Here is a 72,089-nt window from a genome sequence, read left to right on the forward strand (position 1 = left end):
AAGCCTCAGGTTATTAAAATTGTTGTTATTTGATTGAGGTCATAATAGTTTATAACATTGTGACATTTGTTGAAAATTCAAAAGCAGAGTCAGGTCCGCATGTTTCATCAGAGAGATTCACGATGTGAGTGATGACATTCTCTCTGTTTCATCTACTGACCAGTGGTAAATTTCAGCAGGCGCTTCAATGGGCTTTTATTGATGTCACTTCATAGTTCCTCACGATAGGTCTGAGACATCTAGCTGGATGTTATTGTTACCACACTTCAGGTGAAGAAACTGAAAGTCAAAGATAGACTCAGACCAGCTCAAACTGTGTAGGTAGAAAATTTCAGAGCTGAGTGTGGAACCCTGGTCTTCAGCCTATTTCTGGAGGGAAACAATCTGAGACTCAGATGTAGCTGCCTGGCCCTGGAGGAGTTGTGTACATGGGACCCTGGGAGCTACTGATGGTGGAGTGGTGGGCGAGGACAATCTCCAGGCCCACCAGCTAGCAGCTTTTGCAGGACGTGGTAGCTCACCCTTTGCTTGGCACTTGCCCCTATTGCTAGAGTGTTTCAAGCACAAGGATAGAGTTTACAAAGCCAAGATCAAACTTTTAGTCGAGGCAGCAAAAAGGCAGAAAGTTCGCAAACACATAAAGCTTAATCAGCTTGGCACACTGTGGGCAGGAGCAAGGGAAAGTATGACATTGGTGGAGCACCTGACAGCTTACAACAGACTCTCACATGCATGATCTCCTTTACTCCTCACAAGCCAATGTCAGGAGGCGAGCCAATTTAAGGCCATCAGAAATCCATCTACAAGGGACAAGATTGATTCAACAGACAAATAGGAAACAGCTCTTTAAAAGTGAAAATTAACAGAAAAACAGGACAAATTATCCAGATGCTATACAGCTGTGCTGCAAAGGAAGTTACAAAGGCAATAAAGGATTCAGCACAGAGTTTGGCCAAAGGGATCATAGGGAAAAAAATTTTCACTTCCAGACCAAGAGAAAGAGAGAGAGACAGACAGACAGATGTTGTTCTTGGAGCATCCTGGAGCATCAGTCACAAAGATCCCGGGATCCCTCACAGCCCAGGGATATGCATCTCAAAGTCCAGCTGAAAACTCCTCTGTCAAAGATTCTGTCTTTGCCAAGTCACTTCTTGATTAGCAATTTGAGTTGGTTCTGTGTTCCTTTGTCCCAGGAACAGATCAATACTGAAACACTGTCAAGCCACCTCTATAAGCCTGCTGGCCTGAGACCTGGAATCTGGGACCCAGACCAGACACAACCTTCCAACCATCCTCCTGCCCCCAGACTGTGGGTTTTCACTTGCCTCCACCTAGTCGTCTGACTTTCTGATCTCCCGCTTCTGCCGGCCCTGTTTGCACAGCTCCAGTTCCACCCTGACATGCGAAGTCCAGGCCGCTGCTGCTTGCTGCTCGGTGTGGGCTGGCTGGATCCAAGTGGAGGAGCACCATGAGCTGCAACCTTGTCCTCAAGGCACAGCCATGCGGGGCCCAGGGAGGCCGAGGAGGATGCCTCCATGAGTTTGCACCTCCACAGTCCAGACAGGCCCATTTCCCTGACTCTGTTCTCGGGGCACTTTTAAATACTCTGTGCTAAGGGTTTTTCCACCTGAATTCAAAGTAAAAGTGACCTAGAGAAAAACTGGATTGCTGTCCTCATTCTTTCTCCAATGTTCTCAGCTCACAACACACGATTACCTGTGGCTTCACAGCCAAACTCTAACATTTGAGGTTTTCGAGGCTGGGGAGAAAGGAGGCATTATTGCAGAGCATGGATTCTCTCAGATAATCAAGGTATAAATAAGATTTCTGTGAAGAATCTATTCTGCTGGGTGGAACTATGGTTGCTTTCTAGAGAGTAAGAAGCTGTGGGGGGATAAGCAGATTTCATTAGAGGTCAGGCACTCAGCCAGTGTGTTTATTGAATTTATGGCCTTTTAACCAAAACTTTTATCACTTCAGCGAAGAATGAATTTTATTTTCTCCTGGTTTTGGAATAAATCTGTTTGGATTTCTGAAAGAACAATCTCCTGTTTCTCTGTCTGCTGAGAAATCAAATGAGAAACTCCAGTTAATGATCTGGTTGCCTAAACCCACTCATTTGAGCGCATTTGCTTGGCTGAGAAGAGGCCTCATTAACAAGTGCTGAGTGGGTGTGTCTTTGCTTCCAGATGAGGTGCACAGAGCAGGTGAAGTCTATTTTCCCTTCTCCTGTAATCTTACTTGACAAATCCTTTCCAAAATAGTAGGTTCATGGGAGAGAGACTGTTAACGAGCTTTTACTGCTACTAAAATATGAGAGCAATGAGAGTGGGGAGTTAGCACTTATAGAACCCCTTCTGTCTACCAGTCCCACTGCATACATAATCTCATTCATTCCTCACAGCAACCTTGGCGAGTCTGGAGTTCAAGTTTCTCGTACTTAGAGAACCAGAGAAGTCAGTAACTTGCCCAAGTTTCCACACTAGAAAGGGTCAGAACTGGAATTCCATCCCCGGAATGATGATTATTTCTGTTATGCCAAACTCATGCCATTTCTGTTATGCCAAACCATATTTATAAAATTGAATACAGGAATGATGAATCTAATCAAGGCATCCTCCACCAAAATTTTTAAAAAGAAGAGCTTCATACCTAGGAATAGTCTTTGAATCAAGGGAGTGAAATGCAGTTATTGAAAGTGAAGTGAGGGCACAGTTCTCCAGCTGGCACTGAGCCAATGTCTTTTGACGTTTGTGGAACTTTCCCATTTCTTAGGCCCATTGATGTCTTGAAAGCAAGACCATAAGTAGGGGAAGTGATGTAGGCAGAGAGGGTGGGGGCCCACCCAAGTCACTGTCTGCTTGCTACGCTTGCCTCGCCTCTCGGGGCCGAGGGGCCCAGGCTGGCCCAAGGACTAATGTCTTTTATCACATGTAGTTGAAACTGACCTGTGACCTCACCTTCATGTGTACAGTGTCTCTCATTTTACGGAGCATAGGAGAGTCGAGACTTGCTGGCCGCTCTTACTGAGCTCTGCAGATGCTTTTGTTCTAAATGCTGCCCTCAACTTTTCTCCCAAGAAAGTATGTAGATGTATCGATTTGCTCTTTCTAACAGTCTCTATTCCAACAGTTTCACTGTTTGCTTTTCCCCTGAATTATTGCACTGCTTGCATTCTCCACCAGTTTGTGGTTATTTGTACCCATATCTGGTTTTCTTCCTCAATATTAAGCTCTTTGGGGGAAGATCATGTTGTTTATCTTTGCTCTCTACAGTTTAGCTTGCAGAATTCACATAGGTTTTTAATTTCAGAAATCCACGCTTGAAATGGTAGTGTACATAAACTTTTCTGTCTTGCTTATTATTAGCTGTAGCTATTATGGCATATTTTGTAGGGTCTTTATAAACTTATTTTTAAAGTGTTGCAGGTTTTTTTTTTTTTGAGGAAGATTGGCCCTGAGCTAACATCTGTTGCCAATCTTCCTCTTTTTTTTCCTCCCCTGAGACCCAATACATAGTTGTGTATCCTAGTTGCAAGACATTCTGGTCCTTCTATGTGGGATGCTGCCACAGCATGGCCTGATGAGGGGTCCGTAGGTCCGCACCCAGGACCCACACTAGCAAACCCTGGGCCACTGAAGCAGAGCACGCGAACTTAACCCCTCAGCCATGGCGCTGGCCCCCAAAGTTGTTTTAATTATAAACAAAAATGAGTTTGTTTGGTGAACACTTTGGTTTCGTTTATAAAATTTTCCAGCAAGGACTTGGTGAATTCAAATAGAACAAACATTGAAAAGATTTGACACGTTTTGCTAACTCGATTTTCAAAAGAGTTTTATTGGCTATGGTAGGCAGAATCCTAAAATAGCGCCTCCAGGTTTCCCACTCTGATCCCCAGGACTGTGAATGTGATGAGATATCATGCCTATGATTATGGCACATTGTGGCCAAAGGGAGATTCTCCACGTGGACCTAATCTAATCACAGGAGGCTTTTAAAAGCAAGGCGTTTTCTCCAGCTGCTAGCAAGAAGAAAGGTCAGAAAGATTCAGAGCATGAGAAGGATTCAAGGCATGGACGTTGTCTTTGAAGGCTGGGGATGGAGCCAGGGGGCTGTATCCCAAGACCAGAGAGTGGCCTCTAGGAGCCAAGAGTGACCACCTGCCAACAGCCAGAAAAGAGAGTAGGGACCTCAATCCGATAGCCACAGGAAACTGGATTCTGCCAGCAACCTGAATGAATAACTTGGAAAAGAGTTCTTCTCCAGGGCCCCCAGGTCAGAGCCAGCCTGGCCAACACCTTGATTTTGGCCTTGTGAGACCCTAAGCAGAGAACCCAGTCAGGCCCACTCGGACTTCTGAGATCATAAATGGATGTTTTTTTAAGCAGCTAAATTTGTGGCAGTTTGCTATGCAGTAATAGAAAATGAGTACACTGGCTTACTCTGTACAAGTAACACATGAAATTGTCCATGTCACTACGTGGACAAGTAGCAGTAAACAGAAGCCAGAATTGTGTGTTATAATTACAACAGTCTTTGCTAAGAGATTATTATTGATTCCATCTGTTTTTCTCTGACTGATGGTGGAAATGAGGAAAAAAATTTTGTTGCCTTCTGATAGTGTTGGAGTGGGGGAACTAATGAAAAAGAAAGACAGGAAATTCTGAATAAGAGATTTTCTATTGAGAGAAAGAAAACAATCACAAAGGAAAAGATTCTAACTAAGAATGAGCGGTGTGTTGAAGCTGGCTTGTCCCAGCTTATGAAAGCCAATCATTAATTTTCCAGAAATCTTGCAGATCAGTTGTTAGACCCAGCTAATATTAAAAATTGTCATAAAACTTTCTATTAAAGAGGTTATATTAAAAACATAGGTAACAAATACCGAAAACACATCACTTCCTAACTATTTTACATTTTACTATTAGACATGCTCCCAAGGTTATTTACATCTATTGTCTCTGTATAGTGGGAATATGATATAATGGTTTGCTTCTTTGCATTTCTTCCCAACTCCACGTTAAAGTAACATTACTTTTGAAGCTTGAAATTGGGCATGATGGGAGTATTTACACCATGGAAATTAGCAAATTCTTTTTGTGAGCCAATGAGATGCCATGAAAGTTTTTCTGAGACTTGGATCAGAGGTAGGGCCTTTTTCCTATTGGATGTGGGCACAAGAGCATGTGAAATCTAGCCTCACTGACAGCCCGTGTGAGGGGAGAGCTCCGGTCAGGATGGAGCCCACGTAGCAAAAGACAGAGGTGAGAGATAGAGATAAACCAGTACTTGACGCCATGATGTGAGCCCCATTTCCAGCGGTAACGGATCCCGCCCCAGCCTTAGACTTTTTGATTAAGTGAGCCAATAAATTCCTTTTGTAGTTAAGCCAGTTTGGGTTGACTTTTCTATCATTTATGATGAAAAGCAGCCTAAAGGATACAGCAGAATTTCTGTCAGGTCCAGAGTCACACTCCTAGACGCAAAGAGGCTTCACTGATAACAAGCACTTTATCAGAGGGATGGTAATCCTCCTGGCCTCAAATTTGTTCTGCTCTTGTATTAGTTAAAATTGTCTGTTTTATAAACACATATTTGTTTCCCTTAACAGTTTAACAAGGCTTATATCATTCCCCTTGCAGGCTTGGATCCATTCTTATCAATTAACACTTTTGTTAAAATGAGGGAAGTTCCTATCAGACTATCTAACAGCTCCCCTCCCCTCCCCTCCTCTTTCTTGATAATGGAAAACTTTTATTCTGGGTGGCAAAGCTCCAGATGATGAGTCATGAGTTTTCTTAACTAGTCACAGTAATCTCATCTCCCTTTGCTAGATATTTGCTTTCAAGCCTTCGTTACAGCTATGTGTGGCCACAGGACCTAGTTCTGGCTTCTACTCTTAGCTCAGAAGGCACACATAGGCAATGATTTTCATTCCTGTAATCAATCAACAGGTATTTGCCTTTATACCATGTAGTGTGTTGGTCACTAAGGCCATAGAAGTGAACAAAACAGACTTCATCCCTCATCTTTCTTCACCAATGTGAAATCAATAAAGGAAAACTCAACTAAATTGGATGAGGAAGGCTGTAGGAGAGCTCTCACATTGTATCATACATCATCAGTTTCTCCGAACAGGAAGAGACCTGTGCTTGCATCTCCAACAGGAAGACGTTTTCTACTTTACCACCCAGCAGGAGGAAGATGATTTCTCTTCCCACAGGGCAACAGTCCAGCCAATGAGAAACCTCTACACTTTGGGCTCCTCCAATGGATTTTTTTATTAAACCCATCCCAACTCCCCCTTTTCCTCTATAAAAGCAAGCCCCTTCCTTTGTTCCTCCAAATTTGCCTACAGTCCACCATAGCCTGCATATCCTGAATGACAATTCTTTTGGTTGTCCTCGAGCAAACTCGTTTTGAGGGTAAAACAACTGGCCCATTTAGTCTTTAAGTTGACACCTTCATGACTTTTTTTTTTGCCAATGTTTGAGAACATGCAAAATAGACATAGGTGACTTTAAAAGTTAAACTCCAAATACACCCTCAAGTTGTTCTTTAGATCTCGTTTATTCATTATCAGATGTTGTTAATATGCAGTGATCAGTTAGATCCAAAGTCTGTGCCAAGCATACATTGATAGAGTTCATATATTTCTTTTTGAAACACAATCTATTTCCAATTCTTACATTTCACTGTGAATGCAGACTACTATTTACTTCAGTTGATGGCATCTAAACTTGGTTCTTCAGCTGGGTACTACACTGAGCAGTTTCTTTTTTCATGAACTCTAAAGTAAACCTCCTCAACTCTGAACAGATCTCAAAAGGTGTATTCCAATGTCAAATGTGTGTATCAAGCACCTCAAGTCTTTATCTTCAGGTTTTCTAAATAGCAGTCATTTATCCTCATTTGATGCCACTTCTGAATCCATATTTGGAAATTCTTAATTCTTGAGCTTTTTTTCTTCTATATGGTAGAATCTCTCATGAATACTTCTTAATGGCTTGACTTAGAGTTATATATAGTCAATGTTCTTCATTGACCCTCAACACTATGCCACCAGATAAGATTGTGCATCTGAACTGCAGGATCCCATAGGTGCTTCACTGTCATCAGCTGGTGATTCATTGTTATGGCAAATTCCATACAGCTAACACTATTCCCAAAAAGAGGTCCCAGGATCACTGATAGAGACTATGTTCACTCTTTGGTTAGAAGCAGAGTGGTGGGGCAGAAAGAATACGGACTAGAGAGTCCTAGATTCAAATCCCAGTTGGACCACTCCCAAACACTCTGACAGCACTTTGAGCATCCTCACTGAGCCTCTATTTCCTCATTTGTGAAGAGGGATCATATTACCTACTCTACAGCATTTGTGTTGTAGGGACCAAATGAGATCTTATGAGAAAAATGCCTCAGATTGTGTCTGGCACATAGAAGACATCAAATATGGTAGTTCTGTTGTTATTATTTGTTTTATTCTCCCCAATTAGATGGTAAGTTCCTTAAGACCCAAGATGTGATTGGTTCCATTCACTGTTGTTTCCCCTGTATCTGGAACAGTGCCTGGCACATGGTAAATTCTTAATACATGGTGAATTAATGTTATTACTATTATTATCATAAAAGTCAGGTCAATGACTTAATAACTCCAGTGACTTCCTCAAGGAATACCTCCTACATCCTCTTTTCTTTTTCAAATCAAGTCCACGCACAAATCCTTTTCCTGTGGAACCAGCCCCTACATGCTCTAATTTGCAGTTATCTCATACTCCTCATACTTCACTGACACCACCTCTCCTCCCCCTTCCACTTCCCATTTACACTCAGGACCAAGAAGGAATGGACTGCATAATACAAACTGTGGTCTCTATCACTGTTTAATTGCCTCATATATGTGAGTCCTGTCTTCTTAAAATTTAATTCCACCAATATTTCTTTCTTTTTTTTTTTAAAGATTGACACCTGAGCTAACAACTGTTGCCAATCTTCCCTTTTTTTCCTGCTTTCTCTCCCCAAATCCCCCCAGTACACAGTTGTATATTTTAGTTGTGGGTCCTTCTAGTTGTGGCATGTGGGATGCCGCCTCAGCATGGCCTGATGAGCGGTGCCATGTCTGCTCCCAGGATCTGAACTGGCGAAACCCTAGGCTGCTGAAGTGGAGCATGAACTTAACCACTTGGCCACGGGACCGGCCCCCCACCAATATTTCTTGATTGGTTACCAAGTACAGGGTGCAGTGCTAGGTTCTGGAAGGGAACTGGTAGCTTCCTCAAGGAGTACAAGTGTTTCAGTGGATATAGATATATAGTCAAATAATTTCATCACAACGTGATCTGAAAAACTGTATCTGCAGAGCATCTAGGTAGCAGAGAGGTAAGAAAGTGATTAACCTTCTCCAAGAAGGTCAGGGAAGACCTCCCAGGAGAGGTTATAAGGGAACATGATTTTAAAGGATGGTCAGAAATTTCCACTTGGTCAACGTGGGGGAAGACTATTCCAAAGAGAGTGAACAATGTGCAGCCAAGGACGTAAGATAAGAGGATGTCATCCTGGAGAACTTAGTAGCCACTCAGCCCTATTGGAGTATCAATGGGGAAGCGGGAAAATGAGGAGGGGCCAGGAACTCATGGTAATGAGATTGGAAACAGAAGCAACGGCTATATGTGCAAAGTTTTGAATGTCATAATCAATGTAGGTGATGGGGAGCCTGGAATGTGATGATCTGATGGACTTTCGAAATGACTTTTGCTAGCAGGGTAGAGGATAAATTGGGAGCAAAAGAGACTAGAGTTCAGCAATAATGCAGGAAGAAGTAGGAAAGGCACAGATGAGAAAGACTAAGGGCCTAATTGATGGCCCTCAGGGATGATGGGGCTGAAAGACAATTGGATTGATTTTCAGGACAGAAAATTCATAATTGATATGACTAGCTTAGTCCTTGGAGGTAGAAAGCTAAAAAGGAGAAAAACAGAAGAAACAGCATCTTTTGGTATCCCTTACTTGGAAAAGCCTAATTTGTTGTTGTTAGTGCCATGGAGTCACTTCCGACTCCTAGCGCTGTATCGGATGATGCTCTGCTGCTGTCCATAGGGTTTTCATGGCCAAGTTTTGCAGAAGTGGGTGCCCAGGTCCTCTGAAGACTCCCCTGAAACCTGTCCACCATGGGTGACCCTGCTGGTGTTTGAAATACCGGCGGAATAGCTTTCAGCATCACAGCAACACGCAGCCACCACAGTATGACAACCAACAGACAGATGGTGTGGTTCCTTGACCAGGAAAGGAACCAGAGCTGTGATGGTGAGAGCGCCGGATTTTAACCACTAAACCCCCAGGGTTGGCTTTTTCTCTGGTTTACAGATGAGGAAACAGAGGCACAGGAAGGTTATGTAATTACTCAGGGATACAGAGCTAATAAAAGTTGAAGAAGAAGGATTCCAAGCCAGGTGGTTGATCTCCAGAACCAGTGCTTTTAGCCCCTGTGCTGCCAACTTCCCTCATCGATAAAGTGAACAAGATTACATGAAGTTGCCAGAGAGAAGCAGCAAATTAATGAAATGAACATGACGTTTTGGAAACGAAGAGAGAGGAGAAGTGGTGGGAGTGGGAGTCTATCCTGCCCCCTCATGTTAGGGGCTAAAAATCTTGTCTAAAATGGACGTGACCTGATGCAACTAGATCAGCATAATGTTTAGGATTGTGGGGTAACATCAAAGTAGCAAAAAGCTGCCTCTGGAGAGGGGAACAGGGGTGAGAAGACTCGAATTTCCATAGTATTCTGGTCGCTATCATGTTCATGTATTATTTTCATAAAAAATTAAAATATTCTATTTATTTAGAAATAGCTTCAATTGTGTAAGTGCATCAAAACATGGAATTTAAAATCATTCTTACATCCCTCACACAGTTGTTAAACGTTTGCCTTATCAGGATCATTATTTTTAGCTTGAAGGTCTTAAAAAAAAAATTAAGAAGCATGAATTTTCAAAATTTGTCCCTGGTAATATTGCAGGCATGGCGGAGAGAGGGTGCAGAATGATTAGAACAAAACCGGATTTCAGCCCTGCTTCTGAGAGGCGGTTCTGACGACAGAGGCAGGCGATTCTCTGAAGCCAGAGAGCAGGAGCTTTGATCTCTGGCCTGTGATACACAACTCAGAGTGCGTGACCAGGCAGCAGGGCCTGGAGGAGTCCGGCAGCCTCTCTGATGGCGCGCTTTGTTCCCACAGGGCTCGTCTCATCACTGTTGCATTTTTAGACTCAGTTATCATATTTTTCCATATTTTTGCTTCATAGAAGTGAGCACTTTTATGCTCCCTTTAAAATGAGAATCTCCTATTTGAATTGCCTAGTGAAGGCAATCAAAGCATTACTGCTGAAGGAACTCATATGGATGCACTCTGTCTCCGTCCATCCTCTACGTATCTATCCTCTATCATCTATCTATCTATCTATCTATCTATCTATCTATCTATCTATCTATCATCTATCTATCATCTATCTCCTTCTCTCCCTACCTATCTGAATTAGTCTGCTCATAATTCAGACCAATTCAGAATTAGTCTGTTAATTCTGCTGTAAAAAACTATCATAGCCTGGGCAGCTTAAACAACAGATTTCCCACATTTCTAGAGCCTTGGAAGGGCAAGATCCAGGCTGATGCAGTGCCTGGTGAGGTCTATTTTCCAGCTTGGTCAGCCTTCTGCCTTCCCATGACATGGAATGCCTTCCCCTCAGACATCTGACTCTCTGGCCTCCCTCTAGACTGTTTCAGTCCCACCTTCCCAGTGAGGCTTATCCTGTCCACTGCTTATCTTGACAGCCCTGCCTCTCTCTGCCCACAATCTCACTCCTCCATATGCCACTTTATTGTCCATAGCATTTATTACTGGCTAACCTACCAGACAATGTACATATGTTTGTTATTTCTTTTCTCCCCTCCAACTAGAATGTAGCCTCCACGACGTCAGGAATTATGCATTTCTTAGGTCTAGTGGAGGCCCAGTGGAACTCTAGGTTCAGCTAGAACAAGGCGCCGTTGTAACTCATGTGATCTGATATTTTAGTAGTTTAGGTTAGAGCCAGGCTGGTTATTAAAGAAGATCTTTTCTGATATTTTTAAGCAGCATGAGAAATTCTAAGTAAACTTAAACTTTCAATAATTGCAGAGCAGGCATGAGCTTTTTCTTCCTTTGTTCCTCCAGATGCAAGAACCTGGGTGCAAATCCATCCTCCCCGGGTGAAGTGGGAATGTGTGAGGATGACTGACCGAAGTGTAAATTAAATAAAAAGATGCACAAAAAAGACATTGAAACCTTTTTCAAAACTAAAATCATAAAGTGTAGTTTCCTGTCACACATCAAGGATTATCTAGCCTCCAGTGAGTCAGAGTGGGGGACAGAAGAGAGCAGCATGGAGAGAGGATGCCAGGGTGAGTGACCCATCGCTCCCTCCTCTGGATCTTCCTTCCTCCTGGAGCGTCACCTCACACTCAAAACCCAGATTCCAGGAGTCAGCACATGCAGTCATAAAGTGTGGCGGCTTCCACATCCCAGTTACCCGGACACAGAGCATTTTGCATAGTTAGTTTTGGCTCAACACATCACCACTCGTATGTGTCCATTCTTCCTTTACAGCTGAGCAAAGAGGAAAGCCACATGAGCAGAGGCAGATAAACAAGAGCAAGGTTTTATATATATAAAAACACGCATGTAATATGGAAAGATAAGAGCCCATTGAGGAAATGGGTAGGGGCAGAGGAAGCCCCTCTAAAGAGCAGTGGGCATCCTGTCAGTTCCCAGCCTAGAGCAAACTGGCCCAGAGCTTGGGTCGGGGGTGGGGAGCAGGTGATTTGACTGAGAGTAGAGGTTTCTCTATATAAACATCTGGTGCTGTCCCCATGACCCCACCTGCACTTTGCCCAGGGGGCTGCAGGTGTTCTCTGTGAGGGGACCATAAGTGCATCCAGTCATAGTAGGAACAGTGCAAGCATTCTGATGGCTGGTGGTGACATAGATGCCATCCCATCACAGGTTGTTTTCCTTGACTGCACCACCTGTGGTTTGGCCAGGTGAGCCCCAGCTACTGATGCAAAGTGGGAATATCAGGTCCTCCAGTCATGGGAATGGTGTTGTCCCCTCCTGTGTTCTGGACACGTGGGCCCCAGGTTCTTGGATTTAAGGTGTTGACAGTGGTGTCAGATGTGGAAGCTGGCAATGTCAGACCTGCAAAACCAGATGGCCTTATGCCGCCCGTGGGTGGCTGGGCTGCAGGAGAGGTTAGGCCCAAGCTTGTGCCGGGGCTACTAGTTCTCCCACCAGGAAAGAGTTGTTGGGCTGCTGCCCATCACAGGACTCAAATTTGGGCCGAGAAGTGATTCCTGGGTCAAAGAGAAGGTTGGAAATTGAGGCCCGTCTGCTGACTGACTGTAGGTAAATGGCTGGAGACAGTGGCCGAGGCAACGCTGCCTCTGGGTGGCACATTCTCAGAGCCAGGGGGCACCTTGTAAAATGGGAAGTGGTCCTCCCTGGAGATAGGGGGAGACTGGAAGATGACTGCCTGGGGAGGAGGCGTGGCATCCATAGCATCAGTGTCAAGGGCAGGCTTGACGTTTGCAGAGCCTGCAGGAGACCTGAAAGTGACAGCCTGGGAAGGGGGAGTCGTGCCCATGTCAATGACACCAGGATCTAAAGTAGGTTGGGAAGTCAAACCTGCAGTGCCATGGCTGTGATGGTGGAGGGGACAGCCACCGAAGGGGTGGGCTGGCTGGTGAAAACAGGAGTATTGGTGGAAGGGACTGGAAGCAGGGTGTGTAAGAGAAAATATGGGGAGAATCTACACACATGGGTTTGGGGATTCTTTTTGGCAGGAGGGGAGCTGGAAGGAGAAGGTTGAGGGCTGGGAGGTGTGAGGAGGTCAAAAAAGGAGACGTGGGAGCTATGATTGAATGAAAAGGGGTTCCATTCTCATGAAGTGGAATTCCCAAAATGGGACTGGCATTAAAAGGAAGAAGAGAATCAGCAGGGACAGCAAGAGGAGGAGAGTTCAGGACTGTGTATCTTGTTTCCTGATCAATATTTGGGATCAGGGAAGGTGGAGGGACAGACAGGATTAGGCATCTGGCAGATAGGCCGGCCGCGTTGATGGCAGTAGCAGGCCTGTACAGTGTGGGTGGCCTTGGGCAAGGAGTCTGCAGTCTCTGAGGCAATTGGGGAGAAGGGAGGGGCAGGCGGAGCAGCACTACAGTCTGTCGTGACCCCCGTTTGATCCTCCAAGATCTTGTTCTGCTGACGCCCACTGTTCTTCTCCAAGTGCCCAGGGTTTTGGCAACAGGTATGCAAAGCTTAGGAGGTGGGGGCAGCTCACCTGGCCCCACAGCTGTCTTATTGGCAGCGGTAGCGGCAGGGGCAGCACAAGCGGCATGGCAATTCTCTGTCTGCAAGGCCTACTGCTTGGAGATACTGGTGGAGAAGAGCTCCTTGATGGGATGTCTGAAGGCTTTTTCCCCTGCATCTCCTTCCTGGACATCAGTGAGCCTGGAGAGCTGGGCCAATGTCTTCACCCAGCACTTCCTTTGTTGACTTCATTGGCATGGGGTTGGGTCAGATGCTGTTGCATCTGGATCAGGCTTCCAAGGAGGCAGGACATCCCTGGGAGGGCTGTGTGAGGTGATGATGATACGGCTTTCCCAGGAGGAGCTCACTGGAGATATCTGGGCCATCTCACCAAGCTGTCTTCTGGGTGCTTGGGATGGAGGTTCGGAGGTCCCAGGACTGCACTTGAGGGAAGTGAGGACTCCCTTGGTCTCCAGGGGTCTAGATGGCCATGGTACATCCCCACTGCTGTAGGGGCCCCTGTTCTGATCCCGTCCATTGGTTTCTACAGGATCCTCCTCCTCTTTGCCATCCCTTTTGCAGTCTCTTCTTGGATCGTCCCTTCAGACTGTGTGGTGCCAGCTTCATAGCCTTGACTATCTGCTCAGGTGGAGAATGCAGGAGAGTAAATTTGCCCTGGAGGAGGGATCCTTATGCCTCTGGAGTGTCCAAACATCGTGGAATTCCATGAGGAGAGTATGGGCTTCTTTGGAGAGTCCCTCCAGCTCACCAAGGGGAGGCTCCCCAGAGGGGAGCACATGGCCTGCTGGATCAGATACTGCCTCTTGGGTGCAAAGTAAAAGCCAACTGGTAAAGGCACAGGATGCAGGTGGAACTGCCTGTCACCAGGGTGGAGGGTGGGTGCTGGAGCAGCAGGGTGGGCCTAGCCATGCAGGGCAGCATCACTGGCAGGGAAAGCTACTGGGCAAGGGCCAGGTGGGGGACAGCGACGGGGAAGGGGAAGAAATTTAGAAAGGAAATTGCCTATTTAGAGCTAGTTGGGTGCCAAATGATCCCCAAGAATGGAGTCTGAAACTGGAGCGCATCCCCTTAGCTTCTGACTCCTCTCGAGGCCAAGCCGCACTGCCCTGTTCAGCCTGATACCTGTGACATCCCCTCAGAACAAGTCACAGAGAAGGGGAGCCAGGGGCATGTGCCGCCCAGCGCCTGAGGAGATAGCACCAAAGGGCAAAGCGCGAGGCCCCACTGCCGCCCCAGCTGAATTTTCTAGTGCCTGGGACTTGCTGCTGTGGGTGCAGGTGTTGGGCACCAAACGGGCCACCACACAGGGACAGTTCAGGACTGGGAGGCCCCATCCCCAGAGCGTACCTCACTTGGGCACAGGTCCTGCAGGTCTCTTGGCGCCTGGGTGTGTGTCACCAGCCCCTTCTGCAGGGTCCCGAGGTCAGAGTCTGCTCAAAGCTGAGCCAGGAGCCATCCAGATCCTGCCAGCATGTGACCTGCCTCCCCTGGGGACCTCACTAGCCAGGAGGACCTGTCCTGGTGGTCTGGTAGTTGGAGTGTCTCTCATGCCTGTGATCTGGGTTCAATTTCCGGTCAGAGCCCCTCACCAACTGCATTTTAGCTACTATGTTGCAGCTGAACACCAGGCACTTGCTTAATTAGTGTAGTTATTTTGTTTAATTAGTAATACTTGCTAAATTTCTCCTGTTTCTTTCATGCATCCTCATTTATTAGCATGACAGCTAATATTTTAAGAAGGAAGGGATTTATCCTTTTTTTTTCACCCAAGAGAAAACCTGTCCCCAATTTTGTAATCTACATATTGCAAAACCAGAAGACAGCACAAAGATTCACTAACCAGCAAAGGACAGGTGTGGTAGGTGAAGAAAGGACAGCAGAAGCAAGGAGTGTCGAGTATAGAAAGCTTCAACCAGGCATGTTGGGGGTTCAAGTCACCCGAGTATGCCCAATCATCCCCGAAATACAATCTCAGGGAGACTGTGTTGATTATTTTTTGTAAGACAATTTTTTTAGAGCAGTTTTAAGTTTATAACAAAATGGAGAGGCAGTTACAGAGATTTCTTATATGCCCTCTGCCCTGACACAAGCATAGCCTCTCCCATTATCATCATCACTCGTCAGAATAGCACATTTTTAGCAAGGATGAACCTACGTTGACAAATCATAATCATGCAAAGGCCACTGTTTACCTTAGGGTTCATTCTCTGTGTCGTACATTCTATGGGTTGGGACAATGCATAATGACGTATATCCATCTTTAGGGTATGAGGCAGAATATTTTCACTGCCCTAAAAATCTTCTGTGCTCTGCCTATTCCTCTCTCCCCACCCTCTACTCCTGGCAACCACTACTCTTTTATTGCTTCCATAGTCTTCCCTCTTCCAGAATGTCATATAGTTGGAATCATACAGTAGCCTATTCAAATTGGCTTCTGTCACTTAGTAATACGCATTTAGGTTTCCTCCATGCTTTTTAGGGCTCCGTACCTCGTATCTCTTTAGTGCTGAATAGTATCCCACTGTCTGGATGTACTTTTGAACTTTTGAGGCTGAGAATGCTTGAAATCATGATGTTTAATCCTCCCCGGAAATCCAAAACCCAATTAAAGGATTTATAGTTTTTCAAACTGTGCTCACAACCTCACTAAATATTTCTGCAATTCCCACAAAAATCTTCAAAAGCTAGTGATGTTCTCTTTTGACTGAGGTTAAGAGACATTAACTTACCTAATGACGGTTAGCTGGTGTTGATTAGAAACCAAGGGCCCCTCTCCCCCACTAGCCCACTGCACTGCAGCAGGGGATTGGGACTAGAGTTTTCATATGTAGTGAATTAAAATACAGTATTTTATCTGCCAATCCTAATTGGAATAAAGGCCCTACACAACTAAAGATGGTGGTATGAGAGATACCTTCATTTTTTAAAAAAACCTGATAGAAAGTCAATATTTACTACCACGATAGGCCAATGACAACACAAACTTTCCACCACTCTCCTACCCCACCCCCAATTCATTGTAGTCTCTCATTTATTTTATTCTGATGAGAAGTTGTGAGCAGCAACTATACGCACCTCTGGAATGAAAACAAGAGAACACAAACTGATGACTACTTAAACGCAGTTTGTTTGGAAGGCCAATTCTTTCAAAGGTGAGAGTCAATAGCAGATGGGCAAAGAGTGGGAACCGCTGTGCGCTGGGGTTTTGCTTGGAAGTGGTGGGAGGGGCAGAGTGGGGGCATCCGATGGGGCTCCAAGACCCCTCCTCTGCTCCAGTCTGAGCAGCTCTGCCCTGATCCATTTACAGAATAGGATTCAGCCTAAGATTTCATCTGAGGAAAATGGCCTCCTGCAAAAGTACCGCCTGAAACCACTGTTCTGCCTTAGAGACGTGCTGGCCAGTACAGCAGCCACCAGCCACACGTGGCTCCTGAGCACCTGAAATGGGGCTGCTCCAACTTGAGTTGTGCTGTAAATGTAAAATAAACATCGGATTTCAAAGACAGTACCAAAAAAAGAATCTATATCTCAATAATTTTTATATGGATTATATGTTCAAATGATAACATTTTGTATATATTAGTTAAATATATTATTAAGATTAATTTGACCTGTTTATTTCTATTTTTTAATTTGATTACTAAAACATATAAAATTATATGTACAGCTTGCATTGTATTTCTGCTGGATAGTGCTGATCCACCATGCCCTGAGATACATGAAAGAAACTCAAGGACTGGTGTGAACAGCGCATGACCACTCGCAGGTTACTTTAGACTGTCCACTAGTGTAAGCACTTTCTAGCCAAAAGTAATTTGATGTTTATGTGACTGAGAGTCATGCCAAAACCATAAAAAAATTGTTATTATGCACTCTCTCCAAGTTTTAAATATTTATATATATATATATATATATATTTTTTTTTTTCTCAGTATAAGACATTTCTTTCTATTATGGTTTCAACAAGTTGAGGAAAGGGGGGCCCTTGACACTGGCCCCAATTTTCAGAGAAATGCACAGGTCGAAGCCCAGAGCAGGAAGAGGTGGCTTCCTGCTGAGTGTCAAGACCAGCCATACTCCCAGGGCAGGTCCTCGGCTCTGCCCAGCAGCTCGGCAAACAGCTGATGTGCTGCAGGATCCTCTGAGCCAGCAGCAGCTTCCGCTCTTGCAGTTCTATTTATTTTCTTTTAGGTTTCTCGCTCCTCTGATTGTAACTCCTTGAGCTTTTTCTGATTCCAACAGAATGCACAGTCCCTCTGTTTTGCTCCCTTCTGCGAATCTTCCTCTCTTTGTTTTCTTTTCTCTCTCCTACTCTTCTAGCATTTTCTGTTTCCCTTCCTCTGCTCTCTGCCTCTCCTCTGCCTGTTTCTCTGGAGCTTTTTTCTTCTCTTTGCAGTGGTCTCTTCATTGAGATATCACTCAGGAGTGCAGTAGAGTCAAAAGAAACCTTGAAGCTGGAGGCCATGGCCTTGCTGTCCTCGCCTTTGTACCTGAGCTTCATCCCACGCAAGGTGCTCATGACTTGGATAAAGCACATGTACCTATGGTTCTGGACATATGCCTTCAGGGTCAAGTGTCCCCCAAACTTAATGTGTGGAAGTTCTGGCTTCTCATCTCCTCCCAACAGGGGTCCAGCATGGGGATGTCCACATTCTGTATCTCCTTAAACTTCTCAAACACCTTGACTAGAACCTCCTCGCTGGGCTTCTCTGAGCCCGACTCCTTCAAGGGACCCATGTGCAGGGCAGCCCCTCCAGGTGATCGTGTCCTGGCCTCTCTCCCGGCAGCGTTTCCTTCACATCCTTCTTATTGTGGCGGGTGGGGAGATCGATTTTTGGATTTGGCAGCCCGACAACTTGAGGATGTCAGAGAAACTACTGAGCTGGACGGTCTTGCCGTGGAGGAAGGTCAGGAAAGACTTGACCAGACTCTTGTTCTTTACTTTGCCCTAAAAGCAGATGAAGTCCATGGTGCTCTTGGAAACCTGGGGAGAACTGGTGATCGTGCACCGTGCCCTTCAGCCTTTCCATCGCTTCCCAGTTGGAGATGGACTTCCTGGCTACTTCAGCTGTGGGAGGGCCGGGCTGATGGTATCCTTGTGATGGGCTTGAGGCAGAGGCCCTACAGAAGGCAGAGCTCACTGCTATGGACACGTCGTGGACTATGACAGCTGCTGCCATAGCCAGGGCATTGGGCCAGTGTAGGGCTCTGCCTGAGCCCCAGGCCCCCGCAGCTCTGGTTGAGCTTGCCACCACCCCTCGACCACCCTGGCAGGCATAGCCTCCCCGCCTGGGCATTGCTACTATCAGCCAGAGGCTCCCCTGAAGTGACCTAAGCCACTGCAGCCCGCCCTGTGATGGTGCTAAGTGCTGGGGATACCAAGGTGAGTAAGACACATTAATTTGGCCTTCAAAGACCTCAGTCTAGAGAGAGACAAAGAATAAGTAACTAGGTACAAATATGCCCTCTGGGCTGCAGGGACCTTGACTGTCTTGTTCACAGTAGATCCACATTGTCTGGGCCATACTGCTGGATAAATATTTGATGAGTAAATAAACAAATGGATGGCTGCAGAGTACTAGGGAGCACAGAATGGAGGGGTGAGGGAAGGCTTTCTAGGGGGAATGCAGTCTCCAATGGATCAGAAGGAGGGAGCCAGGCAAAGCTGGCTGGAGACAGTATTCTGCAAGGAGGAAAAGGGCTAGGTTGGCTCAGGTTTACAGTAACTAATTATGCCTGGATTAGAGTCTGGCAGAAGAGGCGATGAGAGATGAGGCTGAATATAAAGACAGTGTTATGATGAAGAGCCTCATGTGCAAAGCTACCAAGTTAAGATTCTATACTAACATTAATGGAATCATTTTTAAGCAGACAAACATCACTGTGATATTTGTGACGTAGAAGGATGAATCTGAGAGCATATGGAGGTCTGGTTGGTTATAGAGTGGCTAATACTGGAGACAAGAAGACCAGTTAGAGAGTTGGTGAATAATTCAGGCAGGGGAAGATAGGAGTCTGAACTAAGGTAGTGATACGAGGAAGCCAAGAGTGGGGAGATGGAATTAGGAGATATCTAAGGGGTAGATTTGACAAGACCTGAGAACAAATTGACTGTGCGGGTTGAGAGAGGAGGAGCAGAGGGTAATGGCCAGGTTGCTGTCTCAGACAACTGGGTAAGTGGTGGAGCCATTCATCAAGATAGGGAGCACAGGAAAAAGTGGTCTAAGGATGGGGTGATGTGGCTGGAGAATAATGCATTTACCTTTCAAGTCTGAGGTGTCTGCTGGGCATCTAGTCAGAGATATTAACAGACAATCGGATGTACAGAACTAGAGCTCAGGAAAACCATTTGCGAAAAAGAAGTAGATTTGAGGGCATCAAGATGTATGTGATAATGGAAGCCACTTTAACCTGGAGATGGCTATATTCATATGTACTTGGGAAGCACTTGAGAAGTTAATTTTTTAAATTTTTTTAATTGAGGTCATAAGGGTTTATAACATTGTGTCATTTCAGGTGTACATTATTATTTATCAGTTTCTGTATAGACTGCATTGTGCTCACCACCAATAGTCTAATTTTTATCCATCACCATATATATTTGCCCCTTTACCCCTTTCACCCACCTCCCAACTCCCTTCCTTTTTTATGGATGAGTAGTATTCCATTGTGTGTGTGTATATATATATATATATATATATACACCACATTTTTTTTTGTTTTGTTTTGTTTTACTTTATTACAGTAACATTGGATTATAACATATACCACTTAATACACTCATCAGTCAGTGGGCACTTGGGTTGCTTCCATGACTTAGCTATTGTGAATAATGCTGCAATGAACATAGGAGGGCATAAATCTCTTTGTATTATTGATTTCATGTTCTTTGGATAAATACACAGTAGTGGGATAGCCGGATTGTATGGTATTTCTATTTTTAATTTTTTGAGAAATCTCCATACTCTTTCCCACAGTAGCTGTGACAGTTTGCATTCCCACCAGCAGTGTATGAGGGTTCCCTTTTCTCCACACACTCTCCAACATTTCTTATTTTTTGTCTTTTTAATTATAGCTATTCTAGCATGTGTAAGCTGATATCTCATTGTAGTTTAGATTTGCATTTCCCTAATAATTAGTGACATCAAACGTCTTTTCATTTGCCTGTTGGTCATCTGTATAGCTTCTCTGGGTATATGTCTGTTCATCTGCCCATTTTTTGATTAGGTTGTTTGTTTTCATGTTATTGAGTTGCATGAGTTCTTTATATACTTTGGAAATTAACACCTTATTGGATATATGATTTGCAAATATTTTCTCCCAGTTGGTGGGTTGTCTTTTTGTTTTGTTTATGATTTCCTTTGCCTTGCAGAAGATTTTTAGTTCGATGTAGTCCCATTTATTTATTTTTTTCTTTTGTGTCCCTTGCTTGGGTAGACATGGTATTCAAAAAGATGCTGCTAAGACCAGTATCAGAGAGTGTACTGCCTATATTTTCTTCTGGGAGTTTTATGGTTTCAGGCCTTACATCCAAGTCTTTAATCCATTTTGAATTAATTTTTGTGTATGGGATAAGATAATGGTCTCCTTTCATTCTTTTGTATGTGGCTGTCCAGTTTTCCCAACACCATTTATTGAAGAGACTTTCCTTTCTCCATTGTAAGTTCTTGGCTCCTTTGTTGAAGATTAGCTGTCCATAGATAATGGATTTAGTTCTGGGGTTTCAATTCTATTCCATTGGTCTGTGTGTCTGTTTTTTGTGCTAGTTTCATGCTGTTTTGATTACTATAGATTTGTAGTATATTTTGAAGTCAGGGATTGTGATGCCTCCAGCTTTGTTCTTTTTTCTGAGGATTGCTTTGGCTATTCGTGGTCTTTTGTTCCATATGAACTTTAGGATTCTTCATTCTATTCTCCTGAAGAATGTCAATGCTATTCTGATTGGGACTGCATTGAATCTCTAGATTGTTTTAGCTAACATGGACATTTTAACTATGTTTATTCTTCTAATCCATGAACATGGAATCTCTCTCCATTTCTTCATCTTCTTTCATTTTTTTCAATAACATCCTACAGTTTTCAATGTATGTCTTTCAGCCCCTTGGTTAAATTTATTCCTAGGTATTTCATTCTTTTTGTTGCGATTGTAAATGGGATTATATTCTTGACTTCTCTTTCTGCTAGTTCGCTACTAGTGTTTAGAAATTTAACTGATTTTTGTAGGTAGATTTTCTACCCTACAACTTTGCTGTAGTTGTTGATGATTTCTAATAGCTTTGTGGTGGATTCTTTAGGATTTTCTATATATAGAATCATGTTGTCCTGGAGGTAGCATATTGTTGGGTCTTGTTTTTTAATCCACCCAGCCACTCTGTGTCTTTTGATTGGTGAATTCAATCCATTTACATTTAGAGTGATTTGATATATGAGGGCTTAACACTGCCATTTTGTCTCTTTTTTTCCAGGTGTTCTATATTTCCATGGTTTTTTTCCCTTGTATTTCTGACTGCCATTTCAGTTTAGTGGTTTTCATTGATGGTTTTTTCTTTATGATTTGTGGTTCTGCTTTGATTTTCTGTTTAGTGGTTACTATGAGGTTTGTCTAAAAGATCTCATAGATGAGATAGCTGATTTTCTGATAGCCCCTTATCTCCACTAGCCTAAGCAGGTTCTATTCCTTTCCTCCTCCTTGAGTTATTGGTGTCACAAATTACTGTTTTTTGTGCTGTGAGTCTGTGACTAAACTGTTTATAATTATTTTTTATGCTTTCCTTCCCTTTATCTTCTATAATTGTTGGCTAAACTGTTATGATAGAGAGCTGCAATTTTCTGATTTTTTTTCTTCTTATCTCCTTTTCATAGCTTTGTAAACCTGTACCTTTTTGTTACAGGTGGGAGGGCTTCATTCATCATTTCTTGTAAGGGAGGTCCAGTGGCAATGACCTCCCTCAGCTTTATCTGAGAAAGCTTTTATTTCTCCATCATATCTGAAGGAATGCATTCACTGGATAGAGTATTCTCGGCTGAAAGCTTCCATCTTTCAGAATTTTGAATATATCATTCCACTCTCTCCTAGCCCATAAGGTTTCTGCTGAGAAACCCACTGAAAGCCTGTTAGGGGTTCCTTTGTAGGTTATTTTCTTCTGTCTTGCTACCAGTAATATTTCTTCTTTGTCATTGACTTTTGCCAGTTTTAGTATTATATGCCTTGAAGAATGTCTATTAACATTGATCTAATTAGGAGTTCTATTGTCTTCATGTATTTGTAAGTACAGTTATTTCTGCAGGTATAGGAAGTTCTCATCTGTTATTACTTTGAAGAAGCCCTCTGCTCCTTTTCCTCTCCCTTCTCCCTCCAATCCTTATACTGCTTTTCTTGAGTCAGATTATTTCTTTAAGAATTTCTTCATTTCTTTTCAATCTTAGTTCTCTCTCCTCTGTTATTTCTCCCCTCTAATTCACTAATTCTGTCTTCTGTAACATCAGCTCTGTTTTTTATGGTTTCTAGATGATTTATCTCATTGTGTTCTACACATCTAGAATTTGTTTGGTTTCTTTAGAGTTTCAGTCTCTTTGGTGAAGTATTCCTTCTGCTCATAAATTTTATTCCTGAGCTCACTGAACTGTCTTTCCAAGTTTTCTTGTAACTCATTGAGTTTATGACAATTATTTTGAATCCTCTGTCATTTCAATTGTAAATTTCTGTGAGTTCAGGATTGGTTTCTGGAGACTTGTCATTTTCCTTCTGCTCTGAAGTGTTACTGTAGTTCCTCATGGTGTTTGATGAATTGATCCTTTGCTGGCGCATCTGTGGTAGTATCAGATGACAGAGTCTATGTGCTACCACTGCAGGGGAGCAAGAGCTGTTTTCTGATCCTGCCCTGTCTGCTGGAAGTGGCACAGGTGGTGCTGCTGAGCTCAGCAGTGGACAGGCTGAGCCGCTGTGCTAGCTAAGAGGGGTGCATATGTGGTGGCTGAGTTGCCACTTAGTGGGTCCTATGGGCTGCTATGCTTCGCAGGCAGGGTGCCTTCTGAGTTGGTGGGGTGCCTTCTCACCTGAGCTGCACTCAATTTGTGGGCACCTGCACATGAGCTGAGCTGCCACCACTTGATGTAGAGCATTCCCACTGGCGGGGCTGCCATGGCACAACTGGTGCTCCCACAGGCCAGGCTAGAACACTAAAAGCGTCCACATGGTCTGGGCTGCCCCTACCTCCTGTTAAAGACACCCCAGCCACTGTGTGTGGATCTGCCACTCGGCTCACTGCCACTGGGGAGGGAGAGAGGTGTGCCCACCTAGTTCCACTGCCTCCCGGGGATCTAGTCCCCCCACCTTCAGATGCACAGCTGTGTGGATCTCTCAGACGTCCTATTGTGCTGTGCAGGGAATCCTCAGCTGGTTAATCAACGTCCATTTAGTTGTAACTTACAGGGGAGAGACAAAGGGAACAACTCACTCCACCATGATGCTGAGGTCACCTCCCAGAAAGTCAAATATTAATTTTAAAAATATCTGGTACACTATAATGTGTAGATTTTTAAATAGTTTACCTTTAAGACTCAGTATAAAACACACAGCTTCTCTCAAGTTGTTGCAAATTGAAATATACTTCTGACTTTATAGGCATTAATGATCTTATTTTTTAACAAAATAAAGATGAAACTCAACCATAACTCCTTTTAGTTACAACATCTTAAATTTGGCTTCATTACCAGAAACAGCGTGTTTTCAAGAACTGGATCTTAAGTCTATTTTTAGTTTCAAAACAACTTTATTTTTATTTGATTATACTCATTGTAGAAAAATGTGAAGAGATAGAAAAATATAAAGAAAATTGAAATTTTCCCTCCCAGTGTCCCTCCCCCAAACACAGTAACAAAAGATTCTATATCTATCTCTTTCTAGGCGTTTTGTACATTTAAGTAGAATTTTAAAACAAAAGCAGTACTGTAAAACACTTACATATCCTTTTCTCATTTCATATTAGAGAGTTGCCATTTCTTAGGACATTAAAGATTATGTGAAAACATTCTCGTCAGTTGGCTGCTTCACAATCTAATTAGAGCTAAATTATAATTTACCTCCAATTGTTGGATATTCAGATTGTTTTGAATCTTTGCTATTATAACTAACACTATATTGGAGATCCTTCTTTATACCTAATTCTTTGTATGCATCTCCAATAATTTTTTAAAGATAAATTCCTAGGAGTAACCAGCACAAAGGGTGTATTTTTTAAAGTCTTTTGATACATTTTACCAAAGTGCCCTCCAAAAAGATTGTACCAATTTACATTCACATCAATAAATGGCCTAAGAGTCCCATTTCTTCTTATTCCTTGCCAACATAGGAAACTGGATGTCAACTCCCACCGTTTATTGTTATAAATTTAATGGGGAAGGGTGAATGATATCTTCTTGTCTTTTTTCTAAAGTATACGACTTTCCCAATCATTTGCTGGTCATTTGCGTTCTTTGTTTTTTGAAGCAGTCCACGTCCGATAGGCATCTCTGACTCATGCAATGTCTTGTCTTATATGTTCTTCCTTAGCACGCAAGGACATGAAAGCTGCACGTTTTTCAAAGTTAGGCAGGAATTGCCCAAGTGTGTACAATTAGAAAGTCGTCTTCTCTTCTGGGCAGCCATGCTATTTTAATGTTTTGGTAATAAGACAGAAAACTGGGCCATATCCTGAAAGGAAGAAAGCAGGCACAGATTACAATCAGCCAAGCACTTATCACAGGCAGTGGGTTTACAGATGTGTGAGCATGATAATCACCTGGAGTGCTTGTTAAAAACCAGATTTTTATTTTATGGAGTGAGGTCTCAGGGGACATACACTTTTAACACACTCTCCAGAATATTCACCAAAGTTTGAAAATCACTAACCAGATGTGGGACTTCTGGCATCGCTCCGAACTCTTGGTCCCTCACTCTCCTTTCCTGTAAAGTGACGTCCATCACACTTATCTAGAGGACTGTTCTGATTCTCACTTATCTCCATCCCCTTTCACATCCACCAGGACACATTTTATACGCCAACCCTCGGCCTGGATTATCGTTTATGCAACCCCCAACTTTCACCTTATCCTGCTGAAAAAAAGTCCATTGAAATTTTAGTTGTGAGCATCTCCAAAGAGAATAGGGTCTTCTTCATCACTGCAAGTCTCATGTGTCTTTGCAAACCACAGCTGGACTTACAGTGGGTGCTTACTAAGTGTTTCTGGAATGAATTCGTGAGTGAATGAATGATATACATTTCAGTGCTGGAAGGACTGGAAACACGACCCCAGAATAAGGGGATTGGGGGTTCCTTCACGCTGTAGAATGGAGGCCACGATTCTCAACTGTGTCTAGAGCAGCAATTCTTCATTTTCTCTTTTTAGGTCATACATCCCACTTGGAGAATCTGATGAAAGCTACAGATACTAACACTTTCTAAAAACGCAGACATCCAAAACCACACAAGTTTACATACACTTTCAGAAGCTTCCTAGAAGGAAAAGACAACACTCATTTCTACCTTCCAAGCATTTTTACTTAAAAATGAAGCTGAAGTAATAAATTTATTGCTTGAGAAATTATCTTCGAGCTCAAGAAACTAAAGTCAAAATGGGGTCAGTTGGGAAACTTAAAGAAAGAAAAAAATCCCACCATACCTTGCAGGTAACATTAGCCTCAGCAGCACAAAGTATGTGTCACATTTCCCACCAATCAATAGCATGCTTATTTAGACAAACTAAAGCCAGGCTGCTCTATGGCATTGCATGCATCTGAATGTAACTGTTTCTAGTTTAAACTGACATTCTCCAATTCTTAGAATTTATTTTCTGTTTCACTTTTCTTCATAATTATAAGGGCTTCCTGTACTTCAGTTATGATGGCACACTTCATGGGAGAAACGGGCTGTCATTTATTCATTAATGAACATTTATCTCCTAGGTATACAGGTTGAAACCAAAACACGTGTTTCCTGCTCCTCACAGACTTTAAGTCTACTAGGGAAGACAGATTACAAATTCCAGTATCCCTGACTTTGCAGTCCTAAAGGCTGAGAGGCACCCTAGTTACACTGGTGCACGTGAGCCTGCCTGTACCAGCTTGCAAGAAGTGACTGTGTGCATCACTTCCCAGCTTATCAGGGGTTTCATGCTGATAGTTTGAAATCAGCTGTGCTGGAGAATTTACACCACATAAATCAGGAAACACTATAAATCATGGCTCCTCCACGCCCATCAGCTGTCAATCATTTACTACCATATCATGTCATCACACTAAAACTGTCACTCTCAGTGCGGGGCTCCTCAGTGGTAATTCAGCAGTGTAGGAAGGGCTTACATCAACCTTTCAAGTCCCCTCTCAACTACTGCCATGAGACCCAAGAGCACAGGCGTGTTCTAGGAGACCTCAGGATATGCAGGCTACCCTCTCTGGATACCAGGTCAACGTGATATCTGACCAATGTGAGGCAACTCCTTATCTAATGTGCTTGATCAAGAGAGTTATATATGTCCAATAAATGTCCAAATGAAAATCACGTATCTCTGAGCTTGGTAGTCAGTTTAAATTATATTCTGGGAATGAACACAGTTATGCTTCGCTTAACAGCAGGGCTATGTTCTGAGAACTGTGCTGTTAGTGATTTTGTTGTTGTGTGAACAACCTACAGTGCACTTACACAAACCTAGATAGTACAGCCTACCACACACCCAGGCTATACGGTACTAATCTTATGGGACCGCGGTCACATATGCAGTCCATTGTTGATCAAAATGTCATTATGCAGCACACGACTACACTGGAGCTGAAAAGCTACCAACATGCAGCCCATCTGATGTTCACCATGAATTACTGTCTTCACGTGATGCAACATTAACTGTAAGCAGACAGTCCCCAGCACCATTTTGGTATTGCTATGTCAGTGTCTCAGCTTTAAAGGCTGCCGACACTTTGCATGGATCTGCCAAAGAGAAAACAGCTTTGTCAGCAATGTAAGGTTCGGGCAGAGCAGGCACTATGAATCTTCGGAAGACTTAGAGACACACTGCAGAACGGGACAGTGCCAACAACCTGGCAGACTAGATAAGAAAACGCTCCCCACCTCACCTTCCAATGGTCTTGCATTACTAACCAGAATATATGACTACTCAGTTTCACAAACAGTTAGTATGGTAGTAAATGGCATGAAAATTTGCAGAAAACCTCTAGGCTAGTATAAAATACATGAGTAGAGGGACCAAGCTTGAAGTGCAAATAAGAGGAAAAGGCAGCTGAGGGCCTATGGAAGCGTCTGCTTGCAGATGGCTGAGGATACTCACCTTCAGAGTACGAAGAGTCTCTGACCATTCCATGGACCCTATCTGGGGTATGGTACTGAGGAGTAAACTTTTGGCTTTATTGCCATTTTCTTTCAGAATCTTTAAAACCCGGTCCACTGAAACCTAGAGAAACAACGGCATAGGATGTTACCAGCAATTAAAAATTGCACTGCTTTTCATGGAACATTTTTCTGAGTTCCTACCGGATCTGTGAAGTCAGTTTAGTCCAGTTTCAATCTGGAGACCTGCAAGCTGGGCATTTATCAAGGTGGTCTTGGTCCCAGTGGGGAGGTCTTGGAACAACTCAATATTTCTGAAAAGCACCGCTGGTTTTCAATATAGTGTCTGAGGATCTTCCTCAGATGTTTAACGTGTTAGCATGCTCTAGAAAGCTGCGTCTATTCCTCCCATGCCCAGAGAATGAATTCCAGTCTTAAAACTGTTGCCAAACTAGATAATCAATCAGAAGATAAGCACATTTCCATTTAGAGAAGTCTTCCAATAAAGTCTTGTAATAAAGAAAAATGATGGAATTAACATATCACCATTTTTCATTTTACAGCTCTCAATGAATTAATGAATGCGAGCTAACCTCACGAAACAAAAATACCTAAAACCAAACAATCCATTTTACTATGCTTCCTGATGGAAAGACAAATCACTACTTATGACACCTGAATCTGATCAAATCTCTAGATCCAGCTGCCAATTTACAGAAAACAGAGGACAGACCAAACTGCTAACCTACTAAGGAGATGGTTACAGCAATTTAGACTGTGGGAAACTCTACGGGACAAATAACCTGATTTCTTTTTTGGAAAACTTGGAAGAAAAGCATCCTTTATTTTATTTGAGAAAACCAGAAACTTGATCTTTGCCTGGATATATTAAGGCATTATTGCCAGAATGTGATAACGATAATGTAGTTATGTTAGATATCGCCTGACATATTTATGGATAAAATTATGGATAAGAGCATAGATGAAATATAATTGGCTGTAAGCTGATGTGATAATGGTTGAAGCTGGATTCTGGAGTCACGGAAGCTCATGCTATTGCCTACTTTGTACACGATTGAAATTGCTTCACAAAGAAAAGCTGGAAAAAGTTGTGATTATAAAGTGTACAATGAGAGGTAGAGAACTTGTCACACTTCGCTATGCTTAGAAAATCTCTAAGATTCAGGGGTTCCATGATTGCACCTTTCTTTCTACTTCCTGGAATATAAAGTCCAGATCTGATAAATAAAAATGGCAAGCAATAGGATATATTGTAGAATATGAGGAAGCCATTTGGTGTAAACCTAATTCAGCCTGACCTTATCTTTCCAAAAGGGCCTGACCATGGCTGTTGAGCATGCATTGTATATCTGCTTTAGATATTCCCCAAGGCAAGAACAAAGGCCCTTGAGATAAAGGTGCAACTTCCCTCCTTAAGGATTATGCATCTTTCCTTAGGCTAGAAAGTGATTGCTGCACTCACCTGTGACGCCCAGCTTGAGACAATAGACTTGCCTCCTGCTACGCCCACCAAGATAGCAGACCCACTACCTGCTGTGTCCATCAAGCACTGTGCTGACGGGGCAATCTTGTGACTATTGTGGGAGGGACATTTCAATCATATGTGAAACACCCTGTTTGGGGGTATATAACCACTCTGTGCACCCCACTTCTTTGGTGCCCTTTCTTCCTTTGGAAGAAAGGCCCTGGGCCATGGTCCTCAGATTTCAGCTCAGAATAAACTCACCCAAATTTTCATTTATAGATTGGTTATGGATTATTTCCGTCGACAGATCCCTCCCACAAACACCAAAATGTGTTTAGAAAAAAATGAGCACCAGAGCAGAGGAAAGGTCTCATTACTGTGGGAACACAAAGCAGTGACAACTTGGGTGCCTGCCAGCTACAGGTAAACACATGTCTTAAGTGGAGTCTGAATGCAGGCTCATAAAGCATCCAAGACATCTACCCTACATTTACTCTTTTCCTGTGACCGATATTTCTTTATAGACTCTGACCTCTCTTTCCTCCTCTTTGCTCCTGCTCTTGGGCTCCACCCAAAATGCCCTTTCTACTAACCTCCTCACATTCAAATCTAATCTAATCTAATCTAAAGGTCCAGCACAAATCTCAAAAGTTTCCTTCACAAACTTGTTTTTGGTCTCCCCACCCCCAACTCCACCCTAGCTCCCATTTGATGACCACGTTCCTAGGAGCCAGCATTATTCCAGTTGCTCAGCATATATCATTTGGTTTAACTCTCCTAGTTATCCTGCAAGGTCAGAATTGCAACTAAACAACTCACACCCGTCACCCCCAAGCCCCGGCTCCATCCTAGAGAAGAGTAATGGGGTAAATAATGGGCCCAGTGTCCCAGGTAAATAGAACAACGGCAACATGAAGATGGGTTGAGGCAATGCAAAAACCTTCCCCCCACGCCAGGCTGCACATCTGGTTTGAAGCACAGTGACACACATGGCTGGCTGAGATGATGCCATCTTGGACTCTGCCTTCCTTGTGGCATTTAACAGTATTTGCCTTCACGCCTTTCCACTTACACAGGGTTCAGTTTCTCTGCTTTTAACTGAAGTAGCTCTAACTGTATGCTTTCCAACCCTCCTGTGGCCAACTAAAGGGAAGCAGCGTTAGCTCTGCAGAAGAGGAGACAAACGTCACCAGGCTGAGCACAAAGCCAAGGCAGGAAGCAATCTGCTCTCGGGACGTGAAAAGGGCTGGACCCTCCTATTTGTTGGTGGCTTCTCAACAACATGAGGCTGAGCTGCCCCTTAGGTGACCAGAGCTGCCCAGTGAGACATTAGGTTGTGCTAGGATTTGGAAATTTCTTACAGAAAAGCATCCTAGGAGTTAGCAAGGGTGTATTACACTGAGGAGTGAGGATAAGGCATTCATGCCAAACAAAGAACCTGAGCTCCTCTACGACCCAACTCCCTAAAGATGGATGGACAGACAGCAAGAGTCTCTGACCCTGCATCACATGGAATTGGATGGTGAAACCAGCAGCTCTGAGACGGTGATTCAGAAACCCCCTGGGTAAGATGCCACCTCTCCTAAATGTGCTCACAACAGCCAGCCTGCACCCCTCCCTAACGTCAACACTCCCGGAGTGCGCTTCTGTCCCTTTCTCTACCTTAAAGTAAGATAAATGATAAGACAAATGATCAGGTTTCTTCAAGTAAAATGCATAGAATGAAAAGAGAGGGAGGGGAACATGAGAGTAAAAGAGACTTAAGGGAGATTATTGAAACATAACATGTGCATTTTAAGGGACCCTGATTTGAATGGTGAAAAACGGAGACCAGGGAAAATGTGAACAGTCTGGATATTTGATTACATTAAACAGTTAATATCAATATTTTTCATATAATAATTGTGTTGTGGTTATTATTGTTATTTTATTTTAAAAATAGGCCTTTTAGAAAAATATTTACTTCAAACTAATGAGGGCAGGGGGAGAGAGAAGTAGGTAGGGACTCATACGTGACACAGGGACGGGCCATGGGTGATAACTGTGGAAAGCTGGGTGATGGGTAACTCAGTGTTCATTAAACTAGACCCTCTACTTTTGTGGAGGTTTGACGTTTTCCACAAAGAAACTGTTTGTTTTGGAAGCCTGATCTCAGTGCTCCAGTGTCCTCAAACACCAGCTGGACCCTGCCACCTTTCCTGCCTAAACCCCTCACTGCCCTCCCATCCGAAATCCTTCCATGGTCTACGTGGCCTCGCCCCCCTCTCGCTCCCTCTGCCCTCTCCACTCAAGCATGCCCATCTTTCCTACCACACTTCAACCAGGTCGGCTTCCCAGACTCCAAATATCTGCTGGGTCAATGGGATACGTGCTCCTATATCTCATCACACTATTCTTTATAACTCTGAGCTTTCTCACACTGGTTTGCTTAACCTCTACCCCCTCGCACTCCCTCCAAAACCAAAGCATTAGCCCCTTATGGACTTGTCTGTTTGCTGTTGCATTCCTACACCAAGGATGGTATCCAGTCAGGGTAAGTTAAACAGACAGGTATGAATATAGAGTCCTCTTACCAGGAAGATGTAATAGGTTTCTCCCTTTGAAAACAAACAAAATAAACAGCAGCACAGCATAAGGAAATTATCACCAAAAGACCCTTTATCCTTAAAATAAGGCCCAAGTCTCAATATGATCCCCAACATGCCTACAATGTACTGTTCATTCTTGACCCTTGGATAACAGTGTCTTTTTCTTCCCCATGAAGATCTTTGTTCTTAACTTCCAGTGGGAGCTACAGAAAGTATGTGGCAATGTATGAAAAGCTGACTTTACAACCTGGTAGCAGAACACTTTCTGGAACTAGTGCGAGAGAGACAAATAGTTAAGACACTCTCTTAATGGCTCTCAAGGCACCTGGAAACCCAGGCCATACTCGTCCAGAAGAGAATTCCACCTACCTCTTCCTCATTCTCCTTCCAGCAATCATAATCTGTTGCCAAGGCGATGCTGGCATAGCAAATTCCAGCCTCCTTAGCAAGGACCGCCTCTGGAACTGTGGTCATGTTGATAACATCCGCCCCCCAGGCGCGGAACATGAAGCTTTCTGCCCGGGAGCTAAAACGAGGTCCCTCGATTGTGACCATTGTCCCTTTCGAGTGGCACCGGAGTCCTAGCTTCTTAGCATTCTCTAAGAGGACCTAGAAAAGAAACAACCACAAACTCAAAACGTACAAACACAAGTAGAGCTTAGTATTTTATTTTTTCCCTGAGGTTTAATAAGTTAATTCCTTAGTTAACGTCTTTTACAGTGAGTGCCTAGTACCCGCAGGTCCTCAGAGAGAACCTGGGAAATCACAGAAGGGTGCTTCCTAGACGCTCAGCCACTTACTTAATCTGGTTCCCCAGCCCCTTGTAGACAGCTCACGGCTACAAGAGCAAACAGCGAGCTTTTTCTATCCACCAGGCATTTGTAGACATACTGGAATCTCAGTGACTTCTTAACAGCTTGAAGAGACTCAGCTGGGCTGTGAACGTGAACTTGGATCTGAGCTCTTCACCTCCAAGGCTGAGCTCAGGGGCCGCTGCTCACCCACATCTCCTCAGAGAGACACACTGAGAACTGCTTCCCAGCTCCTGAGAAATTACGCTCATTACCCTTACAAAATCTGAAGACTTTTGTAAAAGCTTTTTTTGGTTAGAAAGTGATTTCTTCATAATCTCCTTTGTCTGCTGCCTCTCCAGGGACATATGGTCAAAACAGAACGAGGCCGTGCTGACTTTTTTCTTTCCAGGGATAAACTTATCTTGGCATCCCTTTAGTGGCAAGGCCATGCAGGAATTTTATTTTTATTTATTTATTTAATTTTTTTTTGAGGAAGCTCAGCCCTGAGCTAACATCTGCTGCCAATCCTCCTCTTTTTGCTGAGGAAGACTGGCCCTGAGCTAACATCCGTGCCCATCTTCCTCCACTTTATATGTGGGACGCCTACCACTGCATGGCTTGCCGAGTGGTGCCATGTCTGCACCCGGGATCCGAACTGGTGAACCCCAGGCTGCTGAGAAGCAGAACATGTGACCTTAACTGCTGTGCCACTGGGACGGCCCCCATGCAGGGGTTTTAGAAACATTATTTAAAAGTTTGATCACTTTTTCCACTGTCTATTTAATAATGCATTTCTAATCTTCAGGTTATTAATTAATTTCAATTTTTTCTTAGCCTGTGCTTCAACACTGTTTTTAGCAAAAAAAAATTAGTCTTTTAAACTTAACTGTTAACCTACTCAAGCACTGATGAAAATTCACTTAACCTTTGTATGACTTAGTTTTCTCATCTGTAAAAGGGGACTGATAATGTATAACTCAGACGTATTGTGAAAGTTAAATAAGCTAAGGAAGATACAGCACAGAACTGTGTCGGGGACAGCGTCAACACTATGTAAATGCTAAACTGGTCTCCTAACGATTAACAGTGGCAGCTTCTAAAATGTTTCCCAAATAACTGGCAAAGGTTCCTGGGATACTACATATATAAAAAGGAGTGACTCAAAGTCAATCGAAGGCTGCAATGTAGGCCAAAGTCTCGCCTGCACATGTCTGAACCACATAAGTGAATTAACCTAGTTCCTTAAAAATAACTCATTCTGTGCTATGGCGTTGGGAGAAAGAATTTTAACAAGCGCCTTGGCAACTCCAAATTTAGAACCATGACAAGTCACAGACAATGAACAGTTGATGCTACATCAGGCTGATTTATCCTACAGACACTGATAAGATTATGGTTAGTCACAACTTTTCCCCAAAGAGCACAGGTTATACATTCAAGGGCCTAAACCACTCTTTCCTCCCCTGACTGCCGCCTTTTTTTCCTCAAAATTAAGATATAAACAGCTCAGTCCTGTCTTCATTAAACGTCTTTAAAAATCCCAAATAACCAAGCTGCATGTCTCAGCCACACTTCCGAGTGCTTCCAGAGATGTGTGAGGGACCACCCCAACTACCGCGTGCCACTGGCCTGCAGCACGTAAGTCCACCCATCACCCTGGGAGGTGGGTACCATGATGGGGAGGAGGTGCAGGCAGAGGCTGTGGATGTGGACCAGCCACAGACAGACCCCGGGGCGGTACCACCTGAACCAGTAACTTGCACCCCCATGAGAACCGCTAATGCCATCCCAAGGGACCAGAAATACAAACCACAGGCTGAGACATCTCTGGGTCTGAGGCTAAGATGCTTTCACTTCCATGTCTTGAGTAATCATAATGGAACTTCTAAATCTATTGCCATTGTCACAAATGCACTATTAACAATATTATATCACCAGGCTAAATATATTTAATGTGTCAGAATTTTCAGAGTTTGTTTCAGATGCCCTCCTAAAGTGACTAGAAGTGAAACTATTCTGGGAATAGTTAACACTCGCATACGGCCCAAAACATAAATGGTACAAAATGATATTATTCTGTGACAAGTATTTCTTTCACCTGTGTCCTGGAAAACCAGTTACCAGTTTTTTGGTCAACTTCCCAGAAAGAGTTTATTTACACGTAAATATGTTCATATTAATCTCTTTATATATACACATATTTAACACAAATGGTAGGTACGGTACAACCACTGTGCATCTTGCTTGCCACCTGACAATTCAACTGACAGTCCTTCCTCATGAGTACGGGAAAGATCATGTGAATGGTGACAGTGAAAGTGACAATTACCAAGGGCTGCATCATCTACTCTTCCCATTTTTGGACAGTATTTAAAAACTCTCTTTTAGAGTACAGAAGAATAAAGGAATATTCTGGAGGCTTATTTTTCCTATTTTCTTAAACCTACTTCCCCAGCACTCTTTAGTTTTCACGTGGGTGTCCTTGGCTTGGCTAGACTACTAACAGCTGAATTAATTCAGTCTCAAGGGAGGCCAAACAGTATTATCGGAAACTGTCATCAGCCACCACATTTACATGCACTCAGCATACAGCATGAACACTCCCTGCGCCACCTCTACTCCTGGTGACATAGATCACCATTTTCTGCCTGAGACCATATCTCATACTGAGATCTCATATCTCATACTAACATGCATTTTCTCTCCCTAGTCCATTTCTCACCAAGCTGCCCCCATTTTGAAATGGACGAGAATTTTATATACATCTAATTTCCTCCGGAGAGCAGATTTATTACGTGGACAGATCAGTGTTTCAGGGGGAAGGCCAGCAGCACATCCTGATGCGTTCTGCTGATAACCACCCAGAAATACATACACCTAAATACACACATTCATGCAAACTGAACCTGCCATTTTTTTCAAACAAGTAAAAAAAAAGAACTTCACAGAAGTCAGAGAATCGACATGCCATGCTCTATCTGAAATGGCCCCCAACCCCCGGCTTTGGATTCCAGATTTTTGTTGGAGACCAGAGTGAGGTGCCCTGCTGTGAACTAGAAGGAAACCAGTGGCACAGGATTACGCAGGCTAAACAGAAAAGCTAAACTAAACCTACTTTCCATAGGCAGGTGATAAGATTATCTGAATGAAGAACATGCTTAGGTATTTATATTCTCTAAGCTAATTTATAAAGCAGATTTGACCAGGCAGTTTTCCTCTGACAATACTTCTGATCTGTTGGGTCCCACCTGACTGATAATCTGGGATTATCAGACAAGCACCATTATGGACCCAATGACGGACGCTGAGTCGTGGTACCATTTTCATCCTCTGAGAGCTGAGGCTGCGCTTCCGCCCCTTCCACCACCACTGGCCTTTGTACGGCCGCCCCTCTGTCTGAGCTTTTACTATAATCCTGGAGGGGAGGCTGGACAGTAATGGCCAAACTCAGCTCAAAGCAAATGATGCCAATCTGACAATTTACAGATTATCAATAATAATCTAATTCACAAAAGAAGTAACCAGTCCTTGGCTATCTCATAACTGACAGATTCTGTTCCAAGCATTTTGTAAGTATTAACTCTTTTTTCTGTCACACAGTCCTAGAGGTACATGTTATCATCACCTTGATTTTACAAATGAGGAAACGTAAGCCCAGAGGTGTTAAGCAACTTGTCCAATGATCACAGGTATTAAGCTGAAGAGCAGAGACTTGATCCCAAGTAATCTGGTTCCAGATACCATACTCTTGACTAATATACTATCTTATACTAAATTATTTAGAAGGTATCCTGACAACAACATCTAAATTTATTAAAAGAGTAGGTTACAACTTTGAGAGTCAGCTTACAAATAATTGAGAGTAGCAGAGGCGTTATTAGCAAAGGGAAATAGCTCTTCGTTAAACCTTGCATGAGAAACAAACTGGAGAGGGAAGAAGGACCACGTGCTTAGGCAATTCATCTAACTCTAGATGCCACCCCAAGCCCTTATGATTTATTGTGGTGCAACTTCCAGAAAGTCTACACACCTGTCTGGTTTTGGGGCAGAATGGGTCAGCTGCTGGAATATGGCACACTCCTCTGGCACAGGGGGAAGTTCCGTCATAGAAGGTCTGAGGTCTCTTGGTGGTCCTACAAAGCAAAGAGAAAGGTTTTTGGGTTTTCTTAAAGCCATCTCTCCATACTCTGTGCGCTGGTCAATCAACTGCATCCAGGCCAAGCTGTCGGTCCTCACTCCAGCATCAACAGCTCTGAACAAGTTGAAGACAACAGTAAGAGAAGCAGCTCCGAGATGGTATTCAGCTTGTCTGGCTCTGAGTCGATGGCTACATGCTTTCCAACGGGAATTAAAATGTCTGTGGTCTGGCGGCTGTGACGCGATAACCACACTGGACTGTAGGGACAAATCATCTGCGGGCTCAGGAGGGCAGGTGACGCACTTCAGAAGTCAATAGGAAACTTTCAATCATCGCAGATGTAGAGGCTTGTACAGTGAACGCCATATATACCCATCACCTAGACTCAGCAATTTCCAAAAGTTTGTCAAACTTGCTTCACCTGTTAGATTTTCCAGGGTTGCAAAACCAAACATCGTCATTTTATCCCTACCTCAGATCCACCAAAATATGTGGATTATTTTCCACTGAAATGTCATTATCACATCTGATAGAAATAACATCAATTCCTCAGCATCACATAATACAAAGGCCATATGCAATGGCCTCAAAAATGTCTCTTTTTTTAAACAGTTGCTTTGATAGTTTCAGGTCCAAACAAGGTCCTTACCTTGCATTTGATTGCCATGTGTCTAAACTGACAGTAATTCCTGCCCTGCGCCCCAATCTTATTTTTTCATGTCTTAAGCCCAGAGGTGGTAAGCAGCCGTTTGTCCTGCTCCACATTGGAAATTTGTCCCCGTGCTGCCTTGTCTAGCTTGTCCCTCTACCTGCCATAATTCATTCTAAAGTCTCTTAGTTCAATTTTCTTGATAAAACACTTTTGAACCACAATAGAGGGGCTACAATTAACCCAGTGCCCAGTCACCCAGCAATTTCTCACCAGAAGTTTTCAGAATAAACCACTTTTCACGTCCATCACATTGTTCTAAACGTAAACTCGTGAGTAACACAGGAAAGAGAGTCCTCTTCTTTCCTACAGAGGGGACAACAGCGGAGGGCCAGGGCGCGAGAAAACAGGGGCAGGCAGATCATTTAACGTCTACTCCCGGGGTGGGAGGGTGGGGAAGAGCGTGGAGAAATGTGCTGCTTCAGGTCAGCTGGCACGTCCACCCACCAAAATTAACCTGTGACCTCCACCCCGTCACATAGAAACAGTGACACGAGCTGGCACCAATGCCAAATCACTCAGAGATGAGGACTCTGCTCTGCAGGAATGAAAACCCAGTCCGTGCCTCCCAAGCCTCTGTCACATGTGGCTTAAGGGAAATGCTAAGTTAACCTCAAAGCAGTTGCAAATGGGGTTAAGAACGGGTCAAATGACTGTTCCAGCCTGGATAAACAGGCTTTTCTCTCTTTGTAAAACTGACCAACCAAGTGGTGCCACGTACTCCAGGCTCTGGTTCGCTTTCAGCCTTCAATGAGTCACGTATTAGCAACATCCCCATTTACAGTTGTGATTAAATATGAAAACAGGGCCACAGAAACATTCAGCGGCTGTCCCCCAACAGACGGCCAGGCAAGAGCATCCCCATCTCAGCGATCTCCGCCCCTCTCTCTTCTCTCTCCATCCTTCTCTGCCTCATCACTCCTCTCTTTGTCTGAACTTTTACCTTACGTCATAACATGTCTTAGTTAGGCTTTAAGTTATGCTATGCACATGTGACACTTATTGACAGCAGTTTTAATTCCCTCTCAAGTGGAACACGTTACGTTTTTCTCTTTAAACAAAGCTCCCTAACTACTAGCCGTATGGCTCACAGCAAATTGCTGTATCTTTTTGATTCTCCATTTCCCCAGGATAAAACATAGTGTTCACCCACCCATTTATAAAGGCATTATGAGGAGTAAGTCCATCAGGAGGAACAGACATCCCAGAGCAGCTCAGAGTACGATCTAGCTGGGGACAGAACTGGGAGTCGGCACAAGCAGAGGCTGTGGCTGAGGACGGGGTCTCAGAACACTCTACCTCGTGAGGGGCGAGCAAAGGGGGGAGCCCCAGGGAAGAAATGAGGACTGTAAACCCACTGTTTCTAACGGTTTCAGGGCTCCACTGTGGAGATCCTGGAAAGGACGGTGCAGATGGAAACAGCCCCTCACACAGCCTGCCCACCGACGTGTGGCGTTCCACATAACTAAGCGCCGGTGCAGCCAATGAAGCGTTGAGTGATGTAGACTGACGTCACTACAAACAGCAATACTTCTGTAGAGCATAAAACGATGAGCACGGTTAATGCTGAATGGAATCAAGACCAAGAGCAGTGGGGTTTACAATCCCAGGTGAGGCGGGTGGGGGACATGACCCAAGGGAAATTCTAGAATGACAATATGTGTAGTTTAAGAGCTCCTCTCCTCCCTCTGCGGGTGTTTATCAGAGAAGTGAGCTCTGACAGCTCAGCAGGAAGCCAGGGTGAACCTGCCGGTACAGCGGGGACTGTTCCCCCACTGAGCCTGCATCACGGGGCCTGCCCGTCACCTCCAATTCCCACCACAACAGCTCTTCTCCAGACAGAGTAGGAGTTCGCCCTCAGACTGACATGGGGAAAAGACAGGAAACGTACTTGTGCGCCTGGATTCGAATCTTATTACTAGAATTTGTGTGTGGTCGTGAGCAAATGACCTAACCTCCCTGAGCTCTTTCTTCATAAGGTGAGTGTGAGTTCAAGGTTTTAGAAGAATAGTAACCCTAGGCTATGGCAAGATCAAGGGAGTGAACAACTGAATCAGATGATCAGATAGGATGGAAAGTGTGTTTTGTGTGTGTTGTCTGCATTCATACTGCATCTCCTGGGACTGTGACAGGGCTTAGGGTAAGAGGAAGATGGTCAGGAAGGATCCAATTGCTGGAGGGGCTGGCAAATCATAGCCACAAGGATGGCAGAGATACCACAGGGTTGGCAGAGATATCACAATAGTGATAGTTTTATCGAGGTCAGGGAAGCAAACCATCCGGAACTGGCAGTGAGGAACCCGGGGAACGCCACCCTTTCTCACGACCCTGTAGTATACGGAGAGGTATATCAACCTCCCCACGAGAGGGCTGTGGAGGGAAATGGTTGACTAGGTTTCAGCCAAGGCAAGGAGGTGGAAAGAGGGATCTGGAAGGAGGTTGAGGTTGTGGAGGAGCTTGTTAATAATTAAACGATCATTTCCCAGGTGCAGTGGGAAATGTGCTTATAAAGCGCTGAGAGGAAATGGAAGAGGGGACTTCTTGATCAGCTTGGTAGCTTGGGAAGAATCAGGACAAACTTCTGAGAGGAGGGGCTATGTGACGAGGGTCCTGAAAGACAGTTTCTAGTTAGCAAGGTCAAGGGTGAAAGGAGGAGGAGGGAATGGTAAGCACCAAGTTTCAAGTGGGGGGATGGTGTTTCATGGAGATATGGCACCTGTGTGGTGTGTCATCAATGGCTGTGGTATTGCCACCAACGACTGTGGTATTGCCCCCAAGTGGCTGAATTGAAGAGTATGCTTCTGATCCAACTGAGAATACCTCTTGCTGGCCACATGGGACAGAGGTAAGAGGAAGGAAGCATGGTGTTGGTGAGAGTTTCACGGGCCTCCCCAGAGATCTTGCACCAGATGCTAAATTTCATTCTAGATCATCTTCTCACTAGTCATGGACTCTTCTTGTCTTGCCTAACCTCTAACCTTTTGTGTTTGACCTAATTCTCTTGTCTTGTTGAAAGTTGCAAATATTGTAAACAGTTTATTTTATGACAAACATTGATTACTATTTAAACACTTTGAAACACAGATACTCACGTTGGATAGCATACTAATTTTAGCATACATTAGAACACGAAAGACAATTTAAAAAAAGTATATAAACGGGTGGAGATGGCATAAATATTTAGGGCCAAATCACCGATTGGTTAGATCAAAAGGCTATTTATACCCTAGGCAATCTGCAAACTTTCAAGGTTAACAGGATTAACAATGAGCTCCCTAAATCCTAGGTATATGTGTGTGGGGGGTTACGCATACACATATTTAAGGACAGTGCTGTTGTGAGTACATTTATAAATGAAAGGTCAAATCCTGGAAGATTTGGGTCACGGAGTCAGGCACAAAGGGTCCTCATCTAGAGGAGGAAGGTGGGCACTTAGCCAGGGAAAGGAAGAGAGAGAGTTTAAAACTATGGTAGGGAGAAGTAGAGGAAGTTTTGATGTGAACAGCAACAAATTAAGAAATGGAATGAGTCTTTTCTATTAACCAGAACGACCGAAAGGTTATGAATTGCTCCAATCTAATGAGTGTACCTAACTGCTTATGGTGCCACAGGCATGGAGAAAAACCAATTGGTGTTGATATCCCAACCAGGCAACACTGCTCAATAAACAGGGAACACAGTGTTCCCTTCTCATTTTCTATTCTTTTTCATGAGGTCTCGCTCAACACAGCATGAAGAGCGGTCATACAAGAACAACGTCCCAGCTCTGACACAGGTGGTCACAGTCTCTTTGGGCTTCAGTTTTCTCATCAGGAAAGGGGATAATAAGGTATGTGGGATGCCTCCTAGTGCTGTGATAAAGGACTATAAAAGCATTTACTAGTTTCTTACGCAGCTTTGTTCCCACAGTAGAGTATCATGGACAGTGCTCCACGGCAACATACAGAGCTTTAACAAATCCTGTCACAGCTTCATGACATCCCACGGGATGCTTGTTCAACCACTGCCTTAGGCTACTCACCCAGGAAACACTGCACACATCCTCATACATGTGTCTAGAAAGATGCACCATTTGGTGCTTTTATTCTTAGGATTCTGAACCGCAAAAGCAGAAGGCTGGCTGGAGAGGCATGTGTATTTTAAACTTCCATAACGTGTCAGTGTCTAAAAAGGGGGTTCTAACCATCTCTTCGAGCAATAGGTATGTGAGTGTTAATTATCCAGGGCCTAACAGTATCTGACACTTGGAAAGAGCTCAATATTCTCTTTCACTTCAGAATTATCCAGAAACAACTTGACTTCATGTCCAGAAGACCAGATGTGGCCAGATAGTAAACTTGAGTATTTCCCTGGGGAGAAGAAAATGAGCAGGGATACTCAGAACAGAAGCAATGGAAGAAACAACCACACAGGTGACAAGATATTTTTAAGCACATGTCAAAGATCCTCAGCATCAGTGATAGGAGGAACTTGGAAAGCATTCATCCAGTTCCAGGAGGAGCTGAGGTCTCGGCGCAGACAGCGTGTTAGCACATCCCTTCTCCCCGGACTGAGCTGCTAGTTTGGAAATCTGGGTTCGAGTTGATGCTGATCCCTGCTCAGATACAACCCGAGGGGCAGATTCCGGGGCGAGCCCTCCCAGAGGGCAGCAGATACTTGGTTTCCAGCACTCTTGTGCCTGTATCTTCGTTTCTGTTACATTTTCAGGGAGCAGTATGGAAACCGGCTTTGAGGGGAGACGAGCTGGAGAGGAGCGTTAAGTGAAGAAGTGACATGGATGAGGGCTGTGGGGATAGAGAAGAGAGGGTGGATTCAAGGCACGTGAAGGCATGACGTGGAGAGACTCTGGATGTAGGGACGACACGGATCCACAGCAATGACCACCAGGTGGACGGCAGTGTCTCAGAATCATCAACTGAGCAAGTTACCAAAGAGAGGAGGAGGAGCTCGGGGGAGGGGGTTAGAGGCCAACTAAGAGGATAATTTAATCCTGAAGACAAAGTGTGAGGTATCCTTGGGACCTTGTCCTCTATCTTGTAGCCAGTGTGGGTCTTGAGGGGCACGTGGAGCTGGAAGTCTACGTGTGAGGCGTGGCTGAGGTCACAGACTAACCTGAATTCAGACCCCACAGGTCCCACTTACTAGCAAACGATCAATATGTCTGTGCTTAAGTTTCCTCAACTATAAACTGGAAAAACCATCCTTGATGCTGTGAATGAGATTACCTGATTTGTGGCACCTAGTAGGAACTCAAAAACTGGGAGCTTATGAGCATTTTGAATGACACTAAGGATATGCGGTGAGGAGGTGACAACAGAACAGGCTGGGGAACAGACCACAGGAAGAGTCAACCTCATATGGGAGGTAGCTGCCCCCACTTCTGGGACAGGTAAATACAGGAAGATGACAAAGGACAGGAATGCATGTAACTGGTCAAAGGGAGGGAGGAGGAGGAAGGTGAGTCCACGCCTAATAGCGTGTTGTCTTGTCAAGAGCAACAGACTCAACGAAGAGCAAAGGAGACGGGCAGGAAGCTGTGAGAGAGCAGCCAGGGTTTCAAACAGCTGCCGACAGGAATGGGAGAAAGCTAAGCACAGGCTTCCTGTGCAATTCTTTACCATAAACCTCCATTTCCATGATAAGAATCCATCCTCTGCCCTAGACCACTGGACCCCTCTGGCCAACATGTCCACGCTCACAACAGCAACCATTTATCGGGCAGGTAACATACACTAGATCCCAGAAAGGCACTTGCTAGAGACTCTGAACCCCCCAGGCCAAGACAAAGGAGGCACGTTATCCACACAGCACATGAAAGAAAACAGAAGCCTCAGGATTTGAAGGTCACACAGCTACGAAGTGCCAAGACAGAATGAATCCCGATCTGAGGGCAACACCCGTGCTCTTTCTAGTCAACATCTTTCTGCCTCAACCACTTTCTTGAAAGCGCCAGCGCGTGAACCATCTACATTTACTACATGTGAGAAAGATCTGGGAAATGCAACAGTGTATAGTTATACCTCGTAAGTAATGAATTAATCCCAGGTTTAGGACCCAATCAGATTTTCTTTCCAGTATCATGTATAATACTTTATAAATCCAAATCATTCTGAACGTGGAGTTCTGTACTCTGCTTTATTAAACAACCATATAGCAACCATTTTCTTAAGTCGTTACCTCCAAATGCTCGCACTTTGACAGCCAGAGAGATTTTCAAGAACTCCAGGCTGTCTCTCCTTTGGAATGATCATGTTCATTCAACCACTCAAAAAATAATGACTGAGTAACCAGAGGTCAGGCCCTGTCATGGGTGTTAGGGTCAAAGTGCGATCAGAACAGAGAGGGTCTTTGCCTCCACGTGGTTTATATTCTAGAGGGGAAAGTGGATGACATGTATCTAGTATCAAGTGCTAACAAATAATCAGAAAATGATAGGTGAGGGGTTGTGATGCTTTTGGTATACCCCATTATTTATTAGGTTGGACCACCTGAAACTGCTGATATTCAAGTATTTCTTGACATACAGAACGGGCAACTTCATATGGTTCAACCAGAGTTTCATTTCATCAGACAACAATCAAGGATGCTTCTTGATTCTTATTTTATTCTGTGTATGTTAAAAACCCCCACAATAAGAAGCTTAAAGCAGCTCTCTGGGTCTGCCCCCTCCCCCAGGGGCCCACACATCGCCCATCGGAGCTGGGGATGCTCTTCCAGGAGCCTCAAGCCTCTCAGATGACTGCTCACCTGTCGATGAACTGGTCGATAATGACGATGTCTCCGGGCCGAATCTCCTCCCTCAAGGAACCGCAGGCGGTGGTGACGATGACGTGTGTGCAGCCCTCCTCCTTCAGAGCCCAGATGTTCGCCCGGTAGTTGACTTCTGAGGGCATGATGCTATGCTGCCTCCCGTGCCTGTGGGAGGGACAGGAAATATGGTAGGGAGTGAGAGGGCGTTTTAACACTGTTAGAGAAGAAAACTAACCTACAGCAGTGCCTTCCGGCCCTTCAACCAAAGCACTTCCACTGGCAGAGGAAGAATTAGAAGGTCGGGCAATGACTAGTCCACTGTGAGTAGAAACTACTTGGTCTTAGGCGCACGCCAGCTGTACATTCTACGGATTTATTTTCCTGTCAAGAGTAGGTAATAACTTAATCAGAATTCACTCTCCAGGAAGATGTGCTGTCTCTGTCCTGGGGGGCACCAAACACCCCAGAATCTGGGGCATCTGGCCTTACACGAGCCATGAAACAGAACAAGACATGCCACTGAAGAAAGATGCAAAACAGAAACAGAAACTCAAGTTTCCAGCTGAATCTCTCCATTCCTTTCTGTCTGATCACCTAACTAAGTTAATGATTCATTTAAAACATTAGAGTCCCCAGTTGTTTATGAGGACATTAGAAGGTTTTGTCGAAAAGCCGATCACCTCACGCGTGACCACTGTTATGGGCTGAACTGTCCCCCCAAACTCCTATGGGGAAGTCCTGAACCCCGGTGCATCAGAATGTGACTGTATTCGGAGACGGGGTCTTGAAAGAGGTAATTAAGTTAAAATGAGCTTATTAGGGTGGGCCCCACCCCAACACCAATGGTGTCTTCAGTAGAGGAGGAAATCTGGACACACACAGAGGGAAGGACACGTGGAGACACAGGGAGAAGATGGCCATCTGCGAGCCAAAGGGACAGGCCCGGAACACGTCTTCGCTCCGGCCCTCAGAAGGATGCAGGCTGCTGACACCTTCGTCGTGGGCTTCCGGCCTCCAGAACTGTGAGGACACAACTTCTTTCCACCCAGCCTGTGCTCCTTTGTAACGGCAGCTTCGGAAAAGCTAATGAAACCACCAATGATTCCTGTCACACTTCAAATAAAATCCAAACATCCTACACCCACGGCCCTCACGCCATGTGGGCACCAGTCTACTAACGCCACCTCGGCCAGTCTTTATCCCTTCCTGTCCCAACTCAGCTCACTGGCTTCTCGCTGCTCATCCACGCTCATTCCTGCTCAGGCCTCGTCAGGTCACAGCTCCAGTGTCACCTCCTCAGAGAAGTGCTTTCCATGACCACTGCGTCTAAGTCACACCACTATCCCATGACCTTGTTTTTCTTTCTAGCATCCATCAGCAACTGAAACTTTTCCTTTTCAGTGTCCGTCTTTCCCACTAGAATCAGCCCCGAGAGGGCAAAGCCCCTGTCTGTCTCCTTGCTGGTACCTCGAACAGGAGCTGCCATGTGTAGCTCAATTTTCTGGACAAACAAATGTGTTTGGTGGCAATTCTTTGAGCACTTAAACACGCACACGTACACCCAGAGCATCAGTAAACAGCCAGTAAAGGGAACCCAATTTCTAAGATTATTTCTAAAATTCACACGTGTCAGATGGTTACTCACAAGCAGTATTTCACATGGAAAGTTAAAATTATTCTTGGCTGCTTCACAAACTACAAATATCACACATGCTGTTCTAGCACAGAAAGGCCACATGTCAAGAGCCCAGCGTTCTTCACATGTGATAACACTGAGACAGGCTTTCAAGGAAGTAACCGAACACACAAAAATCTCACTGTGTGCAATGATGATTACAAGTGTGGGCTTTGGAGTAACAGTGCCTGGGTTCAAACCCCAGCTCTGCCACCTACTAGCCATGTGACCTCATCAAAGCCACTCAGCTCTCTTGGCTCAATTTTTTTCATCTGTAAAACGCATAATAAAAATACCTGCACCACAGGGTCGTTATTAAATATCCCTTGTATCATCCCATAGATATGTTTTAAAAGCAACTTTAATGTCTTTTCTGGTCACTGACAACAGAATTATTAAAAACATTAACATAATTTGTATATAACTTCAGACAAGTGTATGATCAGGGTTTTTACCCTGAGTTCACAGATGTCCTCTCAGAGGGCGGAGGCCCAGGAATGCCCAGAAAGCACATGCATTTTTCTAAGACTGGGCTCCAAAACTCGGATTAGATTTTCAAAAGAAATTCAGACATCAAAAGCAGGTAAGAACCACTGTGTTAAAGGCTCAAATAGTTGACGGTGTGACACGCCCCAGTTCAGTGGGCAGGAGTATAAAATTAAGCGACTCTCCAGCAATGACCATAGACCAACAAAGAAGGTTGCCTGAAACCAACCCTGTGTGAGCATCTGAAACTAAAATTTAATTCTACTGCATTCAGCTGAGCTTTTTTAAATTTTATTTTTATAGAGGTCATACTGGCTTATAACACTGTGTGAATTTCAGGTGCACATTATTATATCTCAGTTTCCGCCACCAACAGTCTAGGTTTTACACATCACTATACATCTGTGCTCCTTTACCCCTTTCTCTCCCCCCCTACCCTCTTCCCCTCTGATAACCACTAATCTGTTCTCTTTATCCATGTGTTTATCTTCCATATATGGGTGAAATCATATGGTCTTTGTCTTTCCCTGTCTGGCTTATTTCACTTAGCATGACACCCTCAAGTTCCATCCATGTGGTCACAAATGGCATTTTGTCTTTTTTATGGTTGAGTAGTATTCCATTGTGAGTAGTATTCCATATACATACATACACGTCTTCTTTATTCCTTCATCAGTTGATGGGCACGTGGATTGCTTCCACGTCTTGGCTATTGTGAATAACACTGTGATGAACATGGGAGTGCATGAACCTCTCTGAATTGTTGACTTCATGTTCTTTGGATAAATACCCAGGAGTGGGATAGCTGGATCACATGGTAGTTCTATTTTTAATTTTTTGAAAAATCTCAATACTGCTTTCCATGGTGGCTGCAACAGTCTGCATTCCCACTAGCAGTGGATAAGGATTCCCTTTCCTCCACAGCCTCTCCAACATTTGCTATTTCTTGTCAATTATAGCCATTCTGACGGGTTTAAGGTGAAATCTCCTTGTAGTTTTGATTTGCGTTTCCCTAATAATTAGTGATGTTGAGCATGTTTTCATGTACCTCTTGGCCATGTGTATATCTCCTTTGGAAAAATGCCTGTTGATATCCTCTGCCCATTTTTTGTTCAGGTTGTTTGTTTTTATATTGTTAAGTTGTACATGTTCGTTATATATTTTGGAAATCAACCACTTGGTCAGACAGATGGTTTGCAAATATTTTCTCCCAGTTGGTAGGTTGTCTTTTTGTTTTGTCCAAGTTTCCTTTCACTTGCAGAATCAGTGAAGCCATTTCTGTTTCAAAAACGCAGTGTGGAAGAGAGAGCCTAGGGTGGTTCCCAAATTTCATGCTCTGAATAACTCCTCCTCCTCAACTGCAGGGGGACCCAAGACTCACTTCCAACCAATAGAATACAGCAAATGCGCTGGGAGGTCCTCCCAGAGTCAGGCTCCACCTGGCCAGCACACACTAGAGACTTCCTGCTGGCCTTGGAGAAGCAAGCAAGCTGTTGTCATATGAACTGCCCACGGAGAGGGCCACATGGCATGGAATGCGGACCACCTCTGAGAGCTGAAGGCCTCAGTCCTACAACCCGGAGGAACTGAATTCTGCCACCGAAGGAGAACCTGGAGCTCCAGATGAGAACAAGCCCTTGAATGACCTTGTGTGACCCTGAACAGAAGACCTGGCTAAGCTGTGCCCACGCTCCTGTTCACCTGGCAACTGAGTGATAACGTATGCTATTTTAAGCCGCTAAATTTGTAGTAATATGCTATGCAGCAGTAGAAAGCTAACAGATGTAGTCTGACTAATTTCTAACTGTGTGATAAACATAATTTGCCTCCTCTATAATACGGAACAGCACTAGCCTTGTCAAGAAAACAAGGGTGTGGACACCAGAGAAACCATTTCAGGGACCAGAAAGCCACTCTCTGAAAACTTAGAACTATTGCCACACAAGGGGTCATGAATGAAGCAGTTTTGCTTTAACTTGTTAATTAGAAAAAGAAGAAGGAAAGAGAAACAGAAGAAAACATTTCTTCCTGTAGCTAGAACTGAAACCAGAGCTTCGACTGTAGTCAGACTCATCTTATCACTCACTGCATTATTCTAACCACTTTCTCAACCTAAGCTGGGGGATGGCGGTGGGGGGGAGTGGGTCTTGATCTCAAAAGTCAATAAAACTTCCCCAAACCCTAAGTGGTCAATCACAGTGACTAAGATGCCCTGGCTCCAGCAACGCATAAAATCTCATACCTGCATCACTACTCTTTCTAGAACTTAACTTTAAATTCTCCTTTAGTAACATTCAAAATGTTTTGAAATACATTACCGTGCAAGGAGAATGCAGTCAACATTCTTTATCTTCCCCAAAATTAAGGCATCAGAAGGCTGCACATAATGAAAAATGGTTACAACTCAGTGAGTTGAAAACATACATATGAATGATTAAAAAGCTGCCATTTCAACGGTTCCACCACAACAGGATTCCCAGAAACTTGGAGTCTGAAGATACGCTTCAAAGAAGTAAAGAGTCTGGATTTGAGGATCGACTTGATCACCCCATCAGTCCTCACTGAGCCCTCTCTGAGCACAGAGAGTCACCGGAAGGCCACCCTGGTGCGTGGGGAGGTCCCCTTTAGTAAGAGCTCTTTGTAGCAAGCACCCCAGGGCACTCTGATGATATGATCGTCAACTACACATGTGTCAAGGGTATCTGGCAGGTTCAAGAACAGGTGTGAGAGTGAAACGTGGGAAGGACAGGAGGCCCTTGTCATGGAATTTAGGAACTCAGCACTGGAACTGTGTGCCACGTTACCCGGGTTTAAGATGGCCATGCAGTGACCTGAGGTCATGGAGGGAAAGGTCCTGAGAACCGAGGAGGTGAAGACAACGTGAGGGGAAGAAGTGAACTGAGCCGACCGCAGGGCTTGGAGGACGTGAGGTCCATCTAAGGACTTGGCTGAAAAGGAGAGAGTTTAGTTGGGACTGCCAGACGCAGGATCCTGGTGGGAGGATGAGAGGAGCTGCCATGTCTGGAAGGAGCACTATGGAATCAGGAGGAGGGAGACTCCCGCGCCCTGGCTGGGTGACATGTGGGCTGGAACAAACAGCCTCCTTTTAACAGAAAGGAGGAGTTTTATTTCCAGTTCAGTTATGCAATCATGCGGTGGATCCCTGAGAAACCCCCCTTTGGGCAGGGCTTCCTAAGGAAAGGCCGCTTGGCAATGACATTTCCTCCCATCTGTAATCAGTCTATCTGCTAAATTAGTGTGGTGTGACATGTGGGCCCCAAATTAGAAGCTGATTTGGATGCAGAGACCTGAAAAGTACCGTTGCTGTGTCTGCATGAGCATCTGGCTTCCAGGGACAGAAGTTGAGAAGTTAGTGCACATGTTCAAAAGCCACGTTCTCTCCCGTATGCCCCAGGTATCCTCAGGGCCACTGTCTCAGCTGGTGGGACCCAGTGCCAGGACTCCGGCCCCTCTCAGCCTGGGGGAGGCAGCCCTGGGCTGCCAACACAAAAGCAATTTAAAAAATTTTTAAATTTTTTAAAATTTTTAATCTTAAAAACCAAGCCAGCAAGGAGAAAGGAAAAAGCTAGTTTGTCTCCACTAATTGGAGACTAACCTTGCCAAACGGAGTATCCACATATTTTTCAGTTCTTCCTTCTAAGATTTCTGAATCATCCAAGCCTGTTCCGCCGATGATTCCAATCTAAGGGAGATAAGAAAAAGATACCATATTTGATCATTTTTCATTAAAAACAAAACATTATTTTCAAAAAATTCATTTATTTATACTCAACTGCTCTTCTCCATTCTCGCTAAGCCCTATGTTTTTAAAAATCAGAACATTAGTGAAAAACAATCATTCATTCAACAAACATTTGAAAGCCTACTATATTCTAGTAATAACCAAAGTATGAGGCTATTGGACTCTTATCATATTTATTGGACTATCTGAATAGCAAATTAGCAAACAAAGGTACTTTAACTAGCTTAAGTTAGAAAACCAAACCTAAAAATAAATAAATGTGGGGGCCAGCCTAGTGGCACAGCACTTAAGTTTGCACGTTCCACTTCCGTGGCCCGGGTCCACTGGTTCAGATCCCAGGTGCGGACCTATGCACCGCTTGTCAAGCCATGCTGTGGCAGGTGTCCCACATATAAAGTAGAAGAAGATGGGCACAACGTTAGCCCAGGGCCAATCTTCCTCAGCAAAAAGAAGAGGATTGGCAGCAGATGTTAGCTCAGGGCTAATCTTCCTCAATAAATAAATAAATAAATAAATGTGGTTGTGGGAAGGACTCTCTAATCAATCTTATTTTCTCTACTAAATAGGCTATGGCATAAAGAATGTTCAAAAGACTGCTGGGATAGAAAATACTCAGTATAGCCATTTGGTAATGATTGCTCCTCATTACCCCACTTGATAAAGCAACAGAGATTTCTCTTTCCTATGCCACTAAAATCACAGAGCTGTAGGGGATGAGATAGAAGAGTCTGGAATAGCAGGAAACGTTAGCCTCATGTATATTTATGAAATCCAACTGTCCTTCATACACATATGTAAATATAAGTAAGTAATTCAAAGGGAGTTCTAAATTTTTTTTAAGTTCAAGTGTTGAAGTGCATTTTCCAGAGATTAATTTAACAGTTCTTGTCTTCAGGGATTAACTGGAGTTAAAGAAACTCGGCACCACCCTCTAGAGTAATCCAATTCGATGACTAAGAAACACAAACAAGAACAATTACACAAATAACTAAACATTAACTGAACTGTTAACGAAAAATGAAATAACTGAAACTAGGAAGGTTTCCCTGGGCTGATAATTCCTAGAGGAGAAACAGTAATTAAATTGTCCTGTTTAGATTTAAACAGGCTGTAGAGAGAACACTATACTGGAAATCTAACGGAAAGGGAACTGAGCACTTCCTTTTGTCAATGAAAAGTTTTAAATCTGTTGTCACTTGAATAAAATTTCTACTAAATAGAAAAAGTAGCTCCTTGAGAGAAAATTCCAGAGTTAAGAACTCGCTGAACAACTGAATGAAATATTTTCAGATCAGGTTCCACAAGTTGATTTACGTTAATACCTTGGAAAATGGTTACCTCTCTGGCCCTCAGTTTCCTGAAAAAGAAAAATCCAAAGAAGAAGATAATAAGGACATTTTAGGAAGATTTCACAGAAGAACTGCAGGTTACGGGGTTGAGAACTTCGTGTCCCCACAACTTCCTTAAGCGGCTAAAACAGTTTGTGAAGTTGGTGCCACCTTGTGGTGCATTGTTGGAACCACAGCAGGTTACCCGTTCTAGCCAACCCATTTCTTTCTGACAGTTTTCAAACCAACAAAAGTGGTCACTTAAGTCAGTACATTTAAATCACGCCAATTCAGTAGATGTTTTTTAAATAACACTGTTTGATGCAATGCTAAGCCTTCCTCTAGCTGGCTTCTCCGTTTTATCCTCCATTTCACATTCTCTGAAGCACCAAGATCACGGGGGGCCTAATGCACGGTCCAGCCCATGGCATCGCCCAGAACACAGAACCGAACTGCGGACTCTAATTATCTGGGATTCTGCTGCTCATGGAAACTTCTGGTTTTTTGTTGTGTTTGCTTATTTCCACTTTGACTTGGTTGATTCTGAATGCTCCCTGGGCCGTGGCCCCCCCATTCCGGATTCAGCACTAACTCTCGGACTTGTACACACGAAACACAGCCCACACCGTCTTCTGAAACCACCCTCTCGGTTCAGGAAGCATCGCAGCCGCGGGTGAGAAACGCTGACCAGGGGTCCTGCCGAAGTTCAGGCCGTCGAGCCCACCCTCACGGCCCCAAGCTTCAGTCCACACCACGCTGGCTGCACGAGGACTGCATTAGAAGCTGGTACTCAGCCCTCAGCGAGGAACATGGAGTGCTGGCCACGAAAAGAAGAGCTGCTCCTGCTCGCCAGAAAGGCCAGGGTGGGGCCTCCGGCTCTGGAATTATCTGCAGGTGGGCACATCCGGTCACCCAACCGGCTCTGCTTGTTTATGGAAAACCGTATCTAGCAAGGGTTACAGGACAAGTGTAGCGACTGAGTACTGCCTCACCAGGGACCTCTAACCATTTTCCTGCTGCAGAGGGAGGCCAGCAGTGCCAAGATGTGGCAATGCCGCCACCTGCTGGCCCATAGCAGAGTACGACTAGGACGAAACTCCCAAGCACGGATGGCCTAATTCTGTCCACCCCTTAGCCTCCAAATTCAACAGTCAACTCAGGCCCTGCCGTGGTAATAAAGGAACTGGGTCTCAGCACCTACACGTCACAGGCACTGTGCTAACCGCCTCAGCGGCCTCACCTCCTCTGATCTTCTCATCCGCCCTATAAGATAGGCCCTGCAGTATTACACCCATTTTACAGAGAAGGAACGCATACAAATCAAGACACTTCTCCAAGAACAAATCATAAGCATCAAAGCTGGAAGAGGAACCCAGCTCTTTCACACTCACCCACGATGACGGACCAGCTCCCAACACCCCCTGGAGTCCTTTATAACGTCAGACCCTATGAGAAAAGTTTCACTGCCTCCATGTACTGAGGAAACTGATGCTCAGAGGGGTCAAGTTCTGGACCAAGGTCACAGAGCAAGCACAGAAACGATGACTCTGGGCGTCTAAGTGAACCTGGAGGGGAGAGGGGTCTCCATCGGTGACATCAGCCACACTCAGACAGCAATGACAAGACCTTACCAGGCCTCCTGGGCCAGCAGCATCAGCCCTCAGTCCAGGCAATCCTAGGAGGCCTAGGAAATGTGTTCGAGGACCGAGATGGAATTTCTGGGCCAATTCTGCCCAGCCAGGACTTCTTCATTGCACGTGATAAAGTTCTGAAACAGGGACCTCCAGTCAATCAAGGTCATTGGCAAATTTTAACAATTAGTGGTCCATCCCACACTTTCCATGATGGAGCAGCCAGTCAATCTCCACAAAAAGAGGAGAGCGTCTGCCTTCCTCTCTGAGACCTGAAAGCATTTCGTCTAAATGCTGGCTTACCTGGCCGGAATGCGTACTTCCAGCAGTGGCGAAGGGCTCACACTAACCCCTCCCCTGCGTCTATGTCCACTGGTACCTGGACCCAGGGAACCTCACATAGCTCACCTGGTTTCAGGAACCACTCACCATGACTTTGGGGCAGGGACACGCTACCTCAAGGAGCCCAGCACTCAGTGACGGCATTCTCAAAACCCCACACCTCCAAGCTGTGGAGACCAGCTCATGCCAGGGAGACGGCTGCCTCTGGGTGCCTCAAGCTCACGAGGAGGCAAGGGAGCCAGAGCTCGAGCTGGCGGCACTCCCTGATCTCAACATCTCAGTCCTTCGGCTCTGGTTGCCACTGGCAAGTCTATGCAAGCACACAGCCTTCTTGGGCCGACCTGGCTTGGAGGCCTCCCAGGGCCTTGCAAACTCCTGGAAGTCCAGCTGTATGGGGAGAGAGTGGCCCAATGTCCAGTCTGGGAGGCCTGTTCAAAACCTGCAATGTGGTCCACGAAGATAACTGGGGCTCCATCTCTGACATGACTCCCCCTCTGTAAGCCAGCCAGGTAGGTGATGGTTACGAGCTGAAATGCTTCCCCCAAATCCGTATATTGAAGTCCTAACCCCCAATACCTCAGAGTGAGACCATATTTGGAAATAGGGTTTTTGAGGAGGTAATTAAGGTTAAATGAGGTCACAGGGGGTCCCTAATCGAATATGACTGGTGTCCCTATAAAGGGAGATTAGGACACAGACATACAAAGAGCAAAGACCATGTGAAGGCACAGGAAGAAAGCCACCTGGAAGCCAAGGAGCGAGGCCTCAAGAGAAACCAACCCTACAGACACCTTGATCTTAGACTTCCAGCCTCCAGAACTACGAGGCTAAATTTCTCCTGCTTAAGCTACCCAAGCTGTGGTCCTTTATGGCAGCCCAGCAAACTAATACAGTAATGCTATGCAGTCGTGCGCCACGTAACAACGTTTCAGTCAACCACAGACCACATATACCATGGTGGTCCCATGAGATTAGCACCATACGGCCTAGGTGTGTAGTAGGCTGTGCCATCTAGGTTTGTGTACATGCACGCTATGACATTCACACAACAAAATCACCTAACAACACGTTTCTCTGAATACATCTCCATCATTAAGCAACCCATGACTGTATTTTGCTCAGAAATAACCTGAGGGCCCAGAGCATCTTTGTTTTTTATTTAACCAATCTCCTCTTGAAAAATCAAGATACTACTCTAACAGGTAGACACTCTCTGGAAGATACAGTTCCCCTCCTGAGATGGCCCGCTACTTTGAGGAGGGTTTTCCTCAGTGCTCACTGTAATCTGTAGAGCTCTCCTTGGCTTGTGGATCAGCGGCAGGTTCCTCCCGGTGCTCCTCCTGGGTCCTCTGCTGGATTCTAGAATCCCCCAGGATGCTGTCAATACCAAAGCCCAGGGCCCAGACTCCAGAGAATCTCATTAACTGGGCAAGGCAGAGTTCGTTTTCTTCAAGGTCCCCAGGTGGTTCCAGTGTGCAGCCAGATTTGAGCACCATTCCTCTAGGGCCCAGATCCTAAATTTTAAAATCTGGGCCAGCCAAGCATCATAGGCTGAATAATGGCCCGTGAAAGAGATCTTATCTGCATCTTAATCCCCAAAGCCTGTGAACACTACCTTAGCCAATTAAGGTTCTTGAGATCCATAATCTGGGATTATGGGGTGGGCCCTAAATGTAATCACCAGAGTCCTTATAAGGTCAAATGAGAAGGCGATGTGATGTTGGAAGCAGAGGGATGCTGGGTGGTATGATGCCGGCTGTGAACCAAGGGATGCTGGTGACCTCTAGAAGCTGGAAAAGGCAGGGAAATGGATGCCCTGTTATATCCTCCAAGAGGATCTGCCCTGCTGACACCCAATTGTAGCCCCGTAGGACTCATCCTGGACATCAGCCCTCCAGAACTGCAAGAGAGACATTGCGCTGTTTCAAGCCATCCAGTCCGTGGTAACTGTTACAGCAGCCACAGGCAACTAGGACACTAGGGCCCCCCTGAGGAGCTGGGTGAAAATGCAGACACACTTCCGTGGGCATCTGACTCCAGGGAGGCTCTTTAAAACCCAGACCCTGGGCCCCGCCCCCAAGAATTTCTGATTCAGCAGGACTGGGGTGGGGCCCAAGAATCTGCATTCTAACAAATTCCCAGGTGGGCTTGGAGAACCACCGCTGTAGATGCTTCTGAGGCACAGACTAGGATGCCACGATCACAATCCCAGTGAAGGACCTGGAGTCCATTGCACACAAAAGTTTCTATCACCTGTTTCCTCATCTGCACCTAGAAGGGGAAGATTTTTCCTTAATTCAGAGAACTGTGAACATCAAATGACATAATATATTATTACCTGTCACTGTTTCTGTACACACTCCCACCTCCAGCAAAACCTAACCAAATCAAAACAAACTTTGTCAAAGCAAGAAAAAATGCCCCTTATCTCTTTCTCTGCTGGTCAGGACGCAAACCTGGCTGCTCCGACGTCTCCTCACCGGGCCATCTCTGTCTCGGGGATTTAGTCCAGGGCCCTCACCCGAGCATGAATCGGCTCTCCTGGGGGTGTCTGGAAACCCAGGGGACATTTCTGGCTGCCACAATGACTGGGGGAGTGCTACTGGCATTGGCATTTTGTGGGGAGGGGCCAAGATGCACCATCCATCCTGCAATGCTCAGGACAGTCCTACAGAAGGAGGAAGGTCCTGCCCTAAATGCCATTGTGTCCCTAGGCAAAAAATGAAGACTCACTGGTCATCTGGTTTCCAGTTGTGGCCTGTGGGTTGTCCCCCAGGTTCGGAGGGTCACTCAAGGCCTTTCATTCTGAAGGCCTTTGCTGGCCACAGACAGCCAGCCAAAAAAAGAGCTTACCAGGCCTGTTCTCCACAGTCTAGACTCCACGACTTGCCCCTTCCCCTTAATACCATTTGTTGAGAGGCCACCGATGAGGGAACCATATCCCCTCCTTGCCATAGCAACCAAGATTACATCATATTTATTTTTAATCCTCCAGAGCAAAAGCTGGGCAGCTGCCGGACGGGGCCATAGCCCATTGAAGGAACCCTCAGAATGCCCTGTCCGGATGCCAAGGACAGGTTCAGCCCTCTTCGTGGTGAAGCACACCACCCGCCCGTGGCTGATAAGGACGACACCTCCCTGAGGTCCACCCAGAAAACGGCTGTTCTCAACACCACGGGAGAGCGCCCCATGGGCACAGGGAGGCAGCCTGCTTTACGCCCTCACTCCACACTCCCTCTGCCTTAAGGCTGCAGGATCTCCTTACTCCACAACGAAACAGAGCAGAGACCACACGTCACATTTCAGAAATGCCTCAGAACATCCAGCTGGTGGAACGCCAGGCTCTAGGCCCAATTCTGTCACTATCTAGGGCCAACTGTGTAAGTCTGGACACCTCAGTTGACCTTTCTGGGCCTCAGCTCTACGTCCACAAAAAGGGGTTTGTGTGGCTATATGGTCTCAAGGAACGTTCCAGCTCTACCTTCCACGATCTGAGGATAGGATATGGCTTCTATAAGCCTGCTTTGCTCTGGACACTGGCACCTCGTGTTTTCTATGTGGGATGTTGGTTCAGCAGTTGGGGGACTGCAGTTGGCATCATGGATTCTCAACAGCAAAGTGGTCACCTTCCCATCCTCAGAGACAGAAAGCAGCAGGCAGGCCCGGCACTATGTGGACCTCAACTTTATAGTGAGCTGCTCGCCAGGACCAAATATCTGCCTCCTTCAATAATCACCTCGGGGCTCGACCACAGCGCCCACTCTGCACTTAGCGCACCAACCCAATATCACAGGGCCCCTGGGTGCAGGGAGAATGAGGAACCAGATTAAAGCGACACTGTCATAAATAGCATCCCTCTCTGTTTTCAATATCACTTGAATTGCATTCCCGTAAGGGACAGGTCAGAGTTTCCTGCTTGCCCACTGAAGGCTGGGGGCTCATGACACCTATCATGACCATTCAATTGTTGGAGAAAAGATATTCAAAATTACTCTCAGCTCCCCTACTTAGAAGCACTACCATTTAATAAGTTTCAACCACGTGCTGGGCAGACAACACAAGTCTAAAAGTCCCAGGAAACTCTGCGGTAAAACCCCCACTTACAGATAGACACCTAAGGACCTCGCTTCCTTTGCACAGGAGCTTCATTAAAAATGCTTTCTGCCTTGTTCTCAGTGACTGGTGAGGGAACAGCGTTCCACCAATATCTGTTGAATGCAAGATCCTTTTCAAAATGGCAAAAGGAGTTTCATAAGGAAGTGTGACTGCGACCCCCCCTTCTCCCCATCATAAGTGTCTCATTAAGAGCTGCAAGGACCTAATAAATGAATCCCTCTGGCTCATTACACGCTGACCCCAGAGATTTGTCTTCTCCCTGGATAAGTGAACACAAAGCGGGGAATCACAAGAGATTCCCGAGAAGGCGGTGGACCTTCCTATCCCATCCGCCAAGAATTTCTCAAGTCAAACAAGTAAGGTGGGTTCTTAGCCAATCACAAACAGCCTAGAAGAGATCTGAAGATTGATCACCAGTTCTTCCCTAGGCTCTGTGACTCTTCACTCCCTCCCAGGCACCAACCAGGAAAGAAGTGTTTGTTTAAAAGCCCCAGGGAAGCTCGCGGCTCGCTTCAGAATTCCAGCCCTTCTCTGGCCCAAGCTCCCACCGCAGGCGATCCCTTGTACGCAGACCTCTGAGGTCCGAGGGCACGAGAAAACTGACTTCTAACTTTCCAGGTTGCAAACAAAGCAGTTTAAAGCCAGAGTCCTCCAAACAGGGAGGAGCCCTGTACTGTCTTCCACTTCGGTGCTGTAAAGAAATCTCAGAATCCCAAAGCATTGCGCTGCAGGGGAAAACCTCAGAACAGAGATGTCCTTTGGGAAGGAAAAAACAAAGCCAGAAGCTTGCAAAATGGCAAGCACGCAGTTCTCCCACGTGGTCCGTGGGGCAGCGAGCCTAGCAGAGCGGAAGCGTGAATCTGGCGGCGCTCAGAGAGAGCTCTCACCAGCTGCAGGGCCCCCTCACCTGGCACACGTGCTAGCCTCAGCCAGGCGCATCTCCCCGGAAAGGAATGGCGCCTGGGAAGGGTTGGGGGCCGGGCGCAGCCCCCGCACTGTCCCTCTCCAAAGGCCAGCGCACGCCCTGCCTGGTGCGGATGCAGCTGTGCGAGTTTGCAAGCGTTCCCTGTCCCCTCGCTCCCCGCCCCTGGGAGACCAGGCCCGGGATGCCGTGCCCCAGACCCTCCCCGCCGCGACGAGGGCGCACAGGCAGGACGCAAGGCCTGGAGGCACGATCCCCCGGGGCAGCAACGAGAGAGCACAGGGCAGGGCGGACCGAAGCCGCCGGTACCAGTAATCTCACCTTCACAGTCGCGGGGCTGGCACCTGGGGCCATGTCTGCGCGAGGAGGGCTCGGCAGCCTCTCCAGGCGCGGGGAGCAGGCGGGCGCGTGGGGCCAAGAAGCTCACCGCCAGACTGAGCCAAGCGAAGTCCGGGAGCGACCCTGGCTCCTCCTCTTCCTCCCGGGGACAGCTGGATTGGCTGCTTGTGTGGCATCGCCCCCTCCACCGCGCTCCTCAATTCGAGGTTACCGCGTCCCGCCCCTTGGGCGGACCTTCCCGTTCTGTGGTTTTCTTCACTCCGGGTTGTAACTAACAGGTCGATAATGATAATGGAGACGGTTACTTGAGCGCTTGTATTGTCCCAGATTCTGTGCTTTGCACTTTAATCAGCCTTGTTAATTTTCATAAGAACCATAGAGTGTTAGCTGCGTCTAAGGCGTTGTCTGTAAAATCAGGCCCATTTGCCTTCCAGAAGTTCTCATGGGAGCGAGATTCCTCCAGAGGAAGGAACTGGCTGTTCCCAAAGGTTCCCTCCAGCTGTCAACCTGGGGCGGGGCGCGGTTTGCTCTTCCTACCCAGGTGACCCGACCCGACCAGGGGTTTGCTCCTTTGCCTGAATTCCTGGAGGACAGAGCAGGAATGGGGTTGACCCGAGACTCAGGGATGACAAAAAGGAAATACACAGGGTTACATATGCAGGATAAACTTTCTGATTTACGAACTATGGCTTATTGATCTTCAACCTGAGGGGAGAGTTTTAAAGGGGATGAGACGCTGCCTCACTCCCACCCCGGCTATCTTTAACCCCTCCCACCTCGGACAACGGCCCATACGCCTAGGTTCAGAATCCAGACTCATGTCTTCATCATTCAACACTGGCTGGTCACCACCATCTCGGCCCCGCCCCCTGCCCCAAACACACACACAGCAGACACACACCCCAACACCACCACCAGCCTCCACTGGGATAATCCCTTACTCTCAAAATCCCAATCCTTTCCCTACTGGGGTAATCCAATTTACCCTCCTTTGATGGATTAAGCTCTCCTAAACAGAATGGGTGAGAGTAATGTTCTGAGATGCAGAAATGCGGCAGATTACTCTGGGGGTGGGAGGATGGCTGTGGAAGTGAAATGAGAAGAAAAATGTTAAAAAATCTTCCCCAGAGCACAAACTTTGAGATGAGCTTTGCTAGCGGCGTCTGGGCATATTCAGCATACTCAAGTGTTGTTTAAAACTAACTAGGTCTTTCTGTCCCTCCTTACTATGTGAGTGAGCTGTCTTTCCCAGGAAGTCAAGGTCCAAACATCAAGATCCAGCCTCACTAGGCCAAATGCAGGCTGAAGATGAAAACTAAAGAGAAAAGTCCAGACAGTCAAGGGAAAAGAAATTCAGTCTTCAAGGCTGCACACAGGCTGGTGGGAAGGCGCCAACCAGCAAGCCCTTCAGGGACGTGGTTTTCTAGGAGCCAGTCTGCTGATCGCTGTGTTGGGGAGCAGGAGACCCGTTACTCACAGGGGAACCACTGCAGGATACAGGTACCCTCACTTTTATTGTCACTTCATAATTAGGAGGTCTTGACCAACTTACATGCTTTGATGTGACCAGCAAATCTAGTTTCTACTCGGCGCTTTCTCTTGCCAAAAGTTAGACCCCGTAACAAGTGAGAGCCTGTGAGCCTTAGAAGACCCCTACGCTGGAAGGAGTTGGGAACTCAGAAAGGGCTAAACTGGACTTCTGGACTTTTCTGCCATAACCTTCAGGTCAGGGATCAAGCACTTGTTTTGATTATGTGATGTGTTTGAAGGGAAAATTGTCCCAAATCTGGTTTGGTTTTTTTGAGTCATGTAATTCACAAGCCATTTCTGGAAAGAAATTAGCATTTCTAGACAAAATTTAAGCAATTTTCTAACCTCTTCTGAGAAACCAGACACCCACCCACCAGCTGCTGTCAGGCATTATTTTGTTCTTTTGTATGGGCTGTGTCCTTCGAGACCAACTGACCCACCTCCAAGGGGACTCTCGCAGTTTCCTTCATTGTGCATCGTGAATAAAAGCACACAAATACTTAGACACGTGGCATGGCCAGCCATAAGGGATTCGAACTCACAACAGCCCCTACAGGGTTCTCTTAACGAGTCCATTTTAGAAGAATGTGTCAAAATAAGTTTTCGGAAACTTAAACACACAATATTCAAACAAATATACAGTCAGCCTGTGTCAGAGCTGTATTTAACTCAGTAAAGGCACCAGCGGGATGGCCAAGCTGGTTCAAAGGAGGATGTAAGAAGCCGAAACACCAGAAAAAAGAATGTTAGCATGAGATGGAAAAATTAGATGCAAAACTGATTTTTGTTTCACAAGGCAATAAAACTGTAGCCCTTTTCGTTGTCTTTTCTATGAACAGATACCATGTGCATCTTTAACAGTGAAAAAAATGCATAAGTTCTCAAACAAGATATCTGACGCCCGAGTCTGAACCCTTCTCAATAAGAAGTAATAAAAGTTACAGCTTAGGTAAGGGGTCAGCAAACCTTGCTTACCAAGAGGCAACAACATAGGAGTGTGTGAAGCTCGGGCACGTAAGCAACGTCTAGTCAAATGAGCGTGGCTGTATTCCAGTACAACTTTATGGACACTAAAACTTGAATTTCACATGTGACAAAATATTGTTCTTTAGATTTTTTCCCAACCATTAAGATTGTGAAAACCATTCTTAGTTCGAATCTGTGCAGAAACAGGTGGAGAGCTGGTTTGGCTGAGGACGTGGGCCATTGTTTTCCACTCTCCTTCCAGAATCAGATGGCCCTTGGGTACCCTTGTTGGACAATGCTTTAATGTGTCTTTGAAAAGACAGACAGTAATCTTTTTGGCTTATTTCCAAGTTTTAGATAATTTTTTCTCAGCAAGCCCTCGAATAAAAGGGGGTCAAACTTTCTAATAATCGGTGGTCTCCCTTTTTGCTTGGTATGAGGAATCTTCAACAGGACAACAGAAGGATCTAGCGTCTCTCTCTGAAAGTAGCATCTTGCCCTTCCCTTCTGTTCTTGCCCTATACATTCCCTCTGATCACCTGTACCCTTGTTTTTCTGAAAGCATTTCTAAAGAAGGACCCAGGCCACCTTACAACAATTCTAATTATGAAATCATATGGATATTTCAATGGCTTTCTCTTTTTTCAGATAATTCCTCATACATACCTCCCCAACTTGCAGCTCCTAGCCGACAAGCTGCTAAGATGGTATTGCCAATAGCTGTCCGTTTCAGGTCTCAAGCAATGATCCATCAGTGTCCCACAGTTTCCTTGGAGGGGGAGAACCTACAATAATTTGTCTTTAAACATGACTAAATTGCACGCGAATTTTGAAGACTTCTCCAGATCGTTCCAGGATCATCAAATATTCAAGAGGAAATATTCATACAAATGTGTGAAATGTATCATCTCAGCCAACCATATCAGCTTTCCCACTGAGTGGTCCCATCTCTCCTCCTGAGTGTGTCAGGGCTGGATGGGTGCTACAAAGTTGACCCAAGCTGGTTGGTAACCCCTCCTCAGCTAGGCATGTTAAAGCTGTCGAGTTGTCATGGCTGAAGTAACATATAACTCCCAGCACCTTGTAGAAATTTGGATCAAAATAAAAATTCTAAACAACCTGAGAGTGTCCTTACAGATCCTAAAATTCTGTCTGACTCAGATCTTGTTATAATACTCCCGTATCACAGGAGATGCAGTGAGTAGGGACATTTTGGCCACTACTTTATTAGTGGATTGAAGTCTGGCATTGGAAGCTTAGGGAAAAAACTTAAAGTTCTATTAGCAAGTAGCCACTCTGGATATAGCAGAACATGGTCAACAAAATATCTTATGAGGACAATAAAAAAATTAATAATAATAATAAATTTAAAAAATTTTTGCCCCTTCAAATTCCTAACCAGGCAGGCATAAAGAACCTAGGCATGTCTGAATTGTTGTAAATTCAGGTTCAAAAACCTCAATATTATCCTTGCACACAATATGGTCATTAGAAAAAAGATTAATCCCAAATAGACACAAAAAACTTTAATTAAATTGTGTTCAGAGAAATTTTTCTTCATAAAGGTCTCAAAATACTTCTCTTTCTCCTGCTACGATGGGAAAAAAATGGACTTATAAGGGAACAGTGGCTGGTGTTTATTAGGATAAGGAGTAAAAGATATAAAAATATGTACCAGGCCAGTCTTAAGGTAACTTTCTGTAAAAAAAAAAATTAATATTACTTGTTAAATAGATAAAAGATTTATCTATAGTCCAAGTTCTTTACCTCTCCTGATTGTGGTAAATAACTGAATAATTAAAGTATTTTATTATTTAAAAAAATAAAACTATGCGTTTTTCTTCTGACACTATACAATATAGGCCTAATAAAATTTAACATTAACATTTTAGTAACTACAGACTTGAATGTATTTTGTCACAGAAAGCCTGATTAACTGGAGCTTCTTAAATTTCTTCTTAGACAAGTAGTCTTACAGGTCAGTAAGTGGTTATCACTTAGACTAAAATTTTAAGAAAATAAGAAAAAAAAGAATAATACTCCAGTCTCCTGTTATTGGAGTAAAGACCCATAGTAATGTGTTATGATCAAAGAAAATATTACTTAAATCTAATTTTTGCCATACATTTATTGGAGGGTACTTTATAGAGGGAATTAGAAGTTAACTTCCTCAGAAAATATTTGCAGCAATTTTTAAGTGGCGATTCCTTATAATGACCTTTAATAAGAGTGGAGTGTCCAAGAATAAAACATAACTTGGCATCTGTATTTCTGGTTGAGGGCAGAGCCACTTGCTTTGAATTGAGATCAGCAGGGCCGGTTGTGACCGTCTATTTTGAACGTGGCTCTGGATGGTTGGAGATTCCCCGAGGGTTTAATTGTCTTATTGCAATGCCATCAAGTTCCACTCCCTTAGTTTTCCCCCTCCTTCCTTCTGTTCTAAGTCTGTTTGACCCTAGAAATAGCTCGGAATAGCTTTCATTTCAAGTGATCTTGTCTCTTCTTCTAATTGTATCTATCCTTTCATTTCTGGGGCCCCTACTGAAGAGGACATAATTAAGTATTATTGAGATTCAGTGAAGAAAAATCTTATCCAACTTTCCACTCTCCCTATAACAATGCTGTGCATTAAGAAGATATTCTGGTTGACAAAATGGCCATCTTTCCTGGAATCCCAGAAGCCTCACATCCTTTGAAATAGATATTATTATTTCTATTATAGGACAAGCAAACTACAAGATGAAGCCTAAACCCCACACCCCTCCCTTGGTGAAGGAAGAATGTTCAGCCTTGCGCTAAGGAGACCCGGGCCTCGCTTTCTGTCCTCCGTATAGAAAAGGACCAAGAAGTTAGAGATGCTCAGATGTATTTTAACTTTACAGTTGAAACATAATCTGCTCTGCTCAGTACGTCAGGACTGAGCTGTGATGGTGTCATGGACGGAATGTTTGTGTCCCTCCCACATTCGTATGTTGAAACTCTAACCCGCAGAGTCATGGTATTAGGAGGTGGGGCCCTTGGGAGGCGATCAGGTTGTGAAGGTGGAGCCCTCATAAATAGGGTTCGTGCTTTTACGAAAGAGACCCCAGAGAGCTCCCTCACCCCTTCTGCCATGTGAAGACACAGCGAGAGGAGCGCTGTCTGCGACCCAGGAAGAAGGCCTTCACCAGACGCTGCGTCTGCCAGCACCTTGATCTTGGACTCCAGCCTCCAGAACGGTGAGAAATAAAGGCTTGCTGTTAAGCCACCTGGCCCGTGGTGTTTTCTTATAGCAGCCCCAACTGACTAAGACGTTGAGAGACTCGTAAGACAGGCCCTTGAGTGGCCTCTGCTCCTCATTCTACTGTTAGAACTTAAGGCACACCTGTGGGCAACAGAGAAAAATTAAAATAGAAGAAGTAACTCTAAGAGCATTTCTTTCTTTCCTTGCTAAATCCATGTGTTGTCTGCAAATAAAGACTTAAAAATAAATGGGAATGGGGTCATGGTTGTCTTCTGAGCATCTTCAAGAGCAACATTAAAAATAGCTAATATTTACTGAGAACCATATATTCTTCGTTTAACCCTTAACAGCCACCTTTCCACCCGGGTGCCGCTCTAATCCCCGTTTTTCTGATGAGCAGACCAAGAGAAGTTGAATCCTTCTCACCTCTCTTTTGTGCTTATTGCTTCTTTCAAAAGCTTCCTTGTCTGTTTGGGGCCTTGTGGTCTTTCCTCTCTCCTCCCCACCAAAAAAAAATCAATCAAACCTTTCGTTCCTGCAAGTTGTAAATGTCCAATATCAGCTTAAAATGTTACCTCTCCCAGGGGTCCGTGAACTTCACAGAGATGCAAACAAACTAAGATAATAAAACTCAAGGTGGAATGTGATGCTTGAGAAGTGCACAGTAGGTGACATTATCACTATTATTGCATGAGACTCAGCGCATTTTAAGTCTTCTCAAACTTATGTAACTCGGGTAATCGGGATTCAGTCCTAAATCTGTCTTAACTACAGAGTCGGATCTCTTAATTACTATCTGTTCTTCCCACGATGTGCTGAGCTCAAGCTAAGTGCCGAAGAGAGAAAGATGTATGCGTATACACTCTGAGCCTACATGGAACTCCCAGGTGAGAGGAGTCAGAAAGAGAAGTCAGATGATAGGAAAGTGTGCTGAGCGTGAGGTTAGAGACTGCCACTCAGGGCTGTGAAAGCACAGAGCAGGGCACGTTTCCTGGTCTTCCTGGAGAAAGTGATATCTGAGCTGGGTCTTAAGGGATGAGCCAAGAAGTTAGGGAGTTGAGCAGAGTGTGTGTGTGTGTGTGTGTGTGTGTGTGTGTGTCTGACAGAGATAGAGAGAGACAATACATATGAAGGAAACTGAAGTTGCTGGAGAGAGTAGTTCAGATAACTGACCATGATGTAGCCCATTAAAATTAGGAATAAAAATGATTGATTAGATTTGATTATTAGGAACTTGTTGGTGACCTTTATCTGTAGCATGAACAAAAACTTATCATTTCAGAGCCAGAAAAGAAAATATGAAGAAAATACCAAAGCCAATGAGATGATATGAAAACGACTTCAGAGCTGTGGCTGGTCAGAAGCATTAAAAGGAATCCAGGATGTTGATGGTGGAGAATTCAATCTACCCAAATCAGGCAACAAAAGGAACAAAGGGAGAATTCAGTAAGAACTCAGTCAGTATAAATCACAAAATCCCTATGAAGGATATAAGCCTGAAGTCCCTGGGTGACGCAGCAATTGTAAAGGGACCTCGCAGGTCTACCGGCAGCACGGATGGACTCTCTCAGGAAGCAGGGGATTCTCAGGTCCTGCGACCTGGTCTGAAATCTCATATTGTGGTCGCGGACACTGACCCAGGAAGCTCTGCTCACCCCAGTTGTAAACTGCTCCCTGTGCTTGGATAAGTATGGGGTAATATGGGCTGGTCTGGTGAGCGTGGACGATCCTGAGATCCCTGATAGAAATCAACTAACGCATTTGAATTATTGTTAGTGTTCCCACTTTCCATCTCAAAAATGTCCCAGTTTAGAAAATAAATTTTATGGTAACCATAGGTAATTACTGTACAACCTTAGAAAAGTTTAGAATTAAATATAGAAATGAAATAAAACAAGCATAGTCTTAATACCTTTGTGTTAAGTTTGGGGTAAAGCTCTGTATTTTGTATTTAAACTTTGTAAAGTATATAAAAATACATAGAATTTCACAGATTATTCTTGTAATTCTAATTTAATGTGCAATTGATTTTGACTTTTTTCATTTTTGAGGAAGATTAGCCCTGAGCTAACATCCACTGCAAATCCTCTTCTTTTTGCTAAGGAAGACTGGCCCTGACTTAACATTCATGCCCACCTTCCGCTACTGTACATGTGGACCCCCGGCCACAGAAGAGTTTGATAAGCACTGTGTAGGTCTGTGTGATCTGAACCTGCAAACCTGGGCCACCAAAGCAGAGGGCGAGAACCCCACTGCCATGCCACCAGGCCGGCCTCTGATTTTGATTTTAAGCCAAAAGGCAAAGATGATTTGACAATAATAAGTTTTTAGACAATATCAGATTTTATATTTTGTATAGCCATTTAATCAATCAACATTCCTTTTCATTGGATGTTCATGTCATTTCTAGTTGTTTTATATAAACAATTGTTTAAATATAGTTTTTTTCCTAAAGATAATTTTTCTAGAAGTAGAGATAGGGAATCAAAAGGAGTAGACATTTTGTGTTGAGCCAGGTTGTAAGAAGTTACTACCACCTTGCACTCTCTGGGAGGAAAATGAAGTTGTCCATTTCCTACACATTCACCAATAACAAGTATTATATTTACAAATATATAATCTATTTTGTGGTTAATGTGCATTTATCTGACTACTCATACGTTTAAGCTTTTTCCTATATGCATGTTGGCCATTCATATTTCAGTGTTTTGACTTGATCCATATTCTAAATTGAAAACATGTTAAATAGATAGATACATGTATAAATACTTTTCCTCTAAACCCCAATTTTAAACCCTGATTCTACAGAAATATATATGTACATATATACGTACGAGATGATGAGGTTAGAATTTTAATCGGTTGCAGTTACTGCCTATTGCCACTGGTTGGGGGTCGAGAGCCACATAGTCTGAGCCCCACTCTTGAGCTGAGATCCCAGGCAGTGGAGCCACACTGGGCAGGTGGGGGGAGGGGCGCTTTCTCTTGGGTGCACTATGGGCTTTCTTGCTCTGCTCCTACTATCTGGTCTCCTGGGCTGGGGTGTTGGCTTGATGAGGTCACTGCCCGCCCCCGCCCCCGCCCCACCTCATGAAAGCTTTCCCCGTTAGAGGGCTTCCCTCCAGGCTGTAACGGCCCTAGGAAGTCTCTGGTGATCCTGCAAATGTGCAACCCCCTCTCCCATTCCTTCCCTCAGAGAACCTCACAGTCTTCAGGGGAGGGAGCAAAGTTCTCTCTTACCCCGTTCCAGCTCCTCCGAGGGTGGGGCGGGGTCCAGCCTCTCTGCCCTCTGTCATGTGGGTGCAAGAGGATTTTGTGTTGTGAGGGTGTCCTCTGTTGGAGTATGGATGCCTCTTTTTGTTGTATGTTGGAGGGGAGAGAGTCCCGGGCAAGTGCACTCCACCATGATGCTGACGTCCTTGATGGGGCTAGAATTTTACCTTTGAACAGTCAAATTCCTTGGTGTATCTATCTTAAAATGGTGAAATCTGACTTTGTATCTACTTGAAAAACCTGGATGTTCTCTGATGTTTCTTAATTTTTTTCATAAAGCCATATACTTCAGACTAGTAGATTTACAACCCAGGCATGAGGAGCTGGACAAGTAGGACTTGGGGAGGAGGTCATAATCAGAGGAAAGGGTGCCGTATATATTCCTGTGTCTGTCTTAGTGTCATTGACTCCAAGGGAAAGGAGATTTTTGTAGGTTCAGGATGAGCAGATCTAAGCAATAAACTAACGGCTGATTCTCTTGATCACTTTACTTTAGATATGGTCATTTACAATTCAAACGACAGGACTCTACAGTTTTCATAAAACATTTGCTGAGTGATTTACATCAATATTTCATTTCCTATCATGAGAGTTGATTGCCTTTTTTGTTGGTACCACCCTGGGGCTGTTGCACTAAGTTGGTGGAGTGCTCTGATTTTTCAGTGATTATTTTTGATATTTTTGATACTTTACTATTTTTGATAACATTTATCAGATAATCAGACTTCCTAAGAAATAACCTCAAGTAGGGTTATCAATGATCTGTATTCTGCTTTGGACGAATTTAAAGGATGCCGTATGAGCCTTTGTGATTAGCTGGTTATAAATTAAGAGATAGCTCAATGATTCTTGCAACTATTGATGGTGCAAAAGTAGTAATTTTTCTGATAGGATGGATATATAGAGTTAGGAAATCTGTGCTTATAAAAGCAGGTGTTATGACTGAAGTCCTTGCATTTCCTTTCTGGCCTGATAATAGTAAAACTGTGGGTCAAAAAAAGATGTCTTGATTTGATTGCTATGTCTCTGAGTAAAAGAGATAGTTCTTTCCATATATAAATAATTTTATTTAAAAAAATATTTGTGTTCTTGGAAATGTTTTGTTTATAGGCTTTGTAAATTTGTCCTGTAATGAATTTGAAATGCTTAAAAATGAAAGAAAATGTTAAATTTTTGAAAAATGTTTAAAATATCTCAGTAAATATAATTATAAAAAAGGACTGAGGGCAATTATTCTGTTCAATATAGAAATGTTCATCCAATAACCACTGAAAAAGTGATGATATTTATCATTGTACTAAATTTAGAAATAGAATAACAAAATTTGTAAGTTGGGCATAACTACTTAAGAAAGACTTATTTTTGATTTTGCGACCTTAAGAAATTGAACGTTAATTTTAAAACCATATAGCTTTTAAACACTTCTTTATACGTACAGAGCCCTCCACTCCAGCATATTAAACATAAAAACAAAAAACTCACATTGATTATTCCATGAAGAACAGAAAATGCGGCCAGATTGAAGAGCATGAGGAACAGTCTAGAGGTGAGGAAAAGAGAGAACAGACACCTCCTTCATGAAGTTTGGATGAAAAAGGAGGAGACCTTGGGACATGATAAGAAGAGGGTAGAAAGTCAATGGTTGTTTTTCCCCCTTCCAGTTAATGGTGGGAGAGTTTTGAATGTGTTTCTCAGCAGAGGGGAAAAAGTTCACACTGAAGAACAACTGGAAGATTCTAATACAGACGGATGGCTAAGGAGGCAGGATCCCAGAGAATCCCGGAGGGACGGGATTGGAAGTCCTGGCAGGAGCATTGTCCTGTGTCAGAGGACAGAGACATGAGTCTGCAAGAAAGGAGGTAAGAATGAGCTCCAGATAAATTTAAGAGCAGGTGTTGAGAACCTCTGGGAGACCACTCCTGATGGCCTAATTGTCTCAACAAAGTGGGAGATGGAGTTTGCATATGGATTTGAGGATAGATGGCACATTTTTGACATGGTTGTGAGACCATGTCAGATTAGGGACCATGAATTTGAAGTGGTCCAATCTGCAGGGGTATACAGTTCTCCGAGACAGGCCCCTACTGACTAATTAGATAGGACCTCAAGGAATGGAGGGCGTCAGGGAGGTGAGTTCATATTATCAAACATGGGAGTCCAGCCTTAGAGGGAACAAAGAGACCAGGAAGGAGCTGGGTGACGGGTGAAAGTCGGGGATCAAGGAACTGGAGGTCTTAAAGAAGTCCAAGAGGAGTGATGGCAGGGTGAAGAGGTGTGAAAGATGGAGGGAGGGAAGGTCCTGGAGGGCGATACTGAAGCTCAAGGTTTTAGAAGAATAGTAACCCTAGGCTACGGCAAGTTCAAGGGAGTGAACAACTGAATCAGATGATCAGATAGGGTAGAAGGCGTGTTTTGGGTGTGTTGTCTGCATTCATACTGCATCTCCTGGGACTGTGACAGGGCTGGGGATAAGCATAAGACAAGGAGGCAGGAGCCAGTTGCTGGAGGGGCTGGCAAATTACAGCCACAAGGATGGCAGAGACGTCACAATAGTTATAGTTTTATAGAGATCAGGGAAGCAAACCATCCAGAACTGGCAGTGAGGAACCAGGAGAACACCACCCTTCCTCACGATCCCATAGTATACGGAGAGGTGCATCAACCTCCCCACGAGAGGGCTGTGGAGGGAAATGGTTGACTAGGTTTCAGCCAAGGCAAGGAGGTGGAAAGAGGGATCTGGAAGGAGGTTGAGGTTGTGGAGGAGCTTATTAATAATTACACAATCGTTTCCCAGCTGCAGTGGAAAATGCACTTATAAAGCGTTGAGAGGAAGTGGAAGAAGGGAGTTCTTGATCAGCTTGGTAGCTTGGGAAGAATCAAGGCAAACTTCTTGGAGGAGGGGCTATGTGACGAGGGTCCTGAGAGACAGTTTCTAGTTAGCAAGGTCAAGGGTGAAAGGAGGAGGAGGGAATCGTAAGCACCAAGTTTCAAGCGGAGGGATGGTGTTTCATCGAGATATGGCACCTCTGTGGTGTGTTATCAATGGCTGTGGTATTGCCACCGAGTGGCTGAATTGAGGAGCATGCTTCTGATCCAACCGTGAGAATAGCTCTTGCTGGCCAAATGGGGCAAAGGTAAGAGGAAGGAAGCATGGTGTTGGTGAGAGTTTCATGGGCCTCCCCAGAGATCTGGTAACAGACGCAAAATCTTATTTTAGATTATCTGACAACAATTGCCAGAATTAAGTTAAAACATTAGACACAAATCTTGCTCCAAAAGGAGCATACTCCTACTAACTCATGTAGCTCTTTATTAAAGAGTTTTATGCTTATATTGGGTTCAAAATAGAGAGGAAACAAGAAGTTGTCCTCTGCGTGCTGTCTTGCCTGGATTGCATCCTGTTCTCTGTGCCTGCCCACTGTCTCTGAATCCCCCTCCCTTTCCTTCCTGTCCACCCCTTCCTGTCATCTCTCTCTTCCTCAGACTGTCACTAAGCCCAGGCATCACAGATTTGGTACAACTGAACGGATGGATTCTAGGCACACTTTAAAACAGATTCTCATGTAATTTTGGCTTGAAATTCTTCATTTTTCCTTCCTTGTCGCGTTGGTCAGTTTTGTGTCCCAGTCATGTTGCACAGAGCGTGGTTCCTAGGTGCGTATTATGCCTTATATTCATTCATTGAATGAATAACTGAGTGAACGACTATATGAAGCAATAAATGGACGAACAAACACATTAATTAATTATTATGTTTTTAGTTTCAGCGAAAGAGAAAATGAAAGCTCAGAAATGCTAAAGAACTTGAACAGGAAGTGGCAGCAAATATTTGCTTTTTTCTTGTTTAAACCTAGGAGTCAACATTGTTCTATACTTGAGTCATGTTGGCTTCATATGAGAAAGAAACAAAAAGGAAAAAGTCAAAAAGAGAGGTGTTATAATTTAAAGGTCACTTCTAAAGTGGCAAGTGTACTCTACTGTAATTTACTTCAGTTGCTTCTAGAACAATGTGTGTAGTTTTTCATAGTTCTTTCCTCAAGGACCCCAAATTGTTAATATGGAATTATATGCCGATGACCAGCAGATGGCAGCACATTCCATCGGTCAGGAGTATAAAAAGATTTTGAGGGGAAAAATAAAGCATATATATAGGGCATGAAATCTTTATTTAAAAAATTACAGAAGGAAAATCAATATCAAACAGGGAGTTAAGCTTTCTGGGTCTCAAATACCTTGATGACAGGAAGGCAGGCTTCTAACCACAGGTACATCGTTCATTTTGAAGCAAACTGGTAATTGAAATGTTTTACAATGCCAAGTTCGAGCCTTACAGAAGGGGAGCTGTAGCGGATGGA

General features: G+C 44.5%; 2 long non-coding RNA genes and 2 pseudogenes across 3 annotated transcripts in view; 2 read left to right on the top strand and 2 right to left on the bottom strand.

Annotated features, from left to right (window-relative positions):
* Positions 1 to 17,418: 17,418 nt before the first annotated feature.
* On the bottom strand, positions 17,419 to 18,537 carry LOC100065249 (A-kinase anchor protein 17A pseudogene; annotated as a pseudogene).
* A 6,473-nt stretch (positions 18,538 to 25,010) lies between these two features.
* LOC100065278 (methylthioadenosine phosphorylase pseudogene) lies at positions 25,011 to 54,861 on the bottom strand (annotated as a pseudogene). Its single transcript, NR_036563.1, has 8 exons — positions 54,645 to 54,861; positions 49,918 to 50,004; positions 48,620 to 48,678; positions 44,138 to 44,305; positions 36,574 to 36,676; positions 32,119 to 32,358; positions 27,677 to 27,799; positions 25,011 to 25,049 (listed from the first exon to the last, which is right to left on the bottom strand). The product of NR_036563.1 is annotated as a methylthioadenosine phosphorylase pseudogene (transcript).
* A 9,351-nt stretch (positions 54,862 to 64,212) lies between these two features.
* LOC138920381 (uncharacterized) lies at positions 64,213 to 69,075 on the top strand. Its single transcript, XR_011431463.1, has 2 exons — positions 64,213 to 64,456; positions 65,744 to 69,075. It is a non-coding gene; the product is annotated as an uncharacterized lncRNA (long non-coding RNA).
* Positions 69,076 to 70,343: 1,268 nt separating this feature from the next.
* Positions 70,344 to 72,089, top strand: part of LOC138920382 (uncharacterized) — a 5,996-nt gene continuing 4,250 nt past the window's right edge. The window contains exon 1 of the long non-coding RNA XR_011431465.1: positions 70,344 to 70,868. This is a non-coding gene — a long non-coding RNA (uncharacterized lncRNA). The remainder of the gene's footprint in view (positions 70,869 to 72,089) is intronic.

This window comes from Equus caballus, chromosome 23, assembly GCF_041296265.1.
Source record: "Equus caballus isolate H_3958 breed thoroughbred chromosome 23, TB-T2T, whole genome shotgun sequence".
NCBI lineage: Eukaryota > Metazoa > Chordata > Mammalia > Perissodactyla > Equidae > Equus > Equus caballus.